Below are 71,424 nucleotides of genomic sequence, written 5' to 3'. Positions count from 1 at the left end.
CTGTGCACACCCTTGGGAATAAGACTCATTTCTGACCGGGCTGGGTTCACAAGCTCCGGGAGAAACAGACAGGCACACACTCTAAACAACATGGAATTCTCCTCTCATCTGAAGACCTGAAGCTGACTATGCCTGAGCACGCTCCCAAAACGAATTCCTAGAGTTCGAAGTCATGCTCATTTTTATTTCTCTACAGGTTCGAGTTGTAAAACCCTCTTCCTGAAAGGCTAACGGTATACTTCCACCAGGGATATACACATGCCCTGTTTGTTCAAATGGTTGGTGAAAAATAGTATCTTGTTTTACTTGTGCCTTTGATCTCCAGGGAAATTACGTTTTTTAAATGCACTTGTTGGTGATTTTTATTTCTTCTTTTATAATTGGGCAGTTTGCACATTTTGCCCACTGAATTTTTCTTATAATTTTAAAAGGTGGCTGTATGTAGCAAGGTTATTAACTATTCACTTGTTATATACATTGCAAATATTTCCCCAGTATTTATGTTTTCCCCTTTAATTTTATTTGTGGTGGGTTTTCCCCTATATATATGAACCTTAAGTATTTACATAGTAAAATCTGTCCATCTGTTGTAACTTCTGTATTTTTTAAAATTTTTTTTAAGTTTATTTATTCTTGAGAGATAGAAAGAGACAGAGCATGAGCAGGGGAGGGGCAGAGAAAGAGGAGGAGACACAGAATCTGAAGCAGGCTCCAGGCTCTGAGCTGTCAGCACAGAGCCCCACGCAGGGCTCGAACTCACAAACTGTGAGATCATGACCTGAGCCGAAGCTGGACGCTTAACTGACTGAACCACCCAGGTGCCCCGTAACTTCTGTATTTTTACAAAATACTTAGGAATGCTCTTTCCATTTCGACATAAAAATGGTTATATACATACATTTATATAGACATATATATGTTATCTTTATATATTTAAATTGCTTGGAGTTTATTTTACATGAGGTGTGAGGTAACTCCAATGGTGTGTGTGTGTGTGTGTGTGTGTGTGTGTGTGTAACCTTTTTTCTGAACACTGGCCTGTCGTTTCAGCACCAGTTTACTAAAGAATGTGCACTTCTCCTACTCATTTGTGTGTGTTTGGATGATATAGTTCAATAGGGAAATTTGGGAGTGAAAGGATCTTCTTGGCCATTTGCGAGGACAGATTGATCTGAAGTGGCCAGAGTAGAGCTGTGGACCAGGAGGCTCATTGTCCCAACTGTGTGGGAGAAAGGGTGACTGCCTGAATTACAACAGGCACATGAAAGGTAAGGAGAGAGGACCTTTGTCCTTCCTCCTCTAATCCCCGTATCCCTCACCTCGCTCCCTTTCCCCAGTCTTCAAGCTTCATCCACCATCAGGGGAGGGAATAAAGCCCAGTAGCTAATCTCGAGAATCTGGAATCAGATTACTGCATTTAAATCCTGACCTCACCATTCATACTGGTCTTGTGATCTCATGCCAGTGTCTAGATATTTCTGGTCCTCAGTTTTCCCACCTGTGGAGATAACGGGAACACCTATTGCAGAGCCTATCAAGAAGGATTTAAGGAGCTAATGCATATGAGGCCCTTTTCCTAGTGCCTGGCACAGACTAATCTCTACTAGTCAATAATGTTAACGGTTCATTTTTAAGGAAAAACGTGGCCATCACTTTTCTCAATGGAACAAAACTTCAGTCCTATCTTCGGATGGGTGTAGAGATCTGAGCCTGAAACAGAGCAGGTACAGGAGCAAGTGGAAGATGCAAGGTGGTGGAAAGGAGTCCAAGTCAAATGGTTGAAGGCATTGGTCTAGCAAATGCTTTGTTTGGGAGGCATCTATTCATTAAGGTATACTTACAATAAGACCTAAGAACTAAGGACTACCATTAGTAAAATAAATTAGCATGTTAATTAATGATGGGCTCCACACACACACACACACACACACACACACCCTATTTTTAAACACAACTGTTTGTTTATGTAAAACTTTGGTCAGAAGGGGCGCCCCAGGTGCCTTTCTTTCTTTCTTTCTTTCTTTCTTTCTTTTCTTCTCCTATTTTTTGGAGAATGAAGATCACAGCTACAGTTGATTGACTCCATCAGGGGCACAGTACTAAGCCCTTTAACAATTATCTCCTGTAACACGCCCTCTGTAATAACTCTGAGGTTATTACCGTCTGCAGTAGACAGATCAGGAAAGGGAGTTTCCTAGAAATGAAGAAGTGATTTGCATGTGGCCGCCATTACTGAGGACAGAGATTCAATCCCAGGTCTCAGCGACTCCAACCCCCAAGCTCTAAAGCCAACAAAGAACACATGACAGTTGAAATGGAATTTTGGAGGCTGGGAAGTCCAACTTGACAGATGGGAGAAATTCCTTTCTGAAAGATTTAGTGCCTGCTATTTATGTATAAACTGGTCGAGTCTGGAAGGACTTTGGAAGTCAATTAATTCAGCTTCCTCCTTGTACAGATAGAGAACCTAGAACCCAGAACAAAGAGATGTGGCCCCAGCCGACTGTACGCTGACTGCTTCTCTGGAGTCCTGGGTCTCTTCACTCTGTGCAGTGCTTGTAATCTCCACATGGCCTCAAGATCAAAGCCCTAGAGGTGGAAGAGATGGAGTGTGGAAGCATGCTTCATGCCGCACAGACTACACAGGGAAAACCACACAGTCCTGGCCCAAAGAAGTTTGCAAATCAGCAAGGGAGACGATTTGAGCCTGCAAACAGCAAACACAGTGAGTGAGTGGGGGAAAAAAACTCTGAAGTCTTGAAAGGGTCCCATCCCTCTGGCCAGAATCTGGAAGACTTAGCGGAGGAGGTTGCATTAGAGCTGAGTCTGCAGCACAAATGACAGGAAGGGCATTCCAGATGGAGAAAAGCACACCTACAAGGGATTACTAATAATGAAAGCTCACATTAATTAAGTGGAAACGTGCCGATTCCATGCTAAATGCTTTGTATGTATTAACTCCTTGAAACCCCACATCTTGAAACCCCACGTCGACACTATAAGGTGGGACAATAATTATCCCCATTTCAGAGAAAGGGAAATTGAGACACAAAGGATAGAGAAGTGACTTTCTCAAGAACATACAGCTGGGAAGTAACAGGTTCCAGAATGGCAATGCCAGCTGGAGTGACTCCTGCATTCTAGACAACCTGAGGGAGGACCCAGGGGTCAGAAATGGGGACAGGATGTAGGATGAGGGAGTAGGGGACAGATTTTTTTCTAGGACAGGTCAACTTTCAATTGACCCCAGGCCCTTCCCTTCCCTGGCCATCTTGGGCCTCCTAAGGTAGGCAGGGAGTACTCAGTCAGTGAGGGTCAGGACCCAGACCCACTGGCCTCTAGGTCTGCCAGGAGACCTTCCAGAGGCCACCAGGACTGAGCTGAAGGCCCCAGATGAAGGGCCACAGAAGCCATCTGGCTCACTCTGAGACCACAACGTCCAGGAACCCACCCTGACTGATCTTACACCAACCCCAGGGGTTCTATGGGGCCAGGGCTTGGACGTGAGTCCCAAATTTGGCAAATATTTTCCAAATGCCAACCATAGCTGTGGCTTAGCCCCCTTGGGGACAGTGGACTTGGAGGTGAGAGCAGAGGGTGCTGCGGCAACCCAAGTCTGGCTCTAAGAGCTGTGTGTGACCTGGGGCCAGCTCTGACCCTCTCTGGACTTCAGGGAGCACCTAAAGGGATCATCCTGATCTGTGTGCTTAGGAATCTGTGAAAACAGATGGATGAGGGCCAGCACAATGCCTGGGCCCACAAGTGCTTAATAAATGCTAAATTCTTGCACTTGACCTTGAGAAACTCTTCTTCTTTTTGAAGCAGGCTGAGAGTAGATAGACCCAGTGCAGTCCTTGGACCCTTATCTTTCCTAAAAACATACCAAAGGGCCCTTTGAGTGTTGAGAATGGTACTGCTGAGCAGTGCTAGAAACAGGAGACAGCAGGAACCCCATAGGGAGTGACCAAGTTCTCAGAACCAATATAAATTCACTCACCTGGGGAGCACCTGGGTGGCTCAGTCAGATGAGTGTCCAACTTCAGCTCAAGTCATGGTCTCATGATTGGTGAGTTTGAGCCCTCCATGGGGCTCGTTGCTGTTGGCAAGGAGCCTGTGCCCCATCCCTCTCTCTCTGCCCCTCCCCCCCACTTGTGTGCTCTCTTTCAAAAATAAATAAACGTTAAAAAAATTTTTTTTTTTAAATAAATTCACTCCAGCACTTGGCTGGATCAGTCGGAAGACCGTGTAACTCTTGATCTCAAGGCCATGAGTTTGAGCTCCATGTTGGGTGTAGAGATTACTTAAAGAAAGAAAGAAAGAAAGAAAGAAGGGTACCTGGGTGGCTCAGTCAGTTAAGTGTCCAACTCTCGATTTCAGCTCGGGTCAAGATCTCATGGTTCTGTGAGTTCAAGCCCTGAGTCAGGCTCTATGCTGATAACATGGAGCCTGCTTGGGATTCTCTTTCTCCCTCTCTCTTTGTCTTTCTCTCTCTCTCTCTCTCTCTCTCTCTCTCTCTCTCTCAAAATAAATAAATAAACCGAGAGAAAGAAAGAAAAGAAAGAAAAGAAAGAAAGAAAGAAAGAAAAGAAAGGAAAAAAAGAAAGAAAGAAAGAGAAAGAAAGAAAAATTTTTAAAAATAGGCTTCACACCTAGTGCCAGACACTTAATCAACCGGGCCACCCAGGAGCCTCCCCAAATGTTTTTTTTTAAATAAATAAATTCACTCATCAGCTTCCTTCTGCTCTGAAGTGGTGGCAGCCTTCCTGGGACTGTACCCACTCCTTCAAGGGGGGGGGGGTACTTTCTTCGGTTCTCCTCACCCCAGACTTTCTCAAGGTGCCATCGTTCATCAATTAACTGCTGTTGGAACTCTTATCCAGAATTCTGGATGCAAGATAACTCAACAGCAAGTGGGAAAACAGCCTAAGTATCCATTGATAAATGACAGGTAAACAAAATATGGTACAGAAATACAATGGAATATTATTCAGCCTTAGAAAGGAATGCCATTCTAGCACCGGCTACATCACGAATAGACCTTGAAGACATTAGACTAAAATAAGCCTGCCACAAGAGGACAGATATTGTATGATTCCACTCCCGTAGGGTATACAGAGCAGCCAAATTTCTACAGAAAGGAAAGTAGAGGTCACCAGGGGGTGGGAGCAGGAGGAAATAGAGGGTTAGTGTTTAATGGGTGTGGAGTTTCGGTTTGGGAAAATGAAAAAGTTTTGGAGATGGATGGTGGTGAAGGTTGCACAACAATGTGAATAGACGTTATAACACTGACCTGTACAGCTAATAGTGCCTAAAATGGTAAATTTTATGTTATGTGCATTTTTACCACAATTTTGAAAAAAAAAATTATGTCTTTTAGTAGCTGATTGGATCAACTGAGGTTGATATCCAGACAATGGAACGTTATTCAAACGGCACAAAAAATGAAGCTATCAAGCCAGGAAAAGACATAGAGGAGCCTTGAATGGATATTCGTGAGCATAAGAAGCCAATTGGAAAAGGCTACATATTATATGACTCCAACACCTGACATTCTGGAAAAGGCAAAAGTATGGAGACAGTAAAAAGATCAGTGGTTGCCAGAAGTCAGGGGAGGGGAGAGGGACAAAGCAGGCTGAGCACACAGGATCTTTAGGGCACTGAATATACTCTGTGTGGTGCTATAATGGTGGACACATGTCATTATACATTTGTCTAAATTCATAGAATGTACAACACTGAGGGTGACCTGTAATGTAAACTATGGACTTTGGATAATTATGTGTCAATGTAGGTTCATCAGTTGTTACAAATGTGCCACTCGGATGGGTAATGTTGCTAACAGGAGAGGCTGTGCATATGTGGGGCCAGGGATGAGAAACCAAAAAAAAAGTTTTCTTGAGAGACAGAGAGAGAGAGCGTGTACACACAATTTGGGGGGTGGGGGGAGGATGGATGGGCAGAGGGAGAGGGAGACACAGAATCTGAAGCAGGCTCCAGGCTCTGAGCTGTCAGCACAGTGCCCAAAGCGGGGCTCAAACTCAAAAACAGTGAGATCATGACTTAGCCGAAATCAGATGCCTAACCGGCTGAGCCACCCAGGTGCCCCTAAAAACAAAATTCTTTAAAAAAATGTGGTGGGACAGGGATGCAAACAGGAGCTTTCCTGCTCCCAGAGATCTCCCTGTCTAGTTGAGGAGACAGATAAACTGGCAGTTACTGAGCCATGATCTCATTTAATGGGTGGCTGTAGGTGTCTCAGACTGGCCTTTCTCCAGCCCAGAGGGCAGAAGGTTTTCTGGAGGCAGGGAGTCCCTTCCATGTGGGGAGGCCTGCAACCTGGGTGTGGCCTTCTATCTCTGTGAATACCCCTGACGTCACTGGAGAAGTCCCTTCCAATAAGACTGGTAAGCCGACGGCCAACCTTTCCTGCCCTCACAGACCGTGGTAGCTATCAGCTCTTCCATTGGAATTCACGTCTGTGAAGCACGCTTTGACCTTAACAGAAACGAATGTCATTGAACTGGACACTCCCTCACACACTCTCCAATGACCTGCTCCTGAGTTTCTCAGACAATGGCCCCGCTTCCTCTTTTCATGCAACCTCCTCCTACTTTCTTTCCAAAACTCTCAAATCTGTCTTGACCTTTTCTTATCCTCTTCCAGGGCCTTAGGCGGAGAGGGCTGCCTGGGCATTCAGTTCACCCAGGCCAGACCCGGGGCTGGAGTCAGAAGTGAGAGTAAGATGCCCTGAAGCTTTAGGGACGAGATATGCAAAACCAAAGAGAGAAAGGATGGCTGTTCCAGAGCAAAATTAAATTTGACTCAGGATTAAGATAATCTAAAGAAGGAATGTGCCCAACAGAAGTGGCTGGGGGCAAGAAGGAAAAGAGTGTCAGCCTGGGATTTACCGTAAGAACAGATTGATTCATTCATTTAACAAACAGTTACTAAACCCTTCACCAAATGCCAAGCGCTGTCTTAGGGAGGAGGACATTGAATGAATCAAACAGACTGGAGTCCTGCTCTTACGGAGCTTGTATTCTAGGGAAGGAGTCAGGCAATTAAAAAAAAAAAAAAAAACTAAGAAAAATAAATGATATGTCAGATGATGACAAGTGATGTGGAGAAAACGAAGTCAGCAAGAGGAATGGAGATTTCCAGGTGTGGAAGGTGGGGATTGCAATATTTTATAGGCCTGTTGGGCCAAGAAGCTGGTACTTGAGCAAAGATGGGAAATGGGGAGAATCTGCCATTTGGATGCCTGGGGAAAAGCGTCCTAAGGCGAGGAAACTGCAGACGCAAAGAGGAAAGGTGGGAGAACATGGGGAATTTGGAGGAACACAAGGGGGTAGGTGCCAGAAGGGAGTCTGCAGGTGGCGGGCAGGGGTTGGGGTCCCAAAGCAGGGAGCTAGGTTGTCTAGAGCCTTGCAGACCACAGCAAAAAGACTTGGTGAGACTCAGAGGTAGATCCCAGCACTGTTCAGGGACAGGTCCACCACTGGTGGATTTTGAGCCTTCCCCTCCTGGGAGTGGGATGGGTATACCAGGCTGGTGGGGGCTGATACCTTCAAAGACTAAAGGCCCATAACTGACCTCCTGCTTGGATTTTAGACCTAGGAGGTAACCTTCAAGTCATACCCTGCCTGCCCATGGACAGGTCCTCCAGAGGGAGAGAATGCCAGCAACTAGGATGTTGTTCTTACTGTGACATTTGTGCTTTTCACTGTAAATCAATTTTTAATATGGCATGGCATGGTATAAACCAATATGATGTAACACAACATAAGTATTCCATATCCCAGAACCTGGATAATGTGATTCTACTTCCAAGAGTTGAAGCAGCCCTGAACAGATGGCCTAATCCAATCTCTAAATCTGCCATGACCCTGGGCTAGACCCCCCAGGCCACAGTGTCCTCTCCACAATTAGGCCACTTTGTGAGGCCACTCAACAGGCAGTCAGCTGCGCGGCTCACACACCGTATTTCATCAAATTTAGTCTGCCAACAAATTTTTATTTATTTATATATATTTTTAAGATTATATTTATTTTTTTAAAGTTTTATTTATTTAAATAATCTCTACACTCAACATGGGGCTTGAACGCAGGACCCCGAGATCAAGAGTCACACGCTCCCCTGATGGAGCCAGTCAGGTGCTCCTAAGATTTTATTTTTAAGTAATCTCTATACCCAACGTGGGGCTCGAACTTACAACCCTGAGATCAAGATTTGTGTGCTCCACCGACTGAGCCAGCCAGGTGTTCCCAGCAAATTTTTAGTGTTGCCATTATTTTGGGTACCACTAAGAAAGAAAAAATGTTGCTAACTACATCATGACACATTGCCTTCTTATCAGTGGGAATTTAAATTTTATACTTAGTGAAAGAGTTCTTCTGAACTTACTTAGAAATACATTTTGAGGGGCACCTGGGTGGCTCAGTTAGTTGAGCATTGGGCTCTTGATTTTGGCTCAGGTCATGATCTCACGGGTTTGTGGGTTTTCGCCCTGCATCGGGCTCTGTGCTGACAGCTCTGAGCCTACTTGGGATTCTCTCTCTCTCTCTCTGCCCCCCCCACTCTCTCTCTCTCTCAAAATAAATAAACTTTTTAAAAAATAGATTTTGATATCACTTATCACTCTTGTGCATATTATACATATTTATATATAAAATCAATTGATTAAGGCATTAACACATCATGACTAGCACCTGTCCAGTAGCAATTGTAAAAGCCATTGATTGTAATGCCTATCCCAGTTTTAAAGATGTTAAAGTATGAAAAACAAAAACAACAACAATAAAAAAAACTGTGTTGTAAAATCAAGATAACACAAGCTATCCCTTTCTCACAGACTAGTGCCTGGCACACAGTGCCTATTCCATCAATGTTTATAGGCTTGCCATTGGTTTATGACATGCTCCAGGCCAGTATAGAGTGACAGTGGTCATTTCTGTATTGTCCTGGACTTCTCACATGTGTTCAAGGCTTCCAGAAGGACAGGTTGGCACCAAGGCCATCTACGGAGGGCCTGGGGCCTCAGAGAAGGTCCTGGTTTCCTGGTGAACAAGAGGTCCAGGAATGAGATGGTTCCAAGGCAGATAGGAGGTGGACGTGAAGTTCTTCAAATCCCCAGACGTTCAGCAGAGTCCAGCTGAAGGATGGGCTTCAGAGCACAAAACCTTAGCACTTGGAAGTATGTTTTTAGTTATGTGTAAATTTTGGAGCCCACGTCCAGAAACGGCAACGATTATTGTGCTCTGTGCTCTGTCTCCTACTCCCTCTCAGTTAAGTGTAAGCTGGAAATGGGGACTAGTTTTTGGATAGTGAGAGACAGCAAAACGGTTATAACCTAAGGGAAATAATTATGCGTTCGGGCCAGAAATGACCCACTGTGTCTCCGTGTGAATGTAATGTTTGAATGAGCTGAACTAAATCCAATTTGGCTGATCTTGAATTTGCAACACTCTCTTGGCTATCCTGAGCCTTACTCTGTGCATGGAGGAGTTTGCCAAACTCAGGTGGGTTCCGCCAGCCCAGATACCTGCCATCGTATACTAGAGGCGGGAGAAGGAGGCTTAACTGTGTCCTGGGAAGAGTCCTGGATTCACAGGCAGGGGCAGCGTGAGCCTGCTAGGGGCTCCCTGTATAAAATGGGGACTGGAAAAACCTCCCGAGGGACCGGGGTGACAGTGCACCATCATTTAGCAACCCTTCGAGCAGGGGGACCCCACAGTGGCTGAGTTAACCCTTTAGGTGTTGGATCATAGGAAGGGATTCCGGGAGAGAAACCAGTGTGGTAAGGAGTACTCAGGACAGTTGCTATTTATTTACCAACTGCTACAATATTAATATAATATGAATGGCACCCTGTCTATGGACTTCGAAGATCAGATAAGATCGTGCAAGTGAATGCACTGGTGACTGAATAAGAGAATGGGCATCTTGGGCTGTGCTCATGAGGCAAGAATACTGTCATCCAGTAAGTATTTACTGAACATCTACAACGAGCCCCCTTGGGACAGTAAGTGATGGATGGGAAGGGCCTCCCCACTGCAGGGGACTTTGTGAGCAAAGACACAGAAGCAAAACAAGAGAAAGCAAAAGCAAGCTACAAAAACAAAAGCAAAAACAAGACAAAAAACAACAAAACAAAACAAAACACACACACAGGCAAGCAAACAAAAAGCAGCTTACCTTGCTCTCGAAGCTACAAGCTGTCATTTTGGTCAGCATAAAGCTTGAGGCTGGAAGTGGCAAGACGCGGAGTGCACGGGGGCATAAGTGACGGCGGGCCTAGCGCTGCTCCATGGCAGAGGGAAGGATGGACAGTGGCAGGTTATATTCACGCTCCGATAGTCACTCCGGCAGGAGTGTGAGAAGGGGACTAAGAGTGGAGGCCCTGAGGCCATTTAGGGAGCGGTTGCAATAATCCAGGCAATAATGATACAGCCAACTCTAAATTGGTAGAATAAGTAAAAAAAGATGAATTGTTTTGGTTGTGTGGTTTTTTTGAAATGGAAGAGTGACAGAGAAAGGAGACCAAAACTGGAGCAGGGAACCTAGGGCTCGAGAGAAAGCGATATATTAAAGAAATGCTTGGAGGTGAGGTTAGGAGGATGGGGAGACTATGGAAGAAGGGTAAGGGAGGGGGGCGCCAGGGTGGCTCAGTCGGTTAAGTGTCCAACTCTTGGTCTTGGCTCAGGTCATGATCTCACAGTTCGTGGGTTCGAGCCTCATGTCACGCTCTGTGCTGGCAGCACAAGTCTGCTTGGGATTCTCTGTCTCCCTCTCTTTCTGCCTCTCTCTCTCAATCTCTCTCTTTCAAAATAAATAAACAAACATTTAAAAAAGAAGAAAAAGAGTAAGGGAGAGAGAGTAGTCAAGGGGAACTCCCAGGTTTCTGGGCTGAGTGACCAGAGGCGACAGTGTTACCAAGATCAGGAACGAGAAATCCCTGGACATCCAGGTGGGAAAGCCTTTCTCCCCAGAAAGTCCCACTGGCCTTCCCAAGATTTGCTTTGGGTCCCACTCTCTGAGCCGTGAGCCAAGAAAGATAATTCCAGGGATTCCAATTACTTTACCGCGATCTTTGTTTTAATGAGTTCAGTTTGTGGTTTCGAAAGTTGATAAGGACTCTGCCCAGCATGTCATTTTTTCCCGTTAGCACTGAGGGGTAGCCTACGTACAGAAAAGTGCATGAATCCTACATGTCTAGCCAAAAAAGCATGCCGTTCTGATGGTATTAAAGACCTTCACAATATAACAGGTGTGCACGTGCACACACACACATACATACACACACGCGTGCAACACATGAATATAGAAGCCAGGCTCCTCTCCGTGAACCCTCGTTTCAAGAGGACGGACTTTGAGCAGGCCTGAGTGTGACAACACCATGAAGCCCAATCACCCTCCTTCACATGGACCTTAAGACCCTTTGGGATTTGCCCCCTGCCCCCTTCTCCCTCATCTATTGCCAGCACCACCACCCCCATCCCAAACCCAACCCTGGCCTCACTCAGCTCAGCGCCCTCGATCCCAACTGCTCACCGATCTCTCCACACCTGCCACACACCCCATGCCTACCCCTACTCCCTCACAGATCCATCCAGTAGATTCTCTGTAGGCCTGTTTGAGGCTTCCTCCTCCTCCGTGAAGCCCTCCTCCTCTATTCTCCTATACCCCACCCCACCCCAACACACACACACACACACACACACACACACACACACCCCTATTGTGTCTCATTTTCTTTCTAAGCTCTATAATAGCACGGTTACACTGCAGTGTCTCCACACCAAGTGTGAATATACCTTAACTACCATTGAGCCACCACTGATCATCCAACAAATGTCTGTCTAGGAAGGAAGAAGGGAGGCGATGGAGAAAGGGAAGAAGGAAAGAAGGAAGGGAAGAAGGGAGTGAGGGAGGAATATGTGAAAGAATCCTCTTTTAAAAATATTTTGAATGTTTATTTATTTTTGAGAGAAAGAGAGAGCGGGGGAGGGGCAGAGAGAGCAGGACAGAGGATCTGAAGCAGGCTCTGTGTTGTCAGCACTGCTCGATGCAGGGCCGGAGTCCCAAGAACCGTGAGATCGTGACCTGAGCCACGGTCACGATCTCACCTTCGTGTCATGAAGTTGGACACTTAACCGACTGAGCCACCCAGGCACCCCGAGAGAATCCACTTGGACTCTCAGTTCCTGAGCCTAACACAAGTGTGCGAGCTAAAAAAAGGCAGGCACCGGAGGCCAGGTCTGAGTCTGAAGTCTTACGACTGACCAACTGAGGATCACGGACAAAATCCGTTAACTTCTCTGAGCCTCAGATTCCTCCCATTCTTCAAGTGTCCATGATCCTCAAGCCAAGAATTTAGAATCATAATAAATAGTACGTTAGAGACCTTGTTCTTCTATTTCCGCCATCTCTCATTCGGTCTCCACTCATGTGAATAGAGACTGATGCAAAACACATTTCTTTTCATTCTTTACACGCTGAAATGTAAAACTGAGAGACAGAGGAAGGAAAGAAACAAGAGATGCTGAGTTCTTTCTGCACATGATACAATAAAGTTCAATAATACGGGGTTTTAATTGTTCTACACAAGAGCTGCGTCAATAGCCTGGTTAGCATTCATTTCAATGCCCATCGGCCCATTCTCTTTTTCTACAAGGTCATGAGATGTGCGCACTCTCTCGAGGGTAAACCGAGCTAACCACCCTGCATCAGTCACTCTTTTCAATGAGGCTCCCCCATTCAGACCCCATTTTCTTGTACACAATTCATTTTATTAAACGGCTGCAGCTGCAATTAGGAGTGGGAGGATCCAGGCATGTGTTTGGGTTCGAGATGCGTCTCGTGTGATTTTTCAAATACTTTGGGTTTGGCAAGCGCCAAGACAACATTCTGTCAAGTTCTTTTTCCCCTTCGTTTAAACCCGTGTGCATTCAAGAGAAATGTGGTCCATCTGACCCTCGTTCATTTTTGCTTAACTCAACAAAAAGTTGTCTCAGAAGAGCTAGAAAATGTCCAAGCAGCAAATCCAGCCTCTTTAATGGAAGTCTTATTAGAATCTCCTTCTCTCGGGGCGCCTGGGTGGCGCAGTCGGTTAAGCGTCCGACTTCAGCCAGCTCACGATCTCGCGGTCCGTGAGTTCGAGCCCCGCGTCGGGCTCTGGGCTGATGGCTCAGAGCCTGGAGCCTGTTTCCGATTCTGTGTCTCCCTCTCTCTCTGCCCCTCCCCCGTTCATGCTCTGTCTCTCTCTGTCCCAAAAATAAATAAAAAACGTTGAAAAAAAAAAAAAAATAAGAATCTCCTTCTCTCGACCCCTGACAGTTTGACATTCTCCACACAAGCCAAGCGGTTTCATTTCTTCGTGCCATTGCACTTGCTCCCTAAACTGGAACGTCCTTCCCTTTTGCCCCCTTCTCTGCCTAGTGACGCTACTCCTCCAAGCCCAGTGCAACCTTTTTCTCATTTGTGAAGGCTTTCTCCCTTGCCTAACTTGCAAATAATCGCATGGTCCTCTGAGCTCCTGCTATACTCGTAGCCCTAACCAGCCCTTTATTCATCCTGCTTGGTATTTACAGTCTGTTGTTAGGCCGGGTGAGGCAAGCCCTCACTGATGTCTGCTTCAGTGTAAAGCCCTTGACCTTAATTAAAAGTCTTCACAAGAAACGGCAGGCAGAAATTGGCATTTGTGGTTAAAGCTATCGCCCAAAACATTAAGTATTATGTCTGATAATGTCCCTATGTGGGCTTCCAGGTGAGAAGTAAACTTGAAGCTTGGAGACCCGAAACAACAATAGGCTTCTTCCTTGGTGATAATGAGAGGTTTGGACCTTGGCTTGTTCCCTTTTCGCCTTGGCTACCAGGAAGCTAAGAAGCAGATCCCATGTTCAGTCATAGAAACTACATTGCATACTGGCTTCCTTCTTTTTTCGTAGACTTGGTTTTCTATTTCTATATTAACGTTATAAAGGAAAAGAAAGCATATTGTTCTCCGTGAGTGACTTCAAAGTCTTTGTAGAGCGGCAGAGAAAAGTAAAAAGTAAAAACAATAAGAAGCAATTCGTGATGGTTTCATCTATAGAACAGATCTTGTATTTAGGAGTAATAGGAAAAGGTTTTGTTTTCAATCTTAGATGTTTCTCATAAACGATTTGAATCTTTTACCATGTGCATGTTTTAGTTGATACTCAATTTTTTAAACTTAATAATTAATTAAACTTGATTGTTAAAACATAATTCTGACTCCCCAGGAGCACAGCCCAAGCCATTCATATTCTTCTCTGAATCTCCCTTACTACAGCAGCATTTTGTACATAACTAGCATTAGCAAATGTCTGTTAAGTGGATGAAGAACAAAGTTCACCCAAGTAAATTTAGAAGCCAAAGAGAGAGCCCCAGGCTCTGGATCTCTAGACCATTTTGAATACAAAGCCCGGCTCCAGCTGGCCGCATAGCCCTGAGGCCAGCCATTACTCAGATCCTTCCGAACCCCAGTTTCCCCATCTGTAAAATGAAGCTTTAACTACTACTGTTTCAGGGTCGTTTTGAGGATTGATTCAAAGAGGAGATGCTTAATTAGGGCAAATTCCCTTTTACTTATGAGTATTCATGGGCAGAAAATACACTCTATATTTAAAATAGGCAACTGACCACCAAAAGCTTTGCCTCTGGGGAGCACAAGAGGAGGTATGTGGGTGCCCTATCATTGGATGGGCAGGCATGCTCTTCAGAACTAGATAAATGGGAGAAAATGAGCTTTTAAAAGAGGGAGAATCCAAGCCCCAAAGCGGAAGGATGAAATGGCTTTGAACTGCTAGTCACAGAAACCGGTTTAGATAGAAAAGATTCTGCTCAGGTGCTGAATGTAACACGAGTGATAGAAGAAATCAGTAAGCTTTGGTTTTTAGCATCTAAATTGCCCTGGGGGGTGCCTGGGTGGCTCAGTCGGTTAAGGGTCTGACTCTGAGTTTAGGCTCAGGTCATGATCTCACAGTTTCACGAGTTCAAGCCCCAGGTCATGATCTCAGTTTCATGGGTTCGAGCCCTGTGCTGGGCTCTGGGCTGGCAGCACAGAGCCTGCTTGGGATTCTCTCTCTCTCCCTCACTCTCTGTATCTCCCCTGCTCATGCTGTCTCTGTCTCTTTCAAAATAAATAAGTAATTTTTTAAATAAATAAATAAACAGCCCTAGAGTTATGGTAGGATAGTTTTTACAAAAATGGAATATGAGTACCACTTACAGTACTCAAGAAGACTTTCTTTAAATGGCACATGGAGAAACAGTGATTTTTTTTTTTTTAAACCCTCAGAAAGTTTTACATTTCTTTATTGTTTTGAGAGACAGAGACGGAGCGCAAGTCGGGGAGGGGCAGAGAGAGGAGACCCAGAATCCGAAGCAGGCTCCAGGCTCTGAGCTGTCAGCACAGAGCCCGACACGGGGCTCGAACTCACGGACCGCGAGATCATGAACCTGAGCTGAAGTCAGACGCTCAACCGACTGAGCCACCCAGGAGCCCCGAAACACTGATTATTTTAATTTTGCATTTATTGTGTCATAATATTGTGTCATTTATTGTGTCATACAATGTGTTATACAATGTGTCATACAATGTGTACTAGGTTATATTGGCCTAGTACATCCAAATTGGGATATCACACATATTACTATTAAATATGTTTTTAAAGTTTTAAAAATGAGTGGGTTTAAAGAAAATATGAATCATATTATGACTGGTAGAATAAATCTATGACAAAAAATTTAACATAGCTCTAGGATCACTGAAAGTGTGGGAAGTACAACTTCAACATGTGGGTCTTGAGTAACTATTTGATTTAAGGAAAGCCCTGACACTGGGCCCCTCAATTTTTGTCCCCAGATGACTTTCCCAAAGATCACCAATCCTGCCTGTATACTCTACTTTGAGCCCCCTGGATCTCACCCTGTTCCACCTACACACCCCGCACCCTCCTACCATCGTGTTCTGCTCTGCCTGAACCCCACTCCGAGAAGTGGGGCGCCCTCCCTGCCAGAATCAACCCTTCTCTCTTCTGGGCTCCCGGGCAACCTTGGGTATCCTGCCTGCTCTGATGACACCTGACACCTTGTATTACAATTTCTTTCCGGGGTATGTCTCCCAGGCAATGTCCTATCTCTGTGTCCGGAGTCCCTACCTTGGGGCATTAAATAACTTAAAATATTAAATAATCCAAAAATACCATTGAGGCCATGCTAGTTTTAGAAATTTAAGGCATAAATACTTGGCCTTAATCGTTCATCAGGGATCATCTTGCACAAGGACGACATGACTTTCATCTTTCCACTGCGCTCCTTATACACCCCAGCCAGACCAGCTGCCCCTATTAGATTTCCTACACCATGCATCCTCTTTCCTAGCAGTTTTCTGCAGTTTTCTTTTGCCTTTGTGATTATTTGATGAGTGTATTTCTCCTAGCAATAGACTGTAAGCTTGCTGTGAGTAGGGTCACATCTATCTTTTTTTTTTAATGGTTATTTATTTTGAGAGAGAGAGAGAGAGAGAGAGAGAGAGAGTAGGGGTGGGGGAGAGAGACAGAAAGAGAGAGAGAGAGAGAGAGAGAGAGAGAATCCCAAGCAGACTCCATGCTCAGCACAGAGCCTGATGCAGGGCTCAAACCCACAAACTGTGAGATGATGACCAGAGCCGAAATCAAGAATCAGACTCTTAACTGACTGAGCCACCCAGAGACCGCTGGGTCACATCTATCTTTGTTCTCTGCTAAAGTTCCCAGTGCCCAGTGCTGAGCCCGACACATGGCGGGTGCTCCCTAAATATCAGCTGTATGAAGGAGTGAATGAATTTCTTCCCCTACATGCACACACACACACACACACACACAGTTGGTGTTCTAGCACTTACATTGTTGTAGAGATCATTGAGTGGGCAGATGGTTGGCACAGAGACCAGTGTAAACTCTCCTGTTTGTTTTTCAGGCAGATTACAGCGGAAACATGATGCTTGCCAATTAGAAGGGGAGAAATTCAAAATGGTAAACGGAGCAGTCTCCTCACAGGGCTCCATGAGGGCTTGACAAACAACACAGAGCCAAAATAAATTTTTTAAAAGTATACTCCAGCAAAAGAGTATTGACCCTGTCCTTTCAAGAATTTTCCCAGCCATCCAGAAGAAAAACTTTAAGGACTGGAACTTTAGAACGACTAGGGCAACCAGGGAATACGTTCTACCAGCTGACAGCTTCTCCGAACTGGGTGAATATTGGGACGGCAGAGAGAAAGGAGAAAAAAACAAATCAGTGTTACATTAAAATGAAGGTAAAGCCACTCTAAGAACTGCTTTGGTCCTGGTCAGACAGCAGGGGTTTGAAAGGATCAAAGTTACTTTTTAGCAGAGCTGCAGGGAGAGTGAAGAAATGTCTCCACCTTGACAACTAGCAGGTTCCTGCCTTCTTTCATTTCTTAACATTGCAAATATGGAGGCCAAGGCCATCCAAAGTCAAGAGCAGATGGATCCAACCAGCCAGGTTAATCCTGATGCTTCTGAGCCACAAGGGACTTGTTCCTTCCCACCTTCCTGCTACAGCAGAAGAGGCTGACACACAGACTGAGTGAATGGCTGACCCAAGCTCACATGTGTGGTAGCCAAGCCTTCCAGCTGCGTGGTCCAGGCTCGCATCCCTGCCCACCCTGCCCCATGGCTACACGAGACAGAAAGTCAAGTCTCAGCCAGTATGCTGCATAAAGCGGACTGGCCACATGATGGCTTTGCTTTTGGGTCAGCAGTTTTAGTACGATGTTTTAGCTCATCTATGGTCTATTATCTCTCCATGGTTTTTCTATCCCTCAGGCATTCCCGAAGCAACTGGAAATGGCGCCAATTAGGAAAAGAAGCCTTGAGTCTCCTGGTGTTATCTTTTCTTAAATACCTACTAGTTTCCGGCAACCTGAACTGAGTCCGGCCGGTGGTCTTGAATCCCAGACAAGGACATTTTGGCTGGTCCCTGAGCTCTTTGAGGGCAGGAACCACTTTTCATTTATGTGTGGAGCCCCAATGCCAAGGCTACCGTCTGGCTTACAGTAAAACAGCAAAATGGGAGGTTGTCCGAAAAAAAAAAAAAAATTGTGCAGAGTCTGAAATCGAAGCCAGAAAGAACTGTGGTTGAACCCTTGGCAAGAAGCTTCCACAGGTGCCTGGCTCTGGGGGCCTCAGCATTCTCACCCGCAAAATAACACAGATACCAGCCACCCTACAGAAATGCTGTGAGGACAGAATGAGATGGGACATCAAGCACAGGAGACACCCTGTCAATCGCAGCCCCCCATCAATGTGGAGGCAAGGAAAGGATGAAGTCGGTTAGCATTTCAAACTGGTCCTTTTCTAGGAGACAAGAAAGGAACGAAGAAAAGGTGACAGCGGATGCAATTGCCCAGCCTGTGAGCGGTCAGACTTTCCTTTGCTATTTATTGTCAGAGCTTCGAGTCCTGTTTGAAAGCCGGCCCTGCCTCATCCCGACTTCTGCTTCATCTCCCAGTAAAGTCATAACGCTGGGCTTACTTCTCTGTCTATTGACACACAGAGCCTGTGAGTCACAAATTCAACAGAATGACTTTGCTGCAGTGTGATTGACTGGAAAATGTTCCCTCATCTGAAAAATTTTTTTTTGAAGCAAATGGACATGCTTATTTTTGCAACACGGAGTGCAGGCTCTTTATTTATTTGACGTTGGTCTCTGTGACATTCCAGCAGGCCAAGGGAGGGCTCACACGTTCACGAATTGCCCTATGAAGTGACATATGTTCTCCTCCCTCCCTCTCCTGCTCCCTTCCTGCTGACTATTATATCTAAAGCAAACAGTCCCAGCACAATAGTTAGATTGCACTTGAATTTGGTGTTTACTTGACATTTACACACTGGCCATGCTGGACAGTTCAGTCGTTCCAGAACAGAGGCTCAGCCAGCAAGCATTGTGCTGGACTTGTGCTCAACCCTGAGCAACATGGGATCCCAAAACAGCGAGACGCCGCCTTGAGAGTCGACAGTGCTGCCAGTTTTTACTCTTAGCCTGAATTAGCACTTGCTAGGGGGGAGAAAGTACCAGAAGGTCTTCCCAGGAGACATCTCCCTTGCCCACGCAGGGCAGGCTGGCCTTGCTGATACCACTCTTCCTCCCTTTAAATCCAACTCCCAGGCTGCCACACTATTCACTCTAGCTAATCTCATCTAGTCCGGGAGCTAAATCGCCCTGGTGGGTGCAGATTACTAATTTGATTAGCTGAAATCTCCAGGTTTTGCATTTCCCCCTCGTGTAATGGAATTAGTAATAGCTACCTAATGGGATTATGTGGGCATAGCATAGTACCTGGGGCAGGGGAAGGTTCTCAGAAGGTGCCCGGAAAGTGCTTGTTCTCATCCCTCTCCTGAGGTGCGTGCTTCTGGCTTCAGGGGGCTCAGGGAAGGGCAGGTTATGGGGCTCCTGTGTCTGTTCAGTCTGATGCAGGGAACATTTGGACTTGGCTGCGAGTCAGGACACGTGTTCCGGGTTGTGGCATGGGCCAGTCACCTCTGATCCCCAGGCCTCTGTTTCCACATGTGCAAAGTGGAAGCCTCCGATTACATTCTAACACTACGATTTCCAAACCGTCAGAGTCTGGAGGAGGCCCGAACTTCCAAAAGAGGTTGACTAGCCCAAAAGCTGATATTCGTCGATACCAGTATTTAAAAGGGGTAGCAAAGGAACAAGATGATAACACTCAGTGCTGCACAGCATGTAAGGAAGCAGTACCCTGATACTTTGCAGATGGGAACATATACTGCTGATGGGAATGTACATTTTTTGAGGAACAACTTGATGATATCTGATGACGTTAACCTAACGAAACGATTTCTCTAAATTGAGCCTAAGGAAATAAGCGAGTGTATCTAAGGGGGCACGTAGGAGTTTTGTAATAGTGAAAAGTGGAAATGATCTAAATGTCCATCAAAACGGATTGATTAATACCAATATCAGGAAAACTATGATGTGTTTAAAAGTGTAAGGTATATTTATGTATTAACATGAATAGATATCTATGGTATATTGCTCAGTGAAAATAAAAGCAAATTTAAAAAGCGGTGTGCAAATGATAAGCCATGTTTGAAAAATAAATTTTAGTATTTTTATATATACATAAAAATTCTGAAAATTTATACACCAAACTGGTAATCATAGTCATATCTGGATTGGTAGGATGTGGATTCCTTTTTACTTGAAACACACATTTATTGACTTTTTTAAAAAATAGGAAGTATTCGTTTTTGAAATTAGAAAAAAAAAGTAACTTTAAAAAGTAAAATAATAAGAGGAGGAAGGGATTTTTGGTTAAGCATGGTGCATTAAACATGTTTTCTGACACTCTTTCCAAGACCCCATTCAGAGACAGTAAAGGGATTGAAAAGACAAAATCAACCAGGACAGAGAGTGGGAACTGAGAAGCAAATGGCCAAATGGCCACAAATTTAGATCAGAGAAAGTGGAAAATAAAGCAGACTGATTTCAAGGTACAAGAACCTTGGAAGGCTCAGGAAGCAGAGACACCAAGTTACTCAGAAAGTAAAGTGCATATGGGAATAAAAGCAGATTTATTGCCTGAAAGCCAATATAATAAGCAGCAGTTGGAAAATCCATCCATCCACCCATCCTTCCATCTATCCAAACAGTTAGGCCCTAAGATTCCTCCCTAACCCCATGTGACGGGGTAACTGCTTTTCCCCCAACTCGGGCAGAAGATTAGGGGTTTACTCTCTGGAGAAGTGAGGACTCTGGATTCAGGGAAGCTCCACACAGCTGAAGACAGGAACAAACAAGGATGACTAAGGGACAGACTGCATGCAGGGTCCTAATGTCACAGACCTCCCTCCCTGTGTGGGCTCTAAGACCACTGACTATCTCCAGTCATTGAACCACTCTACACGGCACTTTTCAAAATTGAAAACTGGGGTTCACTTATTAAGCACATATGTACTGAGCACCTATTACGTGCCAGTAAGCTGCATTATGTTCTAAAATTAGAGTAAGTCAGGCTGGGTCCTCGCCCCTGCAAGCCTACAGACCTGGGTACCAGTGGCATCACCAACATCACAGGGGTGGTCTGACGGGGACACGACTTGCTGCATATAAAGGGCTCAGCACAGTACTTGGTACAGTGTCTCATAGTCATGATGTTATTAATTTGAAATTGGCTACTCCCTCTGAACCTTGAAGGGAGAACACAGCAAATCTTTCTAGTACTCCTCCAGGAACAAGGTTAGAGTTTTGCCAACACGGGGGGTGCCTGGGTGGTGCAGTCAGTTAAGCATCTGGCTCTTGCTTTCAGCTCAGGTCATGATGTCACAGTTTGTGAGATCGATCCCCACATTGGGCTCTGCACTGACAATGGGGAGCCTGCCTGAGATTCTCTCTCTCTCTCCCTCTCTCTCCCTCTCTGCCCCTCCCCTGCTTGCTAGCCTTCTCTCTCAAAAATAAGTAAACATTAAAAAAAATTTTTTTGCCAACCTTATCAACCTTACAATCAATTACGAACTTCACCTTGACACTCCCTCTGTCCAATCTAGCTCTTGACTGGCTTATGAAGGGTCAATAGTCATTGTCTTTCTAGATTCGACAAGAGCAAAAGAGCCCATTGTAAGACATGATGTGAACTCGTGTTAATTTATACATGGCCCTACTCAAAACAGCGTCTTTGTGAGATTTCAGGTAAGGGTCCTTAGTTGTTGCATCTGTGGTGATGCTGGAATATTTGGAGGGAAATAAGAAACCATGCAAAAGCATTTTAGTTTCCTTTTTTATTTTTAAGTAATCTCTATGCCCAATGAGGGGCTCAAACTCACGACCCTGAGGTCAAGAGTTGCCCGCTGCACCCACTGAGCCAGCCTGGTGCCCCAGCACTTGAGTTTTCAAACCAAGATACCGCATCATCTGCTAGTGGTAGGTATCGCAGAACCGATTTCAAGTTCATCGAATTGGGAGAACTGTGTCAGGTTTTGCTGCCAGAGGGGAAAAACAAACATTCACGACAGCCTTTGCAACCAACATCTCACTGAATCCTCCCAACGGCTTTGTGAGGCAGGTACTTTCATAGCCCCATTTTACAGACAAGGAAAGTAGAGTGTCGCTGCATGGCACAACTTGCCCAAGGTCATGGGCAGTAAGAGGCCTGGAATCCAAATTCTTGGGTGGCAGCCCCAGCCATCTCTCCTAGAGTAGCTGCACTTCCCACTTGCAATTCAAGCCCTTCCTTCCTCTCCCGTCACACTGTAAATTCTGCCCTCCTTCACTGACTTACAGCAAGAAGGCGGCACAGAGAATGCAACTCAGATAATGACACTGTAATCTGCACCCAGATAACCCAGAGATAGTGGCTAGTCCCTAAAGAAGCTCAATTGACTTGTTTTTTTAATGGAAAGCCTAGTTTGCTGAATGAAACACAGAACATCGAAATTCAACAGTTCAGTGTTTCCCATAAACACTTGGCTCTGAGAGCTTTGTTGGGTAAATGTAGCAACCAGAAAAATTCATCAGTAACTGACAACATAGACTGAAGGCAGTCTGAATAGATTACCTTCTTGAATCTCTATTAAAATGCTGGGAATTCCTCTAAGCTTAGGTAACTATTCTAGGGTTTCCTCTTTCAAAAAAGCTTCTGGTCGTCCCTTGACATGAGAGCATGTGTCTACATTTGAGTTATCAGACTTTGAAAAATGCATCAAGCACAATGAGATATTTAGTGCTGCCAGAAATTAATTTTGGTCTTTTTTTTTTTTCTTTAGCATTGGCACTGGCCATCTTCCTAGCACTATCCCCACTAGCCAGTACATTAAAATTGATTAACAAACACAATGTTTGTGGAAAAAAAGTCAACCGCAGGGTAATCAAATGCATTGTTATTATTATTTTTTCAAAAATCATTTCCTTGGCTCAAAGTACATAATGTCAAATTGGCAAAAATAACCTATCCTCTTGTCCGGCCCACAAACTGAAAAGAAAATTAAACACAGAATTGTTTGTTTCTTGTTTGCACTTCTCAGGGTGTGAAGCATTCACTTGTGAACCCTCAAAATCCCTACACTTTCCATAATGCAAAATTTTTACCTCCATTCTGATTTAAACCATGGAACCATGTTTTCTTCAGAAAAACTACATTGTCCTACGCTAAGGATCTGAAGTACTGAGGCTTTCAAAGTAAGAAAATAGAATCTGAGAATATGTCTTATTTCTTTCAATGCTAATTCTCCCCAGGAAAGAGTTTAACAAGCCAGGGAAATTTGGTGGACCAAGTCAAGGAGAAAATTCCAGCAATAGGTTTTTTTTTTTTTTTTTTTCTGCTGATTTGCCTTGTTTTGCTAGTTCTTTTACTTTTAAATGCTAATTTTATGCACGTGGTATCAGAAGATTCTCCTTGTGGCCTTAAAAACAATCATGCCAGTCGAAGATGGTAAAAGATGTTAGACCCTAATTTTTTTGTTAAATGTTACTACTATGTATCCTACTCTTAAAAGATATTACTCTGTACTTAAACAGAAACAACCTAAAAAGAGGGGGATTTTTTTTTTGGTTTATCTTTGTATCTTCTTAACATCTCAGAACAAGATGAAAACACTGAAAAGTCGAATTTAACAAATGCTGGCAGTTCAGACATCTTTAAGGTTTAGAATTTCTTTTTGAACATCTTTAAAGTTTAGAATTTTTTTAAATGTCTTAAAGAAGGTATATCACTTAAAATTGGGGGGCTGCAAATGTAAGTTAAGTGATCAAACTTAAAGGTTCATGAAAGAGATTTTCAGTTTCTCAGAACTGATTTTTAAATGTCTGTGACTCATTCTCTGCTCTAAAAACTTCAATACCCAATGTTCGGGTTTTGAAAGGCAATGGATTTGGCTACAGAAAAGAGGTGATTCGTTCTCCATTTGGTTTTGGTTTGGCTTTTGGTTATTTTTGTTTGTGTTTTCTAGTTTGTTTTATTACAATGCCTTGGCCAGGGCTGTTCTCTCACTGTTTGTCTGTTTTGTGAGGGCAGAGTTATGAAGGACTTTATTTTCTGTCTCCTTCATAGCACTTTTCTTTTTTCTTTTAATGTTCTATTTTATTTTTGAGAGACACACAGACAGACCGTGAGCAGGGGAGGGGCAGAGACAGAGAGGGAGACACAGAATCCGAAGCAGGTTCCTGGCTCCGAGCTGTCAGCACAGAGCCTGATATGGGGCTCGAACCCTTGAAGGTGAGATCAGGACCTGAGCTGACCCAATGAGCCACCCAGGAGCTCCCATAGCACTTTTCAATGAACGAAAAGAAGCCGGTGGAGGGAAAAGAGGGATTGGAAAACAGAGAACCGAGCCAGTGATCTCTGAAGCAGAAGAAATGTTGTTGACAAGATAGGAAAGAGCAGGGCTTCCAGATGAGTCGCCTTACCAAAGCAGCTTTGCTCCCTTCTTCCTAAAATGCATACTCCTTGGGCATTTGTCCTAAAGGATGCCACAGTGGAACAGGAGCTACAAACAAGTAGCCAGATCAGAGAGTCCACTGGGTAGATGCCACAGCAGTCACCACACAGCTTTATTGGAGCTCAGAGGGAAGAGCACTAGCCTCGATGAGGAGGATTAACAGGCTACGGGGCTCTGAAGCTTGAGGAAGATGAGGGCTCCAAGGGGAGAAAAAGTATTTCGACTAGCCAATGGAAACACACACACACACACACACACACACACTCATGTATTCAGACTTGAGAGAACATCCAGTTAAAGCTTAGGGAGGGTGGGGTCAGTCTCTAGAGATGATCCTGCAAAGTTTTCAAGGGCCATAGTAGGAAGAGTGTCGTCCGTTAGGCTAAGAAGTGATTTGTGAGCAAAAGTGGATCGTATCTAGCAGGGAAATTCCAGTGGGACTATGGGGGAGGCGGCAGAGAAAGAGGAGGAGGAACACAACAGTTTGGAAGCCACAGCAATAACTAAAAGCTATAAATGAGAAGAGCCAAGGCAGCTCAACTCTCGCAGAAGTAGTGGAGACACTTAGGAATGGAAATGGCTGAGCTCTGTGGATGCCTAAATGCCCAGGCCCAAGAAAATAAGGGAAGAATTGAGGGGAATCTAGGTTTCTATCTTGGGAAGCCGGGTGCGAACGATCAAACAAGGGAGGAAAAATTAGGGTCAGGGTCTGGGTGGATTGAAGCTCTTGACAAAAAAACGGGACTAATGCACCTCCAATGGGGAGCTGAAAAGGAAAGACCACTTTCCTGCTGAAGTACATTATTCATTTACTCAACAAACGCAGAGATTACTGTGTACCAGGCAGGCACTGTACTAGGACTTGGGGTTACAGCAGTGAGGAAGGCAATAGCTCCTGTCCTCGTGAAGCCTATGGTGCCCTGGAAAATACTGGTGATGGTCAGACATATCATACATAATCCCAAGGCCTATGATAAATACCTTATCTGGATAATCCCACTTGTAATCCTCATCAATTTAACAAGTAGGTACCATGACTATCCCCACTTTAAAGAAGAAACAGGCAAAGTGAGGTCAAATAACCTGCCCGGCTAAGAGCAGCAGAGTCAGAACACAAACCCAGGAGAATGAGCGCTAACGCCCACTTTCTTAACCTCCACACACGACCGAGGTGAAAAACAGGCTGGCGTTTCCAAGCAGATGAAAGCGGAGGCTACGAAAACCTTTGCGACTCCGTGAAACCTATAAGCCCCTCTTCTCTCAGTTATCAGTACAGACTTCATTTCAAAGCAATTTGGATACTTAAAATCATCTCTTGCTTTCTCTTTCGGAAAAAGCAGCTTTTCCTGAGTTTTGTGGCAGTTTTACAGACACCGCAGGCCAGGGTGCAGCCAGGCTCCCTGGGAAACTCTATCTGCCCAGATCTGGTGCTCACTTCTAGGTGCAGAGTCCTTCATTTGAAACATGTTGAGCCTCTTCGATCTATCACACACACTCTGTCAAAGTTCCAGGTCATCAACCCCCTAACACTGATGGTTTCCATCGCATCTTCTGCCAATGAATGCAGTTTGTGCTGGAAAAAAAAAAAAAAAAGTCTATTTTATAACTCCAAGGACATTAATAATTAACTTCCATACCACAAAACTTGTAATATCAGTTTGCTGAAATAAAGTCACCAGTAAGTATGTAATTCTTCTTTAAAGGGTGTCTTCTATTATTATTATTTAGAGTGCAATTTAGTCATCAAAGGTTTACTCAGCCTCATGTTTATAAATTATACAGGGCAGGGATTTAACTCTTCTGGACCTACCTGTTCTGAAAAGAGGGAGGGTCATAACCCTGTTGCCACACCAGGCACCTGCCTTGAAAGGAGATGAGGTGTAAACTTGGAAGTTCTTTACCACTTTTTTAAAAAAAATTTTAATGTTTATTTTTGAGAAAGAGAGACAGAGACACAGCACAAGCAGGGGAGAGACAGAGAGAGAGGGAGACATAGAATCTAAAGCACTCTCCAGGCTCAGAGCTGTCAGCACAGAGCCCAATACAGGGCTCGAACTCACAAACCTCGAGATCATGACCTGAGCCCAAGTGGGTTGCTTAACTGACTGAGCCACCCAGGCGCCCCGAGTTCCTTACCACTTTTAGAAATCCATGGCAAATACAGAGATTTCCCTTTATGATGCAATCATTGGAATAACCAGATAGTTGCCTGCCACAAAGAGGCACTGGCTTTACCTAACCTCCTGAAGGCTGTTTGGAAACTATAAGTTCATTCAAAAAAATTTTTTTAATGTTTATTTTTGAAAGAGACAGAGACAGAGAACAAGCAGGGGAGGGGCAGAGAGAAAGGGAGACACAGAATCTGAAGCAGGCTCCAGGCTCCCAGCTGTCAGCACAGAGCCCGACCCGGGCTCCAACTTTCGAACTGAGATCATGACCTGAGCTGAAGTCAGAGGCTTAACCCACTGAGCCACGCAGGTGCCCCACAAGTTCATCTTTTTAACTGAGTTTCAGAATCCTGTCTTGATTATATGATGTAATAATAGTATGTTTCCAGTTCACCTGTGCCATATTGTTTTTTCATTATGGTAGCTGCTCTTGCTGAAGGGGAAAGGTTACTGCTTTAGATAAATGAGAGCAAAGTAGAAAAAACTTCCCGCACCGGCTACCTAAGTTAGAAATTCCAAGTCCTTGATTTACATGTTTACATGTGATCAAGGGTTCATCTAAGTTCATTAGGGTTTAGAAACCTAGGCCTTGATAGAAAAGTGGGTAACTTTTCCATTCAATCCTGGAGTTCTAGCATTCCAAGAAATGTTTGCCATCCAAAGGAAAGGAGTGGGGGGAGGGGTAGCAGGTGTTTTCTTTTCTTGGTTCCTCCGTTTGAAAAGGGCAATGTTTTCAGAGTTAAAGCAACTGGCTTGTTCCTATGGGGTGAGATTGAACCCTTCCAAGCCACGGGAGGGTCGGGCTTTCCCTGCCAAAGCATGCCCTTCTCCCCAGCTGCAGGAGTTGGCCAAAGGATGGAAGTCATCTTCAAATGCGTCCAACCCACTGGACCTAGAGGGATTCCTGTCGTTGGCAGAGAGGGCCGAGTGGATTCATTCGGATGAGACGCATTCCAAGAATGCTTCTGTGGTCGGCAAGAAGTGGAAAAATCAGGGATAACACATATTCTTTGGAAACCTAATAGGTACCAGAATCGCAGAACTCAAACAAACAGGTGACAACGACTTAAAATATGAGGCAACTGGAGCTCGGTGAGGGTGAGAGTGAGCGCACACTCTGCCCTGTTCTGGGGCTTCGATACTTTTCCCAGTCCTCCTCCTCCCCTTGTCTTTCCTGGGATCGACAGCGTTTACTGGTGAGGAGGCTCCGTGGAGAGGGCGGGTTGAGATCGGCTCTGCGCGGCTCAATCCAAACCAAACACGTCGCAAGCCTACGTTCAGCAGGCGATACCGAGCACCACACTCACGTTTGGGGAAGAAAAAAAAAAGCCACTGTTTGCAGAGATGAGGGCGAAAACATTTCCCGGCTGGAAAATTACTGATCACAAACTTAGGGGAGTGTGGGGGTGGGAAGGCAAAGTTATAAGGCTGAAATAACGATCGCCGTTTCCTCTTCTCTTCCCGGTGGGCAGGAACGGCTGCCGCGAGCTCCTCGTGCCCTTTTCGGGAACGGGGTCCCACCGCACCGCTCCACTTCCTGGCACGTGTCCACTTTCCCAGCTAAGTTCCTTTCGGTGGGCTTGACCGCTCGGAGCCTGAGCCAAGGGAGCGAGCTGCCGTCTGACCTTTACCTCGCCATTTCACCTCTTTATGACTCAGTTTGCTCATCCATAAAGTGGAAAGGAGGGTGCGTGGCTTGTAAAGTGCTTTGAGATCCCCTGGTTGAAAGGTGTCTCCGCGCTTCACAGGCCCTCTGCCCACCCCCCACCCCCAAAGTCTTGAGCCCTTTCACTCCCTTCCTTGCTCCCTTAAATATCAAAACCATTATCGCCCGTTTCCCGCTGCGGCCTCTTTCAGCCTTTTCCAGGCGAGAAGCACCACCCCGGCCCTCTCAAGCTCCCAGTCCCGCCATAGTTCTGGGTACCCACCTCCCCTCGCCTCCCACCCCCATCCCCACCCCACCCCACCCCACCCCACCCCACCCCACCGGCAGGAGAGCCCGCGAGGAACCTCGCGAGGTCAGGCCAAGAGACCGCACTGGCGCTCCGGGACCAGCGCCCGGCTGCTGCGTGCGCAGGGAAGGGACGGAGGGCTGGATGAGTCACGCGGATAATCGCGCTTTTCTCTAGCGCGCAGACTGCGCGGCGAGCGCGGACCGGAGCGGGGGTGGGGGCGCTGTACCGACCCCTCAGCCCCTACCAGACTCCTCGGCCACGGGCTTCGAACTCGGGGAGCGGACCATGGCGACGCGGACTGCCCTAGTCGCGCGGCGACCTGACTTGCGCCGGGTGCCCAGCGCCCTGCGCCCGGGCCGCCGCCGACGCCGCCGCCGCCGCCGGCGTCAGCACGGTTCCTGCCCGCCAGCTGCCGAGCTGGCGTCACTGCTCCGCCGGGCCCCGCCCGCGCCCCTCCTTCCCCCCCGCCCCCACGTGCGCCGAGTTTGTTTATTTAGCTGCCATGGCAACTCGCGGGGGGGCCACAGGAGGGAGGGGAGAAGAAAGGGAGGGGGCGGGGCCTGGCGGCCGGCTGTGGCGTACGGCGGGTAGGAGGCGGGGGTAGGGCGGGAGCCGAGAAGTTAAGTAAGGAGCGCGCGCCGGCCGCCGGCAGTTCCCCGGCCCGAGAGAGCGAGCGCGGCTGCGGGCGCGCGGGGAGCAGAGGCGGTGGCGGGCGGCGGCGGCACCGGGAGCCGCCAAGTGCCCCTCCCCGCCCCTCCGGCCCCCCACCCAGCCACCCACCCGCCCGCGGCCAGCGCCCATGGCCGCGCGCGCCCCGCGCAGCCCCCTGGACTCCGCGCCCTGCGCCGCCGCCCAGTCCGCAGATCCGCGCCACCGCGGCCAGTCTCACCTGGCGGCACCGCCCGCCCGCCACCCCGGCCACAGCCCCAGCGCCCACGGCAACAGCCGCGGCGACTGCGACAGTGGTGGAGGACACTGCTGAATCGAAGAGAGCGCAGCGCGGCTACCGGACTTACTCGCCTTGCTGATTGTCTTTTTTTTAGGAGTTTACAACTTTTCTAAGAACTTTTGTATACAAAGGAACTTTTTTAAAAAGGCATCTCCCATTTATATTTAATCCAAAGAAGAAGGATCTCGGGCAATTTGGGGTTTTTGGTTTTTGCTTCGATTCTAAGTCCTTTTTTCCCCCCCTCTTCGTTGACTTTGGGGCTAGTGTACCCCCACTGCTTCGGGCTCCCGAGGACCTTCTGGGCCCCCACATTAATGAGGTAGGTGCAGCGCGGGGCGCAGGGAGGGGTGAAGGCCAGAGGCCGGTGGGACGCGCCCGAGCGGCGGTCGCGAGTGGCCCCCCTGACTCCTGCCTCTGCGCCCCACCCGGCCCTCAGGCAGCCACCTGGTGAGTCTGACATGGCTGTCAGCGACGCACTACTCCCGTCCTTCTCCACGTTCGCGTCCGGCCCGGCGGGAAGGGAGAAGACACTGCGTCCAGCAGGTGCCCCGAATAACGTGAGTATTGCCCCGAAAGGTCGGGATCGTCCGGTGGGCTTCTGTGGGTAGGGTGGGGACGGGTGGAGCCCAGGGATCACCGAGAACCACCCGGCGAAGGGAAGGAGAGGCCACCGCACCGGCCCCGCAGTCTTCCTAGGATGGCTTCAGCGTCCTTGGCTCAGTTGTAGATGCGTGTGGTCCCTACACTGCGGAGCCGCCGGGGGCGCACCCCAGGTCCGCATACGTCCCCTAGCGCGCAGGCGGCAAAGCTGGCGCGAGGGCCACCGGCGGGAGGTGGCTGTGTCCCTAGACACTGGCTGGGCCCCAGTGAGCTTGGCGCGTAGGCGTACCCGTGGCGGGTGCGCACAGGGAGATCCTCAGTGCCCCAATTCCAGGGTTGGCGGGAGCGTCCCCGGGATCTGGCTGGGGCAGGACCCGGGCTGCCGAGCCACAGCGCTTGCTCACACGCAATCGGGCAGACACGACATAACATCTTCCAAACCGACGCACCGCCTCTCCTCGGGCCCGGCGGTGGGCCGAGATTGCCGCGCTAACGCCCGGAGGCCCCGGGCGCTTCGTGCCTGCCCAGTCCCGGTGCCTGGGCGGTATCGGCGTGGCCGGCCCGCCAGTATGTAGTGTAGCAGCAGGGGACCAACACCGACGGTCTCTCTCCCCTCCTGTTCCTGCAGCGCTGGCGGGAGGAGCTCTCCCACATGAAGCGACTTCCCCCCGTGCTTCCCGGCCGCCCCTACGACCTGGCGGCGGCGACCGTGGCCACCGACCTGGAAAGTGGCGGAGTCGGTGCGGCTTGCGGCGGCAACAACCCAGCTCTCCTACCCCGGAGGGAGACGGAGGAGTTCAACGATCTCCTGGACCTGGACTTTATCCTCTCCAACTCACTGTCCCATCAGGAGTCAGTGGCCGCCACCGTGTCCTCGTCGGCATCAGCCTCATCTTCGTCCTCGCCGTCGAGCAGCGGTCCTGCCAGTGCGCCCTCCACCTGCAGCTTCAGCTATCCGATCCGGGCTGGAGGCGACCCGGGCGTGGCGCCAGGCAGCACGGGCGGCGGCCTCCTCTATGGCCGGGAGTCTGTGCCTCCTCCCACAGCTCCCTTCAACCTGGCGGACATCAACGACGTGAGCCCCTCGGGCGGCTTCGTGGCTGAGCTCCTTCGGCCTGAATTGGACCCAGTGTATATTCCGCCGCAGCAGCCGCAGCCGCCAGGTGGCGGGCTGATGGGCAAGTTTGTGTTGAAGGCGTCGCTGAGTGCCCCTGGCAGCGAGTACGGCAGCCCGTCGGTCATCAGTGTTAGCAAAGGCAGTCCGGACGGCAGCCACCCGGTCGTAGTGGCGCCCTACAGTGGCGGGCCACCGCGCATGTGCCCCAAGATCAAGCAGGAGGCGGTCTCGTCATGCACCGTTGGTCGGCCCCTAGAGGCCCACATGGGCACTGGACCCCCTCTCAGCAATGGCCACCGGCCGCCAGCCCACGACTTCCCCCTGGGGCGGCAGCTCCCCAGCAGGACTACCCCGACCCTGGGTGCCGAGGAACTGCTGAGCAGCAGGGACTGTCATCCTGCCCTACCGCTCCCCCCGGGTTTCCATCCCCACCCTGGGCCCAACTACCCACCCTTTTTGCCTGACCAGATGCAGCCACAGGTGCCACCGCTCCATTACCAAGGTCAGTCCCGGGGATTCATAGTTTGGGCTGGGGAGCCCTGCGAGTGCCCGCCCTCCCGGGCTCAGGGGATGATGCTGACCCCACCTTCTTCACCCCTAGAGCTCATGCCACCTGGTTCCTGCATGCCGGAGGAGCAGAAACCAAAGAGGGGGAGAAGGTCGTGGCCGCGGAAAAGGACAGCCACTCACACTTGTGACTATGCGGGCTGCGGCAAAACCTACACGAAGAGTTCTCATCTCAAGGCACACCTGCGAACCCACACAGGTAGGAGAATAGAAGCTGCTGAAAGGAGGGAGGGTGGTGTCCAGCCCCACTGGCTAACTGTGGACACTTCTCAGGGCCTCCCTTGGGATGTGAGGCACAGTCTATCTCCTCCATCTCTTGGATCACAGGGGAGAACAGCAAGCTGGCGCCTCCTTTTTTGCCCAAGAGCCTTTTGCTTGATGGATAGTATCAGTGCTTGAATGTGCAGTTCTCTTAGGCTTTTGAAAGGCAGGAGGGAGGTTCCAGGCTGCAGGTGGGCCTCTCCTAGTCCGAGCAAAGCATTGCCCTTGTAATCAAGAAATTACACTTTGGGGGTGCCTGACTGGCTCGGTCGCTGGTGCATGAAACTCTTGATCTCGAGGTTGTGGGTTCGGGCCCCACACTGAGTGTAGAGATTAAAAGAAACAACACCCTAAATTATCAGGGCGCCTGGGTGGCTCAGACACTTAAGCGTCCGACTTCAGGTCATGATCTCCCCTCCCGGTTCGTGGGTTTGAGCCCCGTGTTGGGCTCTGTGCTGTCAGCTCAGAGCCTGGAGCCTGCTTGGGATTCTGTGTCTCCCTCTCTCTCTGGTGCTACCCCACTTGCACTGTCTCAAAAATAAACGTTAAAAAAAATTAAAAACTAAATGACACCTGCAGTGCAAAAAAATGATAGGTCTTATTAGTTTTTAATTTTCTAGACAATTTTCACTGGTTGTTCGCTCCCCACATTTACGCTCTTTTGCTATTTTTAGGTCTATTCTTCATAAGTAAGTTCTATTTTCAGAACTTTCAAGAATTCTATTTCGGAAACTTTCAAGAATTGAATGTTATGATTACTAAGATTGTAGTTTAAGATGGTCAGTGCAGGGAAATTCCATGTCATGTAAGCGCAGGTACATAAGGTCAGTTAGGTGTAGTAGTCATTAAAAGAACAGAAATGCACACTATGTGTTAAGTTGGATTTAAATGTTAAAAAATCTTAAATAACAAATTCTGAAGCAGAAAAAGTAGCCGCTTGTGGCTCTTTGAACGCATTTGTAGTGTGACAGGATATTAATTGCTTGGTTTGGGCAGGGGAGATAGACCAGCAGATTTCATTTCCAAATTCATTTCCACCACTATGGTACTTTGACTCAAGAATGAAAACATTAGCAATGTAGAAGTGTAGGTTGGCGTTGTATGTGTGTATTTTCATTACTTAAATGTCTGTTCCTCACCACCCCCCCCCCCCACACACACACCAGAAAAAAAGCGAAAGGAATACTTAGAAGCTTAATATTCCTATTTGTGATCTGAAATTTAGCATGGCCTTGAAGTGGTCTAAAAACATTCCTGGCTTCTTTCAGAGTAGGGTGCTTGGGGAGTCGGTTTAACATTTGGCCTCCGGTTTTTAAAGCGGCCAATTCTGCATGATGTAGCAATGGCTTCAACGGGTTTCTTTTCCTCTGGCAGGTGAGAAGCCTTACCACTGTGACTGGGATGGCTGCGGGTGGAAATTTGCCCGCTCTGACGAACTGACCAGGCATTACCGGAAACACACTGGGCACCGCCCCTTTCAGTGCCAGAAGTGCGACCGGGCCTTCTCCAGGTCGGACCACCTCGCCTTACACATGAAGAGGCACTTTTAAATCCCAAGACAGTGGCTATGACCCACACTGCCAAGAAGAGAATTCAGTATTTTTTACTTTTCACACTGTCTTCCCCGGGGAGGGGAGGAACCCAGCTGGAGAGCACTACAATCATGGTCAAGTTCCCAACAAGCCAACTTGTGAATGGATAATCAGGAGACACAAGGAAACCAGAAGACAAATCAAAGAACAGATGGGGTCTGTGACTGGATCTTCTATCATTCCAATTCTCAGTCCAACTTGAATATTCCTGGACTTACAAAACACCAAGGGGGTGACTGGAAGGTGTGGATATCAGGGTATAAATTAGATCCATGAGTTGGGGGGAGGGAAGACCAGAATTCCCTTGAATTGTGTTCGATGCAATATAAGTGTAAAGATCACCTTGTATTCTCTTTGCCTTCTAAAAGCCATTATTATGATACTAGAAGAAGAGGAAGAAATTCAGGTACAGAAAATGTGTTTTAATAACCTAAACGATGGTGCTTGGTGAGTCTTGGTTCTAAAGGTACCAAATGAGGAAGCCAAAGTTCTCAAACTGCTGCATACATTGACAAGGAAAATCTATTTTTGTCTTCCGATCTACATTTATGACCTAAGTCAGGTAAATACACCTGGTTTACTTTAACATTTTTATGCAGACAGTCTGTTATGCACTGTGGTTTCAGATGTGCAATAATTTGTACAATGGTTTATTCCCAAGTATGCCTTAAGCAGAACAAATGTTTTTTCTATATAGTTCCTTGCCTTAATAAATATGTAATATAAATTTAAGCAAACTTCTATTTTGTATATTTGTAAACTACAAAGTAAAAAAAAATGAACATTTTGTGGAGTTTGTATTTTGCATACTCAAGGTGAGAATTAAGTTTTAAATAAACCTATAATATTTTATCTGAACACTGTTTTTGTTTTGTTTTTCCCCTGGAAAAGCATGTTACAGGAATTTCAGTTTAAACACAGTCGGGAGGGCAGGTGAAAAGGCCAAACTTTACCTCCACAGAGATTAAAAGACGACACTTTTAAGGCTGGGTTTACAGTAAGTACTATCAAAGTCTAAGGCTTAAAGCTGAATATTGGAGATCATAGAATTAAACCTGGTTTGGGTGGCTCTTTCCAAATGTACGGAAAAGTACATGAATGCAATTTCCTTACCTGAATATGAATTTCCAGGTACAAACCGGCTCAATTATTCTTCAATATGCTCAGTTTAATAGGAAAGTATTCATAAAATACATACATTCCAGTTTCATATTTTAAAAGGTCCTTATGGTTCCTCTTTAAAATTAAATGAAAATATAAAAATCTTTCTCAGAGGCCCGGCCTTGCCCTCAGAACAATTTGAGGAACAAAAGAAACCTTCCTACAGCGGAGAAACCCTAAGAACATAGTTCCACAGTGCCCTCCTGAGGATTAAAGGGTTCATTTATGCTTAGTGGGTGTTACAGATACATTCTAGTTCGAGTCCTAAAGAGGTTAGTACCAAATTTTCTGGCAGAAAGTTTTAACACTCCATCAGTCCTCTGTAGATTCAGCAGACTGAACTAAGAGTTAATTAAAACATACTTTCGCAAAACTAAGTGTAGAGCAAAACTTTTTGAGTGGTGTTTTTGTAAGCTTGGAGCATATTTCCGAAATTACTCAACTTTAAAAGGGCACTGATGCTTTTTTGAGGCGGGCACGCAAGGTTTGAACTTCATTTGTGGCAGTCACAAATCGGAAAGAGCATTTGTGACTCTTGTTGACACTTCGTACATTTGTAATGGTGATGCAGGGTGACCCAAGCAGACAAGCTCCCTGGCATCTTTAGACTGCTTATTAACTCTCCATTGTACGTAGTGTCCAGAAGTGTGGGTGCATCTTATAAATAGAAGAAAACAAATTCATAAGAGCCTGATGGTGGATCAACACAAAGTATTTTCCTTGGCTTTTGGGAGTCCAGCATGACTGGAAAACATGGCATGTGTCTTAGCTTAAAAGAAAACAGGTGCATCACTAGGATGGAATTTTATGTGGCCAAGAACATATTCAAAGCATATTTAATGACATGGAAAAATGCTCATGGTATGTTAAGTGGAAAAAGCAGGATCTAAGACTATAAACAGTATGATTCCAGTTGCATAAGTTTGTGTGTGTGCATTGAAGGAGAGAGAGAAGCAACAAAGTTTAAGAGGAAGGCCTGGAAGGAAATGCGAAAATATCCATGATGGTTTTCTCCATGTAGATTTTCTAGTTTCCAAATATGTATCTATTTAACTTTTTAAGAATGCAGGTGCAAATATTTAGGCTTTTATTTTTATTTTTTATTATTTTTAAAAGTTTTAATGTTTATTTATTTTTGAGAGAGAGAGAAAGAGAGAGAGAGAGGAGTGGCAGAGAGAGGGAGACACAATCTGATGCAGGTTCCCAGCTGTCAGCACAGAGTCCGACACGGGGCTCGAACTCACAAACTGTGAGATCATGACCTGAGCCGAAGTCAGAGGCCCAACTGACTGAGCCACCCAGGTGTCCCTAGGCTTTTATTTTTGAAAGATCAGTTAAAGCTATTTAAACAAGAAGCCTTTTCTTGTGTGTTACATTGTGGTGGTTGCTCTTGTAATCCACCTTTCTCTCATACAGAGACTTCTGGCACGCGGTTGTGTATGAAAAGTATTTACTGAATGGCTGATAACATCTTCGTGTTTGCTAAGTGCCTATTACCTCAAAAGAAACGTCTCAAAATAGCCGAGCACACTAAAAATTTTCTGATGTAGGGAAACGTCACTTGCATGAACTTTTTCTAATCTGAAAAAGTTTCAGTATCAACAGCAAATAAGGAAGATTTCCCAAAAATGTCACAGGGCAAAACTTCTCAACACGAGTAAATAGCTGAAACTACTCTCGTTCCTATCCCGTTCTGAGTGCCGAGATGTCCTGTCATTACTGCATTATGGAGCCGTTTACACTGTATAATAAACAGCACCTAACATTCGAGATGCCTACTTATTACCTTTTCCCTATGATATTTAATTTTATATGTCCTAGATTTTAACTTGTGCACACAACACACACACATACACACACACACACAAGATAAACAGTAGTGTTTCCTACACATCAACAGATTTCTTCAGTCTATCTCTCGCCCAGCAAAATGTCTTTTCCAGCAAAATAGTCTTCCTACCTGAAAACCTGCTTAGTGCCTACAATTAATTCTGTTTCGGTTTGTTAAACAGGAACCTTCACCATCTCATGTAGAATGGTCGGGGGAAGAATATTCTTCCATTCAAAAACTGTTCTAATTTTTAGAAACACGCGATGTTATTTCATATTTGAAGATTAACCTTTCTTACATATAAGTTTACATATAAGAAAGCCCATGAGAGGTGGTCCTTATGCCAAGGAAGCAAGTCCACAGAGAAAATATTTAAAACAAGCAGTGATGGTGCCTGAAGTATTTTGATATATGGCAGTATCTAAATTCAGCAGCCTATGTCAGCCACCTGTTCTATTGTATGTTCTGGCTTCTGAAGCTCTGTTCAGCACACCAGCACACACACATCCAGTCCTCCACCTTTTTAGCTTATGTATTCCATTCTTCTATCGTGTTATCATGTATTTTATTTTATGTGTTTCATTTCTTCATATTTTCTTAGCACCTTCTAGAGTATAGTGACATGTTTTTACAGTGCTAAACTGAAGCCACGTCTGCTTCCTAAAGTTCATTTATGAAATTATCATTCATTGTTCACATGCAGAGCCATTCAATAATATTTCACATAAAACCACCAAGAACGCTCTACATAATGAATGCTGTGGAACATATCCCAGAGTGTTTTACTTGTGAAAATGCAAAGGAGCGACTGTTCACAATCAGAATGCTGTATGAAAAGAAGGTTTTCTCCTATTAAGTGAAACTAAAATGAAAGTTGGAGACAAACAAGCTTAGGAAGCCTTTACCTTAAAACAAAAAAGTAAATCTTGAGTAAATTTCTTACCATCTTCTGAAAAACTAATAAATTCTTAAATCCTAATGAAGGTACCTAAGAATTTCAATGCCCGGGTTGCAGTCAAAACACAGAAGAAACCAACTGCTGTCATGTTAGCCTAAACACAGAAAATCTTGCAGGCTGATATCTAGGCTACCAGAGCCAGTTAGCTTAGTCGGGCAGGAGGAGGGTGCACAGGGTTGGAGCATCAATTAATCTGCTTCTCTGGAATCACATACACTGGGAGTCCACCTTTTTTTTTGTTTTAATTTTTTTTTTAATGTTTGTTTATTTTTGAGACAGAGAGAGAAACAGACCATGAGCAGGGGAGGGGCAGAGAGAGTGAGACACAGAATCCAAAGCAGGCTCCAGGCTCCAAGCCGTCAGCACAGAGCCCGATGCAGGGCTCGAACCCACAAACCATGATATCATGACCTGAACAGAAGTCGGACGCTTAACCGACTGAGGCACCCAGGCACCCCTAGGAGTCCACCTTTTTAAGTGTTTTCCATAATACCATTGATGTAATACTTTTTCCAAACGCTCCGGTCTTCTCCGGCACCGGCACAGAGAGGAGTCAGCATGTTGCAACCTGCCCTCCCAAGTCCTTCTCCACTTGTTCTTAAAGGAGAAGGAGGAAATAAATATAAACACAATTTCAGAACAAAAAGGAAATACACATTTCCAGGATCCTTTTGACATCTGATTATACCTAGCAGAGCATTTTCCACTGATACAACACAATAATTATAATGGTACCCTAAAGTATGAGGACCATTTGTCATCCTTTTATGTTTCTTTTCATGTCCACAGTACATGATATCATCTAAACAAAGCAAGAGACAGGAGAAATAGCTCTTTATGGAGACATAGGCAGGTAGGTAGGTAGTAGGTAGGTAGACAAATGAAGCCTCAGGTAGAGGTTTGGCAATGATATAAAATCAAACAGGCAAACCTGTCCAGGCCAGGGGGCGTTGAGGGGGATTATAATACCTATGTCACCTATAATATTTGAATATGTACTGACTGGCATTGGATCAACATGTTACTGAACGGTGGCCATATCAACACAACACTCAGATGCTGTATCTGCATACCCACTTAAAAGCTAAAATTGGCAAAAATAACTTTACAGAGATACTGAAAGAACTCTAGATACACTCGCTGAAAGCTAGAGAGATTAGTGAATCAATGTAAACCACAAAGCAGAGTCTCTTAGGCATGATAGATGGGATTTTTTCAGTAAGCACAAGAGTGCCTCTTCTCTGATCTGGTCACTTTTTGCTGGTGTATAATAACACCTCACTTCCGCACAAAGCCATGAGATCTATGAAGCATTTACACTCTCCATTACTGTAACAGATCCTCACAATGAAGACAGGGGTGGGATCTCCCTCTCCATCCCCATTTTATGGAACGGGAAACTGAGTTTCCCTTTACAAGTTAGCGTTTGGGTTTTTTTTTCATTCATTCAAAGCATTTTTCTCCTAAGACTTCTGTCTTCAGTCTGCTGGGCAGGGAAGGTCACATGCAAAATGGATACACACCAAATTCAGAAGGATTTGCTAATATCCAGGTCCTTCCAACAAAGCCAGTAGAAAGTCAAAAGCCCCCCAGGTTCTGTCTCCCAACCGAAGTGCTATTTAAAGGTAGACCGACAGGGAAGCCCGAGTTTCCCATAGATGTTTTTTGAGCTGGTCACTATGCCATGAGCGTATCCACACTTTCAGTTCGAGGTGGAAGAAAAAGCTCCTGTTTTTATCCCCAGCTCTGGCCCAACACACAGCTCTCCTGATCAAACAGATCTGGTCAAGCCCCTCCCCTACTCATTAACTTCCCATGGTCCCCAGTGCCTAGTAGATAAATATTTAACATGGTCAGTCCTTCAACGGTAGCTCCCACCTAGCATCCAGTATTCTCTCCTTAAATATCCAATCATCCTTAATTGTACCAGCCATGCTAAACTACTCTTGACCCTCAATGCACCATGCCTATTTCAGCCTCTGAAACTTTGCTTAGAGATGTGGGTCTCTCCTGCTTCTGGAAAAACCCACATTCCCCTGACAAGCTCCTATATATCCTTCGAAGCCCAGTTTTTATTAAAAGTCTCCCACGTTTCAGTCAATCTAGATCTTTCATCAAACTCTTATCCTCACATGCTACAAGGTTTTGTGGGTCTGGCTCCTCCAACAGACACGAGTCCCTGGAAGGCACTGGAAGCTTCCCTTATTTGCCCTTGAATACCCACAGTTACTGCATTTAATGGAGTAAAGTTAATTACTTATTGAATAGTTACCCCCAAATCCTAGCATCTCTTTTCAGAGGATGCTTTCTTGCCAGGGGATTCTCTGCATTGATTCTAGAAAGAATTTTGTTCATGTGGAGGGTTTGCTGTGTATTGGGGGAGGCAGATGGATGGCAGGTGACCCACAGGAAGCAGTTAGGGGACCACTGGGCATGGCCTTCAGGAAGTCAGAATTTGGAAAAAGGCCCAAAAAAGACACTATTTTATCCTTATCCTTGGATAATCCATTATGCCTCTTTACAAGGGCAAAATTATAAGTGTCCTGTATACAGATGACAATGAAGGTTAAAAAAAAAAATCACACTTTAAAAGCTAACGAAGGCACTTTACGCTGTAGGATCCTGGGTGAGCCAGTTTGCCCAAATGAGGAAGGCTCATCCATCCATCCGTGGCTGTGAAGTCACCACCCACCTGCTTTGCGGTTCTTCAAGTTTGAAACTCTCCTAGCTGCTTGCATGACAGTAGTTTTCTGACTTCTGAACATGTCCAAATGAGCTGAATCTAGAAAACAGTGCATGAAGTTAACAAATCCCCCTGCCTTTGAGCCCCTGTTAGTGCTTCACAGAGGAATGGGGAACAGACTGCAAGTTCTAAAGCTGTGAAATTACATAGACCCTGTCCGTGAGGAAGGAAGGAAGGAAGGAAGGAAGGAAGGAAATATACATAGACGTTGTAAATAAATAAATACTACATAAGCTTTGTAAATAAATAAACAAATAAATAAATGATAAATATTACATAGACTTTGTAAAGAAATAAATATCACAATAAACTTTGTAAATAAATAAATAAATAAATAAATAAATAAATAAATAAAAATTACACAGACTTTCTGAGCAGGAAAGTATCTTCAAGACCATCTAATTCAAGGAGAAAATGGAGGCCCACCTAAAAGACTGGGCTTGCCCAAGGTCACGTCAAGTCTGGATCAGAACACCAACCAGCACCTTGAGCTCATTCAGCAGGCCAGCAGCTGACTGCTGTATCCTGAGAACCCAAGGGAAATTTAGAGGGAAATAAAGAATTTAAACAACAAAAAGGATGGTTTTAGTTATTTTTTTATTCTCTCCTCTTTATTCGTTTTTTTTAAGAGCGAGAGAGAGAGAGAGAGAGAGAGAGAGAAAGTGTGATCGGGGGAGAGAGGCAGAGGAAGAGAGAGAATCTTAAGAGGCTCTGTGTTCAGCATAGAGCCCAACTCTGGCTGGATCCCAAGACCCTGGGGTCATGACCTGAGCCAAAATGAAGAGTCAGACGCTCAACCGACTGAGCCACCCAGGTACCCCCAAAAGGATGATTTTAAAAGGAAGGTGCTAGTGCTCACTTTGGCAGCACGTATACTAAAATTGGAACAATACAGGGGAGACTAGCACGGCTTATGCCTAAGGATGGCACGCAAATTCATGAAGCGTTCCATATACAAAAAAAAAAAAAAAAAAGAGGGAATAAAAAACAGGACAGTTCTAAATTCAATGTAACATCCTGTCAGCTGATGTCCAAAAAAGCATTTTACTGTTCTCTACAGTGCTTCTTTTGGTGTTCTGCTACCAGCCAGCTAAAACAGGCACTATAACACTCACCACTGTTCCCTTCTTTGGAGAACATAGGAGCCATTCCATAAGAGTGTTAATATAAAATATAATTCAGGCTTCGTTCTGCTTCTTTCTCTTCCCATGCAATTCCATTCAAACGTATATAATCCGCTCAAAGACCTACTTTACCAGCCACTGTGCAAAGGGTAGGGGAAACAAAGGTCAAGAAGAATACATAAATACGCACGTCTGCAGCTATTTTTTCCTGGTACAATGGCTCCACGAGGGGTATAAAGTGTAACTTAAATGAAAATCAGCAATCTAGCCAGTAGAAATTGTTTGCCTCTCTTAGAAAGTGATTGTATAGTTCTTTGACAGACTCAACCACGTTAACTACAGCAACATATACCATTTTTTCCCCTACAATTTTCTTGACTGCTTATTATTTTAGATACATCCAACTTGTTGATCAGGTGCATGCTAAAGCATGTTAAAACGTGTTATTCTGGTTTGGCACGAAGGTTTCAACCTTATTCAACAAAATATTTCAAACTTCTGCTGGAATTAATGATTCAGGCAAAATGGAACTTAATCTGCGATCCAAGGCACCTTTCTATGGTTTGGAGATTGCATATCTAGACCAGGAGGACAACCTGACTTTGTTTCAGGCACAATTAACTTCATAGCTAGGGAGCATAACTGACTTCGTAAGGCTCTTTTGGTGCCAAAGCTTGTAGAAACAGAGGAGGCTTTGCCTAAGGGATTCTTTGCATTAAAGACTTTGTTAGGCAAAGCCACTCTGGCTTGGGAGTCTGATTTGCAATTTGGGCCTTTGTAAAAGGATTAGAAGATCCCTATTGTTTAATGTTTGGATCTCAATTTGCATTTGGAAATGCAAGACCTCTTCCAGGTTTAGCGTTCTTTATTTTCAGTTTCTCCTCCTGATATACAATCAATACGGTATGTTAAAAAATTGATAAAACTGCTCGGCCGAATGTTTGCACTGATTAAGGGGAATGTGATAGATTGATTTTCTCCGTGAATGGTGGAGTCTACTTAGGCTCCAGCAATACCGATCCAGTCATCTCTTTAGGAACTGACAAATAGCTCCTAGGTTTGGGTACACACACATTTCATTTATTTCCTTAATCGGAATGCATGGGCACTTTGTTTAAAAACAGACACTGGGTCTACAAAAGAAACTGGCAAGAAAAGAAATCCTCCGACCGACCACCTCAGGACACATTCGAATACTTTTGTCCAACATCTCCCTTTAAACATAAAGGTTTGAGAAAAATTATTTCAGGTCTGTGATAACAATACCCTCGGCTGTACACAATATTTAACTACCTGTCCCTTGGTCAACAACTTTTAACTAATATTTGCTTTGACAATATTCCCAGATTGGCAACATAAGGCCGAGAATAGAAACTTCGTGAGGAGGCACAATTTCTTAGATTGTGAGTTTAAAACGCGTGATTTATTTGTTTGTCTGTTGCCTTCGGTTTCTAGCTTCTCTATCATCACTGACCACAGGAAAACATGTCTTGTGTGTCGGGATGAATGTGCCTGGTACCTGGATTTGGAGTTGTCGGTTGAATGGGCTGGAAGTGGATGGAAAACACTCACATTCATTGAGCACCTACGATGTGTCCAGAATTTTACTAGGTGTTTAAGAGTTTGTTATTATACCCATTTTGTAGTGGAGAAGACCGAGGCCCAGAAGAGTCAAGTGACTTGCCCAAGGTCACACCCTCCCTAATGATCAGAACCCGAGTCTACCCGGCTCCTAACCCCAGGCTCTTTCTGTCATGTCACAACCGCCTCACAGATAAAGTAAAGCTAATTTCATTTGGAGGATTATCTGCTCTTCACCTCCTTGGAATGTGCTTATTTTTTAGTCTAAACAGGGGATGTGTTTGGTGCACCGGAAGCTGTGTGGACAAAATTGACCTAACCCATCCCTCTCGCTAATAGAAACAAGTAATCTTATCTGTCATTCTATTAAAAATACACCACATTCCTCTATGATCCAGTTTGGAAAATGACTCAAGAAAGGACAATCTGTTTCTGCATCACAGCACCCCAAGGCCTCTCTAGGATCAGCAAGAGTAAATAAGCCATTGCTTTTCTCAAATATTTCATTCACTGATTCCAAAGCACTTTTGGGTGTAATTAAGTAGAATAAAGAGCAGCAGCCCTCTCGATAGTTGGGCCAGAGGTAAGCCCAAGAAAGGCTCCGTTGCTGAAGATCACACATTCTGAGGCCCCCTTCAGTGGAGAACAGCGATGCGGAAGTTAGCTGAAGTAGCCGAAAGAGGTGCGCTGTGCTCTGAGCCCAAGATCTCCGCCTCGGCCCATGGGAGACACTCCCTCTCCGCCATCTTCCAAAGTGCTCTGCCGACATTCTCCTGATGCTCCCAATATCTAAAGATAATCCCTTTTCCCCTAAACAGGATCTCAACCTAAAATAGATCTGAGTATGTGCCACAGGGCTTGAACAAATGACTCAGAGGGCCATTTCAGATCTCGGAAGCAGGGAAGGCTCTTCAGAACACAGGAGCACAGTCTGGGAGCTAGTTAGTACTCAAGGAACAAGCAAATGACAGCTGGAAGGAAGGAGTTCCAAAGAACATGTCACCTGAAGGTTCCTTTGCACACATGAGGCAGCTGAGGCCTAAGTACCCCACAGTTATGTCACTGCGGAACCTCATTCCAGCCTGATTTTCCAGGCCCTCATTCTCAGGCTGCACAGGAGGCCATATATTGACCATAAATTAACAGATAAGGCCCAGGGGCGCCCTAACCTAGGCGTAGGTGGCAAATGGACAGGTTTTTAATGTGTGGATGTGGTTCAGCATCAAGGATGTCAGAAGGGAGTCTCTCTTAGAAAACGTGTTGATTTGGCATTTTCTCCATTTGGATTTTGTGTGGTTACTGTCTTATGTTTCTCCTTCCTTTCACATCATCTGAGTTTGGTTTGTGTTCAACTCTTTGTGTCCAACAGTAGGGCAGTGGTTAAGTAGGTCCTAATAAGTCCTCAGAACAGACTACCACCCTCCATTTAGATTATCTGGTAAACAGTAAGAAGAGCTAACATTTATTGAGCTTTACTACATGCTGTTTCCACACTCAGCATTTGACACGCATTTTTCTCCTGCAGTTCCCACAAGAACCCTATGAGGTAGGCAGTATTAGTCTCCTCGTGTTAAGGTTGAGGAAACTGAGGCAAAGAGAGCTTACAATCAAATGACTGAACAGTGAAACTGGGATTTAAACCTGATTCTACCGGCTCCCATGTCCTTGAGCCATATATTATTCTACACACAGAGAAGAATGCTCAGAAGTCAACGAGACAGGGAGAAAAGCTATATAGTGGGTTCTAGCTTGGTAAAATAGACCTATGCTTATGTGTTTGGAGGTACATCTCCACTGAGAAAATTCTAGAAGGACCACTCCAACGTCAGTTCCTTGGAGCAGTGTTCTCTGACCATACTAAAAGCCATCCCACCCTGCCCCTGTTATTCTGTATTTCTTTCACATATTTGATTTTTTTTTTCATGGCCCTTATCATTACTTGAGATGTAACATATGCTGGAGCCATTTATTGTCTAGCTGGCTTCTAGAATGAGGGGCGGGACAATTTCTAAGAAAATGCCTGGCATGTTGTAGGTGTTTAATAAATATCTGTTGACTTGAATAAGTGTGCTAAACTCTTCGTGTTGGTGGTTTTCTCCTCTCTCACTGTCAAAGAGGAACAATTTGGATTCTTGATACTTAAATGGATTAGACTCTTTTTTATGTTTCATTTGAAATCCTCTGAGTAGAAAAGGAAAAAAAAAATTCATCCCACTTAAAGATCAAGAAGTGAAAATGGCCTACTTAGGAATGTAAAAAGTGGATCTCCACGGTGGACCTGTACCTTCTCAGGAGAGAAGGTTCTCTCAGTTGCAGAAGAGGAGGCCACTGGAAATCTACTGAGATAAACTTGCTTTGAGTCAAAAGAGACTCATTAATGTTTCAACTGCTAATCCATTTAGTGTCCTATTCACCTAGATGTCTTTTCTGAGCAACCCCCTGGTGGTTTTAGAAAGATAAATTTCCAGTCACCAGGCTCAATTGACCAAAAGCAAAAGACAATTGACTGCAGAGGAAGGGACTGACTCAGTTTTTGAGATGAATGAATGGCCTCCTATCTGGCCAATGTGAAAATGAAAGGGACACTTGGAATGAACTGATACCAGCTGGTTACATGTTATCCCAATTATAAGCTCTCCTTTCTCCTCTAAAAAGGATTAGGCCCCCTGTGAAGGGGAATCTTGTCTTCAAGTCCTATGGCCTTGACCTTGCTTTGTACTTTAAACCAGGCATGGCAGTTATTTGAGATTTTTCCTCAGCCATCTCCTTCTGAAGGGTGAGTCTCGCCCCATCAGCAGCCCCACGAACCATCTAGAAGTCAGGAGCAAAATATCCTTGCATTCCGGGCAGAGGAGGGGGCTGGCTGCTTTGGCCAGCTTCCTTCTCCCTTCCCCAAACAGACCCAAGCTCCTATATAAAATTCATAAATTCTTGGCAGGAAAGAAATCCTCCCATTGGAAGGAACAGATGTTCTACGAGTAACTTTTGCCATTATACTCTGTTCCTAATATCATAGTTTTAAAGTGTGGGGGGATGTTAACTTTTTTTAAAATGTCAACATGTTCTGGGCAGCTTTTCCATCGCCATCTGTGGCATACACATCACCAATCCTCCTGCCGCCCCTTTTTAAATTTCCAGAGACTGGTTGGGAATTGGAAAGATATTAAAAAGTTGAAAGCGGAAAATTCACTTGAACAAGTATGCTAATGTATAACCTAATGCAGAAAGTAATATGATGTTTCCCTCTCAGTTGTAAATCTCAGAAACTTTCTTTCCCTTGTCCTCTTAGAACTTGGAGGGGTCTAGGAGACTTTTAACAAGGTAATTATGACCAATTAACATTCAGGGGTTATTACTGGTAACAGAGTTCCATGGGAGTAACCTATTCATAAAATTCCCTTTCTAAAGAAAGCCTCAATCCGGCTTCAAATTCAAGAGGCTACCAGGCCATTTTCACTTCGTTATCACCTCGTTAAACTGCCCACCTTAAATGCCAGGGTCCCAGGTGACCGCGGGGAAGGGTCAAGGTCAGTGGATGATGCCTCCTAACTCGCCTGGGAGTAACTTCAGAAAACGTGACCTCACTTTGGTTGGTCCAAGGTGGGGTCCTCTCCCCAGGGACAGCGATGCTGTTTTGCAGGGATTTTGGTGAGGGTTCAAAGTCAGAATTCGGTGCTCGGGCGGCATGGGGTGTGGACTCCGCAGAACAGAAAAGAGAGGAGGGGACAGCGTGGGCGGGGTGGGGTGGGGAAGCAGCGGACCGACATTCAAATACGCAGGGGATCCTCCGGGAGTCCCGGCTCTTTGCCGGGGTTTCCCCTCCTCCGCCCGGTGGGAGCCGGACGTCTCTAAATCCCCAGATGCCACGCAGGGCCCAGTGCCGGGAGCGCCACGTCCACCCCGGAAGACCCCGTCCCTGGAGCCTTTCGGTGTCCAAGTGGAGATGTGCTCGATGAGCGCATGCAGGGCGGGGCGCAGGGGGCACCCACGTGTGGCGCTGGCCCGAACTCGGGGTCCGGGGGTGGCGGAGGCGGGGTGGGGGCCAGAACGGCGCACGCGGCCGCCAGGGCCCCTGGGCGCCAGGAGCCGGAGGCGGGCGCAGAGGCGAGCGCGGTCTGCAGTGCCCCCCTCCGGACGGCCGGGAGCAGGACGGCTCCCCGCGCCCCGCCGCTGCGTGGGAGACCCGCGCCCCTCCGCCGCTGCAGAGGCTGACCCCCTGTTAAGGAATTTAAAGTCAAGTCCAAGTGGATTCTCCTTCTGGCTCTGTCGCTTACTGGCTTTCCGCTCGCGGGAACTCGCGATTGCTGCCTCCCTTTGACTAATGTGAATACTAACCCGGACAAAATTAATGAAATAATTAAGTGAGACAATGCAATGGTAAGTGTTCACTAAGTGGCTGGTCTTTTATTATTATTATTATTAACTGGCTAGACCTTGGATGGGGGTGGTTCTCACTCCAGTCTGCTCTTCTATGGTGGGTTTGGGGGAGGACAGGGAGGGATGGTTTCTCCTCTGAAGTGGAGAAGGAACCTGAGCACTCAGCAGGGGATCCAGCCTTCCTGTGCCACTAACTCCACCTATAACTGTGGACTCGGCATCCCCTCTTTGAACCTAATATCCTCATTGCAAAATATGAATAATCACACCCAACTCACAGAGTTTCTGTGCAATAAGAACTGCAGAACGCCTGGCCCATGGTGGATACTCGTGGCAAACCTCACTCCTAGCTGGCAGCCAGCAGATCCCAGAACACCTGTACTTATAGCACATGGCAGGTACAGTGCAAAACCCTTGTCCCTATATACACAAGCAGTGAACACACCCAGGGTCTCTTTTCTCACAACACGTGGTAGGTGCTGGGTGCAAGCTCCCCCGCCCCCCACCCACCCCAGTCAGTCAGCATGCCATTTATTGACTACTTACTATGTACCTGTCTGACTCAGGCAGCTGGGGCTGCAGGAGCCTCACACTGCTGGGGTCCCTCTACTTCATCTCCCCTGGAAACCCCCTTCCCAAGATGCCTCATATCTGTTTTGGAAACTAGTAGCGTCAGGAACAACAAGAATGCACACTCCTGACCACGGAGTAATAGAATGTACTGTCAGAGGACCTGGCTGTCAAGGGCTGCCCTTACTGGTTCCTGGCTGTCTATCCTGCAACCTCCCTGAACCTCAATTACCTCATCTGTAAAAACTGAGGCAATAACACTTTCTGGAATGGACCAGTGTGAGGACGAGCAGATACGTGTGTACGAAAGCACTAAACACATAATAGGTGTTCAGTAAATATTAATGTATTATTACTTGTTTCCAGCATGAAGCAGGTGCCCAATGAGTACTCATCGGATTGAACTGGGCTTTCCCTCTTTACAGAGGTCTGTACCTGGGAAAGCTTCCCTTCAGGTGCCCTCCCTGTCGTCAGCTTTGCCAAATGCCAAGCCCTGTGACCTGCCTCTCCCACCCTCTTTCTAGAGTTTGCTACCTTGCATGTAGGAAGAGTGATGGATCTTTCCAGAGTTGAAAGCCTGGTTATTACTGCCTCTCTCAGACCTGCTCTGAAACCCATTGTGTCCCATTTGGAAAACGGGAAAAAACAAAAACACCGTGTCCAATCTTTATATGGGCCTTGGCAGTCACGTTGCACTGTTGTGTCTGTTCTATTACTTAATCTTCAGTACTTAATCTTCATCTGGAAAATCTTCATTTTCCAGATGAACCTCACGGAGGCAGAGCGGCTGACACAGTGCTCGTTTCCATGATACACAGTTGCTGCTTGTGCTGCCACATTTTCGAGCTGCTCTCTTGGGCTGTGACATGGGGCTTCTCTCTGGCCATCGGAGCAAGCCTTCCTAGCGACTCTTTCGAAATGATAGGACATGGACTTTGCTAATACATAGCATTAGGCAAATTAGAGCTTTCCCATAATGTGACAAGGTGTGTGAAAGCTGTTACTGTGCCCAAACTATTCATTATGGGGCCGTTTGTTTAAAGGCTGTCCTGGCGGCTTGGGGACAGTGTCTTTGGCTCTCTGACTCACAGGAAGCAAAAATAAGTTACTATCAGGTGATGGTCATGCTTAGAAGCCAAACTAAAAATGAGGAGGTTTGTCATCTTTGAGAGTAGGGCAGTGGCTGCTCTTTCAAACTAGTAAGTGCCAGGCTGCTCAAAATGTAAGCTTTTCTTTGTGCCATGCATTTTTAAAATGTTATTTATTTATTTGGAAGAGAGAGAGAGAGAGAGAGAGAGAGAGCACACACAAGCAGGGGAGGGGCAGAGAGAGAGAGACACACACACACAGAATCCAAAGCAGCCTCCAGACTCTGAGAGCAGAGCCCAATGCGGGGCTCAAACCCACGAACCGTGAGATCATGACCTGAGCTGAAGTTGGACGCTTAACTGACTGAGCCACCCAGGCGCCCCTGTGTCACGCATTTTAAAAAAATAAAATCTATTTACCAAGCAGTTGATCACTAATTATGGTGTGCCAATTTCTATGCTGGGCAACACACAAAGGGACTTACATGGTTTCTGTCAGCCAGCATTTCAGTCTAGTAGGAGAGATGTGTTTCTTAAGTGAGCCAATAGTCTCTCTGCAAAGTAACCACTTGGTGGGGGCTTGAGGCCAGGCCAAGGAAGGCGCAGGTGAGAAGCAGTTGCTAAAGGGCCCCACCCAAGACAGGCTCTCGCATAGTGTCGTTAACCTCATTTTCAGACAGAGAAATGGAGGCTCTGAGAGGGGAGGATATTTGCTGGTTCATGGGGGATTCAGTTCAAAACAATTTCATATGTCGTCTTCCAGCCCAGGGCAAGTCACTGCCACTGTTGAAGAGACTTGTCTTTAATTGGGATCTGTGTACAGTGGGAATTAAAGTTTGCCCAGGTGCATACTAGCTCTTTGGCTTTCCAGGTTTCTAAACCGTGTCAGATGCAACCCCCTCCTGCCTGTGTTTCAATTTTCCACAGAGTTCTATGGGAAAAGAAGTATGACTTCCGGTCTCTGTGTTTACACTGGAAGTTGAATGAAACCATTTCTCTTACTTGCTCCCAAAAGGATTGGTTTTATTTAGCAAACAAATACATCAGGTATCTCAAGCTTTTGGGGGAGGAAACAAGTTTTTGTTGTTGTTTCTTATTCAGTTTTACTGATATGTAATTGTGCACCCAAAACTGCATATATTTAATGTATAAAATTTAGTGAGTTCGGACAGAAGCATACACCCATGATTCTATCACCATTGTCAAGGTAATAAACATATCCATCACCTTCAAAAGTTTCCTTGTGCCCCTTTGTGTGTGCGTGTGCATGCGTGTGTGTGTGTGTACGTGTGTGTGTTGTTGCTTTTGTGACAGGAATAGTTAACATGAGATTTACCCTGTTCACAAATTTTTGAGTGTATGACACTGAATTGCTAACTGTAGGCACTAGGTTGTACAGCAGATCTCTAGAACTTACTCATCTTGCATAACTGAAACTTTATACCCATTGAGCAACAACTCCATTTTCTCCTCTCCCACCTGTTGGCAACCACACTCTATTTTCTTAATTTTTTAAAAAATTTATTTGTTTATTTTGAGAGAGAGAGAGAGAGTGCACATGTGTGCACACAAGCAAGGGGAGGGTCAGAGAGAGAGAGAGAGAGAATCCCGGCTGTCAGCACAGAGCCCGACAGGGAGCTCCATCCCACAAACTGTGAGATCATGACCGGAACCGAAGTCAAGAGTCAGTCGCTTAACCGACTGAGCCACCCAGGCGCCCCATTTTCTGCTTCTCCGTTTGCCTAATTTAGATACCTCATATAAGTGGAATCATGCAGTATTTGTCCCTCTGTGACTGGCTTATTTCACTCAGTAAGACGTCCTCCAGGTTTGTCCATTTTGTCACAATTGTTATAATTTCCTTCTTTTTTTAAGGCTGAATAATATCCCACTGTATTCATGTAACACATTTACTTTATTCAGCTGTTGATAAACATTGGGTTGTTTCCATATCTTGGCTATTGGGAAGAGTGCTACAATGAAAATGCGAGTGCAGATACCTCTTGGAGATCCTGATTTCAAATATTTTGGATATATATCCAGAAGTAGGATCGCTGGACCATATGGTAGTTCTATTTTTAATTTTTTGAGGAATGTCTATAGTGGCTGCACCATTCTATATTTCTCTCAACAGTAAACAAGGGTTTCAGTTTCTCCACGTCCTTGCCAACGCTTGTTGTCTTTAGTTTAGTTTAGTTTAGTTTAGTTTAGTTTAGTTTTGTTGTCAGTAATAACCGTCCTACCTACCAGGTAGGTAATAACCAACCTGTCTCATTGTGATTTTGATTTTATTTCTCTGATGATTAGTGATGTTGAGCACCTTTTCATATATCGAGTGGACATTTGTATATCTTTGGAAAAATGTCTATTCTAGTCCTTTAGCCATTTTAAAAATTGGACTATTTGTTTTTTGTTTGTTTTTTGCTATTGAGTTGTATGAATTCCTTGTGTGTTTTGGACATTAACTTCTTATCAGATAAGTGGCTTGCAAATATTTTCTCTTTTTTCATTCTGCTGATTGTTTACAATTCAGAAGCTTTTTCTTTTAAGTTTATTATTATTATTATTATTTGAGAGAGAGAGAGAGAGAGAGAGAGAGAGAGAGAGAGACAGAAAATCTGAAGTGGGCTCCGTGCTGATAGCAGAGAGCCTGAAGTGGGGCTGAACTCACCAACTGTGAGATCATGACCTGAGCTGAAGCTGGATGCCCAACTGACTGAGCCACCCAGGGGCCCCTGTACAGACACTGTTTATGATGTAGTCATGATGAAGTCTCATGTATCTATTTTTTGTTGCCGGGGCTTTTGGTGTCATATTTAGAAAATCATTGCCAAAACCAACGTCAAGAAACTTTCCTTCTGTGTTTTCTTCTAGGAATTTATAAGTTGCAGATCTCAAAGACTTAAGAAGTCTTTGATCTGTTTTGAGTTGATTTTTGTGCCTGGTGTAATATAGGGGACCAAAATTGCGTGTGGATATCCAATTTTCCAAACATTGTTTGTTTGGAAAGAGGTGATCCTTTCCCCATTGTGTATTCTGCACACCCTTGTTGAAGACCAGTTAACCATATATGCTTGGATTTATTTCTGGGCTCTTTATTCTATTCTATTGGTCTGTTTGCCTTAATGCTAGGACCATGCTGTGTTTTTGTTTTGATTTTTAAGTAGGCCCTACAGCCAGCATGGAGCCCAACGTGGGGCTTGAACTCATGACCCTGAGAAGAGACCTGAGCTGAGATCAACAGTCAGATGCTTAACTGACTGAGCCACCCAGGCACCCTACCATGCTGTTTTAATTACTATAGCTTTGTAAAATTTTAGAAGTCAAAAAGTGTGATGATTCCAGCTTTGTTCTTTTTTTCTCAAGATCACCTTGGCTACTCTGGGTCTTTTGTGGCTCCATATAAATTTTAGGATTGTGTTTTCTATTTCTGTAAAACAAAACGAAAACAAAACCGCCATTGGGATTTTGATGGGTATAGCTTTGAATCTGTAGATCACTTTGAGAAGCATGGTCATTTTAATAATATTAAATCTTCCAATCCATTAACATGGGTAATCATTTCATTTATTTTTGTTTTCATTAATTTCTTTCATTAATTTTTTATAGTTTTTGGTGTATAAGTCTTTCACCTCCTTGGGTAAGTTAGCTCCTAAAGATTTTTTTTCTTTTCGATGCTATTGTAAGTAGAATTGTTTTCTTAATTTTTTTTTCAAATGTTTGTTATTGTGTAGAACACAGGTGGTTTCATATGCTGATTTTGTATCCTGCAACTTTACTAAATTCATTTATTAGTTCCAACAGTTTTTTCATGGAGTTTAAAGAATTTCTACTTACAAGATCGTGTTATCTGCAAACAGACATTTGATTTCTTCTTTTCAGATTTAAATTTTTTATGCTTATTTATTTATTTATTTTTAAATTTTTTAACATTTACTCTATTTTGAAAGATGAAGAGAGACAGAACAAGAGCAGGGGTGGGGCAGAGAGAGAGAGGGAGACATAGGATCCAAAGCAGGACCCAGACTCTGAGCTGTCAGTACAGAGCCCGACGCAGGGCTCGAACTCACAGACCAAGAGATCATGACCTGAGCTGAAGTCAGACGCTTAACTGACTGAGCCACCCAGGCGACCCTATGCTCATTTATTTTTGAGAGAGAGACAGAGACAGAGCAGGCTCCAAGCTCCAAGCTGTCAATACAGAGTCTGACACAGGGCTCAAAACCATGAACTGTGAGATCATGACCTGAGTCAAAGTCAGACGCTTAACTGACTGAGCCACCCTGGCACCCCTCTTCCTTTCAGATTTAGATGCTTTTTATTCCCTTTTCTTGCCTAATCGCTCTGGCTAAGACTTCCAGTAGTATGTTTAATAGATATGACAAGAGTGGTCATCCTTGTCTTGTTCCTGATCTTAGAGGAAAAGTTTTTAGTTTTTCCTTATTGAGTATGACGTTAGGGGTAGGCTTGTCATATACACCTTTATTATGTTGAGGTGTATTCCTTCTATACCTAGTTTGCTAAGTGTTTTGTATCATGAAAGAGTGTTGAATTTTGTTAAATGCTTCTGCATCTATTAAGGCGATTTTATTCTTTTTTACCCCTCATTCTGTTACTGTGATATATCACATTTATTGGTTTGCATATATCAAACTATCTTTGCTTCCCACTGAAGAATGGTGAATGATCCTTCTAAAAAGCTGTTGAATTTGGTTTGCTAGTATTTTGCTGTGAATTTTTGCATCATTGTTCATCAGGGATATTGGCCTAGGATTTTCTTTTCTCGTAGTGTCCTTGACTGTCTCTGGTATCAGGGTAATACTTGTAAAATGAGTCTGGGAGTGTTCTCTACTTTTCATTTTTTTTTGGAAATGTTTGAAAAGGATTGGCATTAATTCTTTAAATGTTTTATAGAATTTGCCAGGGAAGCTATCTGGTCCTGGGCTTTTCTTTGTTAGGGGGGTTTTGATTACTGCTTCAGACTCTTTACTTGTTATTGATCTGATCAGATTTTCTATTTCTTCATGATTCAGTCTTGGTAGATTGTATGTTACTAGGAATTTATCCATTTCTTCAAGGTTATCCAATTGTTGGCATATAATTGATCATCGTAGCCTCTTACGGTCCTTCATATTTGTGTCATCAGTTGTCGTATCTTCTATTTTATTTCCACTCTTTTATTTGAGTCTTCTCTTTTTTCTTATTCTAGCTGAAAGTTTGTCAATTTTATCTTTTCAGAAAACTGACTCTTAGTTTTATGGATCATTTCTTTTCTTTTTTTAATTCTCAGTTTCCTATATTTCTGCTCTTATTTTTGCTAATTGGGGGCTTTCATTGTTCTTCTTTTTCTGGTCCCTGAGGCATAAAATTACGTTGTTTATTTGAGATGTTTCTTCTTTCTTAATGTCAGCATTTATTGCCGTACACTTGCCTCTTACTACCTTTGCTGTATCCCATATGTTCTGGTATGTTGTGTTTTCGTTTGTACTTATCTCAAGATATCTTTTTATTTCCCTTTTGATTTCTTCTTTGACCCACTGGTTGTTAGGATTGTATTGTTTGATTTCCACATATTTTCAAATTTTTGAATTTTCCTCCTGTTATTTTCTAATTTCATACCATTGTGGTTAGAAAAGATACACGGAAAAGATGATTTTAATCCTCTTAGATTTTTAAGACTTTTGTGTCCTAACATGTGACACATCCTAGAGAACAGTACATGTGCACTTGAGAAGAATGTGTATCCTGCTGCTGATGGATGGAATGTTCTATATATGTCTTATGTTACTCTCAACAAGTACATATATGTGCATATAAAAAGAAGACCTCTTAGTACTGTCCTTTTGTGTGTGTGTGTGTGTGTGTGTGTGTGTGTGTAAGGGGGGGGAGGGTCAGAGGAAGAAAGAGAAAGAATCTTAAGCAGGCTCCACACTCAGCGGGGAGCCCTACACGGGGCTTGATTCCACAACACTGGGATCATGATCTGAGCAGAAGTTAAGAGTCAGACACTCAACTGACTGAGCCACCCAGGTACCCCATGAAGACCTCTTACTAACTACTGTCCTTTAAAGGCATAGGCTCAAAAAGTATTCTTGGAGAACATTAATAAAGAAACATCAATATAAATGGAAGGTCTTTTATCATTCAGTTCTCACTAGTCCTGGGATAGGGGGTATTATCTCTATCTTAGAACTCAGGGAGCTGAAGCTTAGCTAGCAGAGCAAGCCTGATATTCCAATCTCTGCTTTGTAGCAGAATTATGTGGGAATTCTAAACAATCATGGACCCCAAGCTTGCCTGGTGACCCATGGCATGATCTTTCATGTGTTCTGTTGTTTCGCTGGCCAACCTCTACCAGTCCCTTGCAGTCACTGAGGCTCAGGTTTTATGCCCCTACCTTCCAGTTATTAATGTCATGAAGAGAGAAGATAAAGAAGATAAATGGAAAAATTAATGGCATTACTACTCTTATCTCTATTTGCTTTTTGCAGTTGTGTGAGTTTGGCATTTCATAAACTCAAACATAAGAGAGTTGCATGCCATGACCTTGTTTCATTACTCTATCAGCATCTAGAATGAATGGTGCCTGGCGTGTAATAGATGCTTAATACATATTTGGAAGGAGTGGGCAAATGACTAAGGACACCAGTATGGGAGAATCAGGTGTCTCAGCAGGTTCTCACTTTGAACTCAGTCCTCTTGTGAGTGTGCCCCAGACCAGCCCACCCCGAGAAAGCTATTCCTCCCTAATAGTGGCCCCAGCTGCTGACTGTTGCTAATGGTCACAGCTAATGAATGAAGAGGTGATCTGTTAAAGGTGAGATGATCTGAAAACTTCAGGACTTGGGAACGGTAGTAACCATTGTCTTGTTCTGCCATTTAGGAAGTAGTTTTTAGAATGGCAAGGGGCTTTCAAGTTTGTCCAGGTAACAAAGCTATTCTGACTTTCTTTACAAAACACCATGCATCCTGAAATCCCTAAATATATTCTTTTATCTTATCATCTGCCTGCTGGGGTAACAGGATTTTATTTTATTTTTTTTAAGTGTATTTATTTATTGAGAGAGAGAGGGGGAAAGAGAACAAGCAGGGGAGGGTCAGAGAGAGAGGCGGACAGAGGATCCAAAGCAGACTCGGTGCTGACAGCCGAGAGCCCAATGTGGGGCTCTAACTCATGAACCATGAGATCATGACTTGAGCCGAAGTTGGACATTTAACCGATTGAGCCACCCAGCTGCCCCTGGGGTAGCAGATTTTTTAAAATGGCAGGCCCGGGTCAAATCTCCACTTAGAATAGCCAGGGGGCCTTGTAGAATTCACAGAACCACTTTGAACCTTATGTTCATCCTTTTTCCAATGGGCAGTTGGAGGGACAAAAGGAAACAACCAATGGGAAGTGTCTGTACACAGCTGGCTGTTACGAATATGAGTTCTGGAGCATATTTGAGAAGCCCTACCTGACCTTCTCCAGCTCCTCCAAAGCACTGACCCTTCAAGTCCCCTGGCGCTCACTCCCTTCCCCATGAAACTGTGGTTAAAGAAACTTGAGGCTGGAAGCCTAGAAACCACTGCTGACATACCTACTTTTTTTTTTATTTAAAAAAAAATTTTTTTTAACGTTTATTTATTTTTGAGACAGAGAGCGACACAGCATGAACGGGGGAGGGTCAGAGAGAGAGGGAGACACAGACTCTGAAACTGGCTCCAGGCTCTGGGCTGTCAGCACAGAGCCCAACACGGGGCTCGAACTCACAGACCGCGCAATCATGACCTGAGATGAAGTCCGGCGCTTAACCGACTGAGCCACCCAGGAGTCCCTGACAAACCTACTTTGTAAGGGCAGGAACCTGGTTAGGTTACATAACCTGGCTGAGCCTCAGTTGCATCATCTGTAAAATGGGGAAGACAATAGGGCTTGTTAACAGTAAGACTGTTAATAAGAATTAAGTGGGTAATGCATAGTAAAGTGTCTAACATAGTGTCTGCCTCAGAGTAAGCATTCCATAAATGTTGCCTATTTTTATCAGTATAATTGTGAACTGGATCAAATTTCTTGGGTGTTAGGGAAAGGAATGCAGGCTGATGTTCAGTCACTAATGCTGATAACGCCATCTCTTAGAAGAGCCTGTCAGAGTGAAGCTTATCAGGCTCCTGATGTTTGATGGTTTTTGGCTCTGGCTCATGCGCCCATTTGCTCCATGCCCTTTGGGTCTAAGACACCCCCTCCCCCATCTTGAAGCCTTAGCCTTCCCCTCTCCTCTCTGGTCGTTTGAAGGAACTGGTCTAGGTCTCCAACGGCACTGAATGTGCCCTTTGCTACAAGTTGGAGGAGCTCATCAAAAAGGTCACTTTTCTTCTATCCTATTTTAATTCCTTGCCCTGAAAGCAAAAGAGAGTCCAGATTAATTTTACTCACCATGGCTGTGCGTTGTGACTCTCAAGGGCCAAGTCTGGTACCTTGAGACAAGACTCCATGCGGTCAAAACCTCTTACAAATTGACTGACAAAACTTGGAATATGGATGGTATGGAAGACAAAAGTATCAGTGTAAATATATGAAGTCAGTCACTGAAGTTCAATGGAGCTGAATGTACTTAATATGTGCTGACGTACTTAGGGGTAAAAAGCCATCAAGCATGTAACTCGCATGTAACTCACTCTGAAACAGAGTAAAACCTTTTTTTTTTTTTTTTTTAACATTTATTCATTTTTGAGAGTGAGAGAGACAGAGCATGAGGAGGGGAAGGGCAGAGAGAGAGAGAGAGACATAGAATCCGAAGCAGGCTCCAGGCTCCAAGCTGTCAGCACAGGGCCCGACGCGGGGCTTGAACTCACAGACGGCGAGATCATGACCCGAGCTGAAGTTGGACACTTAACCAACTGAGCCACCCAGGCGCCCCAAAACAGAGTAAAATCTTAACAGTAGGTGAATCTGGGTAAAGGGTATGTAAGGTGATTAATTTATACTTTTTTTTTCTGTAAGTTGGAAATTATTTCCAAGTAAAGATTTAAAAATAAAAACCTAGGGAGGCCCGTGGGTGGCTCAGTGGCTTAAGCATCCGACTTCGGCTCAGGTCATGATCTCATGGTTCATGAGTTTGAGCCCTGTGTCTGGCTCTGTGCTGACAGCTCAGAGCCTGGAGCCTGTTTCAGATTCTGTGTCTCCTTTCTGCCCTTTCCCTGCTCATGCTATCTCAAACATAAATAAACATTAAAAAAAAGTAAAAAACAAACAAGCAAAAAACCTAGGGGCTCCTGGGTGGTTCAGTCAGTTAAGCATCTGACTCTTGGTTTCCCCTCAGGTCATGATCTCGTGGTTTGTGGGTTTGAGCCCTGCATCGGGCTCTATGCTGACAGCGGGGAGCCTGCTTGAGATTCTCTGTCTCTGTCTCTGTGTCTCTCTGCCCCTCCCCTGCTCAAGTTCTCTCTCTTTCAAAATGAATAAACTTGAAAAAAAAATTTTTTAATGTTTTTATTTTTGAAAGAGAGAGAGAGAGAGACAGTGTGAGTGGAGGAGGGGCAGAGAGAGAGGGAGACACAGAATCCGAAGCAGGCTCCAGGCTCCGAGCTGTCAGCACAGAGCCCAACACAGGGCTCAAACTCAACAAACGGCGAGATCATGACCTGAGCCGAAGTTGGACGCTGAACCGGCTGAGCCACCCAGGCGCCCCAACTTAAAAAATTAAAACTAAAAACCTAATAAAGAACAAGAAACCCATGACTGTTTTGTTAATCCCTACCTGCTAACATGAGTGCTATAAAGCAGATAGATGAAGTTCTGGAGTAAAGGCTTCCAAGCAAATCCTCCATTATAAATTCCTGAGTTTCCAGGAGTATGCAAATCCTTTTCAAGCCAGTCACCCAATGGGTTTTTCTGCAGTGTCTTCTGTTTCTGCTGCTAATAGTTGCCAGGTATGGTTGAAGTAACCTCTAGAGGCTCACACACTAAATGGCTTGCTCAAGGTCACGCAGTCAGCATGTGGTAGACCCTGGCTTCGGGTCTGGAGACGTCCGTCTTCAAACCCCGTGCTGTCTTCCCCCTCCCCGACCATGTGCCAACATGGGCCCCGCCCTGTGGGAATTTACTAAGATTCCAGGGGACAGTACATACTTACATAAAAAAGAGACCAGATCTTGCATATAAATCATATATGGGATTGTAGAAACAGCTGTAAAAATAATGGCATCACCACAGAAGGATTAAAATGGAGTGCATTTCGGTCACAGAACAGGCTTTGTGAGATTTTAGCAGGAACTCTGCAGACCGTATCTACAATTAAAAGGAAACCCGTAGATGTTTTATAAGCGATGTGTTTCAAAACCATATACACAGGAGGAAAGAAATATGTTACATCTGCTACCACACTTAGCATTTTACATCTCATCTTCCAAACGGTGGGACATTGTCATTGTTTTGCCCGATCCTTCATTTCCAGCAAACTTGCTGGGCATTTGCAGATGATCCCTACCAGTGTTGGCCAACAATTGATTCCAAGTTCCCCTTTACTGGGAGTCTAGACCTCCCCTGGACAAATGATAAACGGGCCCTCTTAATCCTGTTTGGCCATCCAGCTGAAGTGAGGGTAGAGCTGATTTCTAGAGACTGCGACAGAAATGACACTGCCCATTCAGTTCCCCTCACCAGAAGCTTTTAAACAGGATCATCTGCATTTCATAAGACTAAATCTCTGACACAAAAGCAAATAAAATGTCTTCTAAGGAACTTTTTTTTTTTTGGTTTAATTTTTTTTTTTTTTTTTTTTTTAAAGTAGGTTTCACACCCAACGCGGAGTCCAATGCAGGGCCTGGACTTAAGACCCTGAGATCAAGAACTGAACTGAGATCAAGAGTTGGATGCTTAACCGAATGAGCCACCCAGGTGCCCCTCTAAGGAAGTTCTTCTGGGCAAATTCTCTAAGCCTCAGTTTCCCCTCTGCATAAGCTGTGGCTAATATGCAGATGGCTGATTTCCAGCAAAGACTCAGTGAGGTAACGTATGTGAGAGAAGCCACACCGGAATAATAATAACCTTTTTCTCGAGCACTTACTCTGTGCCGGGTACTGTGCAGAGCATCTGACACACCACGTTAGGGAGATACTACAGAAAAGCATGGCTGAATGTGGCTTCTAGAGTTAGCCTGGCTCTCAATACTGGATCTGTCACTTAGTAGCTATGATCTGGAACAAAGAATTTAACCCACCTCTACCTTGGTTTCCTGTTTGTAAAATGGGGATAGTAATGGTACTTCCTGAGCAGCATGCTGGGGTAACCCATGTAAAGTACTTAGTACAGCGACAGGTGCTTTATAAGAGTATGGGAGTTATTTGCTACTGTTAGCTCATTTGATTACCCCAGCAACTCCTGGAGATCAGGATTGTTACTACTTTCAGTCTCAGATGAGACAGCCAACGGTCGTGGAGACAACCTCTCTGCCCAGAGGGTCACAGCAAGTCCCCCACAGAACCCCAACCCGACCTCAACACTGGTCAGCTCCAAAATCCCTGCATGTTCTCGACCACCTCAGCTGCCCCTGGCTCTGCAGAATGCCGGGGGTCATTATTACATTCCGGGTACCCCTACGGGATCCGGCACCGCCGTGCTTCTTCGGATGAGCAGCCTGAACTAGTAATGAGCATCTTCCTGAAAACAAGATGCGGGTGATGACTCTAGCTCAGAGCACCAATGTCCTTCCTCTTCTCATTGCTCCCCAACAGGTGAAAACGTTAAGGCACTCTCCGCATTGTATACTCAAACTTGTATTTATATTGGAAGCCCATACGTGCGTTTACATATAGCCAGGTGTGCACGGGGCCATATGTAGAGTGTATGCCCATATGGGTATTTGTAAATTATATACATCAGCTACTGTAGTAATACAGCATGCGCATTATAAAATGCATAGACATTATTAAAGAATGGCATGATAGTAAGCAGAAATTGGGAGTTCAATTCTTTTGTTCAGCCCCACAGGGCGTCAGGCCAGCCTCCAGAATCGCTGCTCCAAAGCGGTAAGGTACCGTGCAGCAGGCAGGAGAGCCAGCACTCGGATCACCCGAGGGGGCTCGTTACGGATGTCTGCGACCACCACCCCCCATCGGGATCTCTGTAGAGGGACCGGGAGTGAGCATCTAAAAGATGCTCCCAGGTGATTCTGAGGTTTAGGATGTTTGAGTAGATTTCCAAGGCCTTAGATCTAACACAGGCATATGAATCCCAGCCCACGTATCTTCTTGAAGCCTCAGTTTGTTCATCTGTAAATGAGAACAATCCTCATTCTCAAGGGAGGTGAAGTAAAGATGCCTAACAGTGCCTGCACTGATTTTCAAACCTTAAAAAATGTGGTCTCTGGTAAGGAATACATTTTGCGTCACAACTGGTACACACACGTATGCAGATTTGTGTCTTGCTTGTGTGTTAAGTGCAACAGAGACCAGGGAACCATACTCTCACCCTTGCTACAGGCAGCATCTCTGGAGAGTTTCTGATGGAGTTGATTCTGATTTCATTTAAGAAACAATACCGGTAGGGGCGCCTGGATGACTCAGTCAGTTGAGCGTCAGACTCTTGATTTCAGCTCAGGTCATGATCTCAGGATTGTGGGCTAGACCCCCGTGCTGAGCGTGAAGCCTGCTTGGGATCCTCCCTCTCTCTCTCTCTCTCTCCCTCCACCCATCTTCCCCACTCACGCCCGCTCTCTCTCTCTCTAAAATAAAACATTTAAAAATTTAAAAAAAGAAATAGAGGTAGAGCTCCTGGATGGCTGTTCTGGTTGAGAGTTGCCCTTCATAAAGTTCTGCGTGCACGATTTCAGCATAGCCTGGATGTTCACAACAATCCTGGGAGGTGAGAAGTAGGTTGGTACCGAGGAAGCTGGAGAAGAAGGGACTAACAGATTTGGGTCTAGGGGCTTCCCTTCAACCCACGTGACTCTACACTGTCCTGTGTCACCTCAGCCTAGCCTCCCAGATGGTCCCCACAAGACTTTGGACACTGAGGCTGAGGTCACTCTCACTTTTGAGGGTCCTGGTTTATTTTGAAAGATGAAGAAGTGCCAAAAGAGGAGAACTATCATCTTTAACAAACCAATGCCCTGGACATACAAACACATCAACAGCAATGACTGTTGTACCCTTATTTGGGTCATTGTACCCAATGACCATATATACCCTTATTTGGAGATTATATTAGAAGCCTAAGTTTGAGACCATTCATGATGTGGGACCCTATTCAAATAACCTTCCCATGCCTCTCCCCCTTGACAGGGGAGAGGTCCCCGTCGCCAAACTCATTTCACATGAATCTCCTTTGATGGAGGTTGGTGGTGACCTTGCTGGGACAGGTTCCCTGCAGGGTGGGGATGGGAGCCAGCCATTAGTGAGCCAAGGAATGAGAGGAGCCAAAGTCATGGACAAAGTGAGTAAAAGTACTTTCCCAAGGCACAGCTCTAACAGGCAGGAGTGAACCAGGATAGTAACTGAAGCACGGGCTTCTTGAAGGAGTATTGATACGAGATGAGAGAGATTGAGCTCATGGAAAAATGACAGGAGGATCTATCTAATGGCCAGGTTGAATTTGAAGACACAAAAGGAGAAATTACAGTGGGGAAAGGTGGGGAAATATGCAGATGCAGACTGGGAGGAATCAGCCTTTTGTGAAAAGTCACCTCCAGGGGCACCTGAGTGGCTCAGTTACTTGAGTGTCCGACTTCGGCTCAGGTCATGATCTCACTGTCTGTGAGTTCGAGCCCAATGTTGGGCTCTGTGCTGACAGCTCAGAGCCTGGAGCCTGCTTCGGATTCTGTGTCTCCCTGTCTCTCTGTCCCTCCCCTGCTGGCTCTCTGTCTCTCTGTGAAAATAAATAAACATTAAAAAAAAATAAAAAAAATAAATAAAAAGGTACCTCCTTCCCCTCCAGAATCAAACGCGATAGGTAACCCGCATCACCATGCAACCAAACAACAGATGAAGGCAAGTGTCTCCTTATAGGATTTTCCAAACGACATATACAAATAAAATGCTGGAATTAGAATATCACCATCTTGCAAACCCCTGTTGGATTAATGGATATAGACATTGAGCATCAATTGCTGCTCACATCAAAAAAGAAGTGAAAACAAGACATTCTGTGTCCCCTGATGAAAGAATGCGGTGGCCCCTATAAGGTTGCCGAAGGGATCACGTCTGCATCTGACGAAGACTTTGGGTCCAGCTACCACTTTGGAAGGAATACAGGGGATGGAGGGAAATGTTGAGCTTCGCCAAGAACACGCAACCAGCAAAATTCAAACTGTGAGAAACCACTGGTCAGTCTCTAGAGTTCTTCAAAATCTAAAGTGTGTGGAAAGGAAAAGGATGAAGGGGAAACCCACAGAGGGCAAGAGATGTAAAAGATACATTCATTTTTTAAAAACAAAAATTCTTATAATGTTTAAAAAAAAATTTTAATGTTTATTGATTTTTGGAGAGACAGAGCATGCGCAGGGGAGGGGCAGAGAGAGAGGAAGACACAGAAACTGAAGCAGGCTCCGGGCTCAGCTCAGAGCTCACACAGACGCTTAAATATGCCTAATTAGATGATAAATTCAAGGAAGTAGCAATTTTTAGGGAGGGTCGGGACTGTGACTAGGAAAAGGCACGTAGAGAGCTTTTGGGGGGGGGGGAGGAACCAGAGTTCTGTTTCTTGACTGGTGGAATTTTTAAAAACATGTGTGTCTTATTTGAGCCTTGAAAAAATTGAAATACAATTTCTAAGGCCTCAGGTGCTAACAATACAGATAACAAAGGGATTGTGTTAATAAAGAGAGGCCAGTGTCTGGGATTTGCCTGACAATAACACAGAAGAGGGGTCAGAGGATGAAGGTACGGAAGGGCCATGACTGGCCGCGGGGTGGTGATTCTTGGGGTCACTTGATGGGTCCATGGGTGTCCATTATTACACCATTTTGTCTGCCTCTGTGAACGTTTTAAACTCTCTAAAATTAAAATTAGAATGAAAAAAAAAAGAGAGATGTGTGTCTTATAATAGTTCACTAAGCTACACGATGTATTTGTGTCGTTTTCTGTACCTGAGCTTTATTTTACAAGGTTAAAAATATCCGAGGCAGCGTCTTCCAGTTTTACATGCCTGTGGCTTTCAGCTCTGGCTCCCAATGCAGCACTTAAGGCGTCAGTGACTGTGGTTCTTCAAAACCCTCCCAGTTCAGCAGCTGTCTTCCTTCTCCCGGCACCACCAAGAGCGAGAACTTGTAGCTCGACACAAGAGAAATAACAGAGGATCTGGCATTAGAGAGACCGGGACCAAAGCCTCCCGTCTACACGTGTCACTTGCTGCCTTCTACCTAATAGTTGCACAGTGTTGTGTAAGGTCCCTGATCCCAGGGAGCTTCAATTTCCTCATGTATCAAATAGGAATAATGCATTGTCGTGAGGATTAGGTAAGTGTGTGCAATGGTATACCATAGATGTTCAAGTGATACTATTACTATAATTATTTTTATGAGTCAAAGAACAGGCTGACCAGGTTCTGGGACCTGGAAAGCGTGTGAGTCCACCACCATGTTGGGGAGTCATTCTGATTGTTCCCATAGCTGCCCTAAGCCCACTGGTCTTTTCTCTTCCTGACTTCTGCTTTCTCATGAGGACAGGCCCAAGCAGGGAGGAATGGAGTCATACCTTTGAGGGCTGGGAGCACGTGACGCTCTTTGGGGTGTCTTTCCCTGAGGATGTTATATAAGGAATCGATGAGTCACCCTTTCAGTAACAAAGCCAATGTCAAAAAAAAAAAAAAAACAAAAAAACAAACCCACCTTCATTGACTTTCCCATCGGGGGTTCTACTCTTGGGAGGTACGGGCTCGTCCGCAGGAAGCCACCTAGTCCCCCATCTTCCGCCAACACTGCTGAGGCCACCAGGACCTGTCTGACACTCCACCTCTTTGAAGATAAATCTAGGTAACATCTTTCTCCTCCAGGGGACGTTTGGCAGTTTCTGGAGACTTTTGGTTGTCAAAGCTGGGAAGATACTACTGGCATCTACTGGGTACAGACTAGGCAGGATGCTGCTGAACATTCTGCATCACGCAAGACAGATCCTCACAGCAAAGAACTATCGGGCCCCAAATGTCCATAATGCCACGGTTGAGACACCCTCATCTAGAGGGAAGTGGGCAAAGAGGATTGTGGCCTGCAAACTCCAGGTCCTGCCCCAGGCACGCCAGCCTGTGCCCAGTTTACAGACAGAACACTCGAGGCCGTGAGAGGTTCTATGGCTTGCCCAAAGCCACCGAGCTGTCGGAGATATGGTTTCCTGAGGCTCATTCTCTGTTAGAGATCACATCCTCGAGATTTCCTGATAATCGAGATTTATGGCACCTCTTTCAAATATGACCTTCCAAGGACACCCTGAACCACAAGAAGGACGTGGTGGTTTCCCCCGACCTTAGGAGTTGCTCGTAGAACAAACTCACTCGTTTCCCTGACTCTGAGATGGTCCAGCCCAGCTCCCAAGCGAGGCACACGAGCCCTTTCAGGCTCGGGTCCCTTTCGTTGCTGTAGCTTCGGTCACACCTCTCTCGGCTCACACTTCTCTCCCAGGGCTTCCTCCACGCCCCACGGCCTTACAGCCACGTCTTTGTTCACTGTTTGCCAAATTGGTACCCATTCTACCTGAGGATACCAGGTTATTTTAGGGAGATAAAAGAATGACTGCTTTTCACTTGAATACTTAGGTATTTGTTTTCATGTGTATCAGGAGAAAAGAAACTAGCAAGCAGCGCCATGATATAGATCCAAAGCAGGCTCTGTGCTGACAGCAGAGAGCTGGACACAGGGCTCAAACCCACAAAACCATGAGATCGTGACCTGAGCTGAAGTCAGACACTTAACTGACCGAGCCACCCAGGCGGCCCTGAAGTGTGTCTTTACACTTTCTCCTGCCTGCTCTCCTTCCTGTGTCCCCCGCTTGCCTCCCTGCCTCCTCACCCAGTGCACCCCTCACCCAGCTCCAGCCTATTCAGGCTGGAAAACCCCACAGAGGCTTCCGTTCCTCCAGAAGCTTTTCTGACCCCCATCCCGCTTCTAGCCCAGGCTGGGTCAAGTGTTTCCTCTGTGAACTCCGGGAGGCAGGACATACAGCTAAATTGTGTCTCAAGTAACACTGCCTACCTAGCACAGCCCCCGACTGAGTGGAGCGGGCTCTGGGCAATTGTTGAAGAACAGGGACAAAGCACTGCTTTTTACTGTGGGGCTCCTGTCCCCAGCTCAGCCGGAAACGAGCTCCTGACCAGAAACTCAGCCACAAGCCGGGGCTTAGGAGCATTTCAACTTCATCTCCGCGATCATCCGAATAAGGACCGAGTACCGTGTGGCCTTGCACCCCAACCACGTGTACACAGCCTGTTGCCGTGTGCCCGAGAGTCTCTGAACTCCAGCCTGGGGGACCTGCTTCGGTTTGCATTTAGCCAGATCAGTTTTTCCCCCTCTGAGCTTCAGTGTCCCCAGCCCTAAAATGGGATGGGGGAGGAATACCCACCTCCCAAGGTTTCCGTGAGTTTTGATCTGAGTGCGTGGCTGTGGAAGCATTTTGCAAAGCATAAACACTTTTGAATGAATGGAAGGGGTTGTTATTTTTAAGCTCATAAATGAGGACAGCCCGGTGCTCTGGGGTTTTTTCAGTGTGATGCTGTGTAACTAGAATAACCGGATTGCATGTTCGTGCATCTATACATGCACTCGTGCACACACCCTGCTTACAGAATGTGGTTTTGAGGCCTCTCCAAGATCCAGCAAACGCAAGCAGCTCGGAGAAGGCAACTAGGACACGATAGCTCAGAAGGGCGAAGTCTGAGAGGAGACGTAGACGAGCAAAATCCAGAAACAGTTTCTTCCCTTCAGACATTTACCAGCACTTGCTTGAGTAGCTCCTCTAAGACGTGGGGTTAAAGGATGTGTCTCCGCCCTCGACAACAGTCTATTTCATCAGGGAGACCCGCGTGTGAAGGAGAGCTACCATGCTGAGTGATGACCACTGGGACTCACGCCACTTGGGGGACTGCAGGAATTCCCAGATGTGGCCCCAGATCCTGGGGAGTCAAGGTCCACTGCAAGACAGATGAGAAAGAGGCTGTTTTAAGATGAAAGAAATGAGGGGCGGCTGGGTGGCTCAGACGGTTGAGCGTCCGACTTAGCTCGGGTCATGATCTCACGGTTTGTGGGTTTGAGTCCCGCTCTGTGCTGACAGCTCAGAGCCTGGAGTCTGCTTCGGATTCTGTGTCTCCTTCTCTCTCTGCCCCCTCCCCCGTTTGCACTCTGTCTGTGTCTCTGTCTCTCAAAAATAAACATTAAGAAAAAATTTAAGATGAAAGAAATGGAATACTACTTTACTAATCATCCTCTACATGATTCCCCAGGAAAATATAATGTCTTTATTTTTCAGAGGTGTTTTTAAATTGTTTGCAAAGAGGAACAGGTTGGCATAGAGAGACACAGTTTCATCCTGAGCCCCCAGGAGGCCTGCGGCTGCGGCGTCTGGTACTTCCCAGCGTTGCCCCAGTGTTGAGCAGACAATGGCACAACAACCGAAGCTGCTGATAAATCCAAGTATGACATCAACGCACAGTGAGGGCCAGCAAACACTGCCTGACCAAGTCCTGTGCAGGGCCTGGGGGCCAGAGAAGAACAGGAGGGTGCACGCTGGCTATACCCCAGCAAGTCAGGCGACAAAGTGGGGGAACAGTGTGATGATGCCTGATGCCCAGACAGCCTCTGCCTGAGCTGAGGGTGACAGCTGCCTGCTTAGAGGATGACATCCATGCCTGTGATGAAATCTGCTCCTTTCCTGCCCAGCATGGCTTCCACGGCCACCGTCTGGGGTCCAGACAAGCCAGGACCTGATGCCACAACTTTGTGGGTCCCTCCAGTTCATACCCTCCCAACTTCGGGCTCCTCTAGACCAAGGACCAGTGCGTTCGCTCCAAATCCCTGGCACAGTGTAGGGACTTGGAGAATGTTTGCTGAATGAATGAAAGATTGGAAGAGCATTGCAGATTTCTCGAAGAACCGTGGCAGAGAAGATCATGTGCCCTGAAACCTTGCATTCTCAAAGGTTACAAGTGGCTCTGATTTAGAGCTCACTGATTCAACTTATCTGAGCATTTCCATTATGCACCTCTGCCTTTTCTTGTTAAAAACACTAATAGTATTCGGGCACTGGGGCGGTCAGTCGGCTAAGCATCCGATTCTTGATTTCAGCTCAGATCATGATCTCCTGGTTCATGAGTTTGAGCCCCACATTGGGCTCTGCGCTGACAGCACAGAGCCTGCTTAGGATCCTCTCTCTCCCTCTCTCCCTGCCCCTCCCCTGCTTATACTTGCTCTCTCAAAATAAATAAATAAACATTAAAAAAACACAAACAGTATTAGGAAGATATATATAGTATATATGTCAATTATGAAATATAACTTAAAAATGAACACCCTTAAACCACCAGCCACCTCTAGAACTGGCACGTTTCCAGTCCTAATGCGTTCACTGGGGCACAGCCTCTCCTAACTCATCCCCCGGCAGACCCTCGCAGACCATCTCTTAGAGCCACTTTCCTGAACTTTCTGTTGGTTATGCTGTTTACTATTTAATGGCTTCGCTCCAAATGTATACAGAAATTTACTTAGTTTGTTTTGTTTCACTTGTTTTGAGCTTCATAAGGAGGAATAACACTCAACCAAATCTTAGGCACCTTGCTTCCTTTGCTCATTAGTTCCATGCTATTGCATGTGGCCGTACTTCGTTCATGCTCACCAGTGAATAGCACTCTGTTGTATAAATATACCACCATCCATTCATTCATTCACCTGCTGATGGACTGTATGCTTGTTTCTAGCTGTCTGCCATTATTTACAATGCTGCCATGAACACTCTGCATGTATTTTCTAGTGCGCACGATTAGGGCTTCGTCTCGGGTATATATCACGAAGCAGATGCTGGGTTGTAAAGTTTTGAAATGTTCAGGAGCTGGCGAAGTATATTCACGGCCGGAAATTCAGAGCTGTCTGAGACCAGGCCCAGGGTACCCTCCAGCCTTGCTCCAACCACCCCCGCCACGCCCACTCTATGCGCCATTCCCAGAATGCTGATGGGCCCTGCACTTCCTCTGCTCTAGGACTTTGACCATGCCCCTAGCACCTTTCGTGCCCCTCCTGCATCTCCTCTCTTCTCTCAAAGTTCAGGTCAAACCCCACCTCCCTGCCTGGGAGCCGGTCTCCTCTGCTGTACTCTTTGCCTGGGTTCAGGGAGGAAACATCCACTGTTAAGCCCCAGCTCTACTTTATCATGAATGTTGTGATTTTAGAAAGTTTTCCGTCTCTGAACCTCAGATCCACATCCCTAAAACAGAGGGGAAATGCCATGACTATTGAATGTTTACGGAGGCCAGGCCAACTTTTTTTTACGTGCATTCCTCAATTAACACAATGTGGTAGCATGTTGTCCTTAGGATCATACGCTTTGGAGTTAGATCATCCTGGGCTTGAGGATTAAGTGAGTCAACAAATATAAAAGACTTAGCACAATGCCTGGCACATAGAAAACGTGCAGTAATTTCTAGCCTGTGGTTAATCCTCACGCCCTCATAAAGGAGTCGCTTATGAAGGAGTCACTGTTTTTATTCCCAATTTACAGAACAGGAAACTGAGGCACACAGAGATTATATAGCTTGCCGGAGGTAAATAGTCAAGTTAGGATTTGAACCTTAACAACAAGAGTAAGCTCCTAATGACTTTCCATAACTATAGTTTGAAGATGAGAGGCTAAAAAGAAAGTATTAAAATCAGAAAGTGTTTTCTCCTTTTCTGCCTATGGAATATTTGGCCAAACTCCTTTGGCTGGTGCTCAAGTCTATATTTTCTGTCTTTAAAAACGAAAGACTTCCAGACAGAAAAACCTGGCTATTTTTGCATCTAGCGCCTTCCTGGTTTAGCCAGGGCAAAAGGATGGCTTTAAACAGTCACAATGGTTCATTTAGGGGGAACCTCCTTGCTGGAGTCACTGTTGCTTTCTGTCTTTCTCTCACCTAAAAAAAAAAAAAAAAAAAAAAAAAAAGAGTTTATGAAGCAATAAGCCAACGCTATAAACATGTTTTCCAATTCACTACCAGCTGTCTGGTGAATCATAAAGCTCCTTGAAATGAGTGTGAATCAGGACTATCCCAACAGTGAAAAGATTAGGAGACTTTAGGGGCGCCTGGCTGGCTCATTTGATAGAGCGTGCAACGCTCGATCTCGAGGTTGTGAGTTCAAGCCCCACACTGGGCACAGAGACTACTTAAAAGAAAAAAAAAAAAAAGATTAAGAGACTTCAGGTTTTAAAGTGGTAAATAATCTGATAACCAGAAGCCTTCTGACCATTTAGGTCTTTTAAAGATTAAACACTCTGCCCAAGGCTTCCCTGGCCTTTTCATCCAGGTACTCCAAGTACTTGTCAAGAGGATTTGGTGTTTGGGGGGTTTCCCACCACAGACAGGTGTAGGGGAGGGGAGGGGAGGTACAAAGTGCCTCCTCTCAGAATTCTGACCTCCCTGTGCCTCCCTGTAGGGTAAGGCCAGGCTGAGGAAGTACTGGAGAACACAGCTGGGAAGGGGCCCCCAAAGAGCAGACCAAGGACGGAGGAGGCACACCTAGGTTCCACGTCCAGCAGAACTTTCTAACCAGCCGGATTGTTCAGTCGTGGAGGGGGAGTGGCAGGGGGCCCCCGGTGCCCGGAAGAGGGTCAGCAGTCTGCTGAGAGGACTCAGACGGCCGGGCCAACAGCCTGCATTCATACTCCACGAGGCCTTGGTCCACGGGGCAGTGAGACCCTGACCCTACAGCTTGACCGAGAAAAGCCTGGGTCCTTTGACCTCAAGCTCAGGTCTCTGTGCCGAACTATGCTGTGCCTTAGCTCCCAACTTCCAGCTTTCACTCTCTAAGAGGCAAGGATTTTTTTTTTTTTAACTGTGATAAAATACACATAACATAAAAGTTACCATCTTGACCAGTTTTAAGTGTACAACTCAGTGGCATTAAGTACATTCACATTATCATGCAGCCATCGCCACCGCCCGTCTCCAGAACTCCATCTTCTCGTACCAAACTCTACACCCATGAAACCTGACCTTCCCATGTCCCCTTCCTCCCAGCCCCTCGTCACCACTCTTCCACTTTCTGTTCCTAGGAGTGTAACTACTCTAGGTGCCTCAGACATGTGAAATCACATAGGCTTTTTCTTTTCTGTGGCTGGCTTCCTTCTCTTAGCATGATGCCCACAGGTT

At 45.5% G+C, this 71,424-nt stretch overlaps 1 protein-coding gene, 1 long non-coding RNA gene and 1 other non-coding gene across 4 annotated transcripts; 2 read left to right on the top strand and 1 right to left on the bottom strand.

Moving 5' to 3' along the window:
• Positions 1-25,274: 25,274 nt before the first annotated feature.
• LOC122233246 lies at positions 25,275-28,993 on the bottom strand. The gene is made up of 2 exons (XR_006210774.1): positions 28,850-28,993; positions 25,275-26,055 (listed from the first exon to the last, which is right to left on the bottom strand). It is a non-coding gene; the product is annotated as an uncharacterized LOC122233246 (long non-coding RNA).
• A 409-nt stretch (positions 28,994-29,402) lies between these two features.
• Positions 29,403-34,032, top strand: KLF4 (Kruppel like factor 4). Of its 2 annotated transcripts, XM_042964705.1 has the most exons (5): positions 29,403-29,873; positions 29,991-30,111; positions 30,783-31,773; positions 31,873-32,037; positions 33,474-34,032. In XM_042964705.1, the coding sequence occupies exons 1-5, from the start codon at positions 29,869-29,871 to the stop codon at positions 33,647-33,649; spliced, it is 1,458 nt and encodes a 485-aa protein (XP_042820639.1). In that variant the 5' UTR covers positions 29,403-29,868; the 3' UTR covers positions 33,650-34,032. The 2 variants fall into 2 exon arrangements, with proteins under 2 accessions (XP_042820639.1, XP_042820638.1); XM_042964704.1 differs by having other exon boundaries at positions 30,783-32,037.
• Positions 34,033-41,235: 7,203 nt separating this feature from the next.
• On the top strand, positions 41,236-41,342 carry LOC122233308. Its single transcript, XR_006210869.1, has one exon. It is a non-coding gene; the product is annotated as a U6 spliceosomal RNA (small nuclear RNA).
• Positions 41,343-71,424: the final 30,082 nt, after the last annotated feature.

The sequence above is a fragment of the Panthera tigris genome, chromosome D4 (assembly GCF_018350195.1).
Source record: "Panthera tigris isolate Pti1 chromosome D4, P.tigris_Pti1_mat1.1, whole genome shotgun sequence".
Taxonomy (NCBI): Eukaryota; Metazoa; Chordata; class Mammalia; order Carnivora; family Felidae; genus Panthera; species Panthera tigris.
This window is presented reverse-complemented; position numbering and strand designations above follow the sequence as displayed.

Bases quoted from the DNA above. Each gene is read 5' to 3' on its own strand.
- KLF4 (XM_042964704.1), top strand. The intron at 30,112-30,782 runs GTGAGTATTGCC...CTGTTCCTGCAG, and splicing joins CAGCAGGTGCCCCGAATAAC to CGCTGGCGGGAGGAGCTCTC. The intron at 32,038-33,473 runs GTAGGAGAATAG...TTCCTCTGGCAG, and splicing joins ACACCTGCGAACCCACACAG to GTGAGAAGCCTTACCACTGT.